At 42.3% G+C, this 72,089-nt stretch overlaps 2 protein-coding genes across 4 annotated transcripts; both read left to right on the plus strand.

The window, feature by feature from the left end:
• Positions 1–26,694: 26,694 nt before the first annotated feature.
• LOC111954556 (solute carrier family 35 member F6) lies at positions 26,695–38,382 on the plus strand. The gene is made up of 6 exons (XM_023974373.2): positions 26,695–26,881; positions 29,695–29,767; positions 29,923–30,094; positions 31,839–32,054; positions 37,087–37,197; positions 37,495–38,382. The coding sequence occupies exons 1-6, from the start codon at positions 26,805–26,807 to the stop codon at positions 37,971–37,973; spliced, it is 1,128 nt and encodes a 375-aa protein (XP_023830141.1). The 5' UTR covers positions 26,695–26,804; the 3' UTR covers positions 37,974–38,382.
• Positions 38,383–62,738: 24,356 nt separating this feature from the next.
• LOC111954521 (H2.0-like homeobox protein) lies at positions 62,739–65,843 on the plus strand. 3 transcript variants are annotated; one of them, XM_023974310.2, is made up of 4 exons: positions 62,739–63,307; positions 63,839–64,000; positions 64,235–64,419; positions 65,137–65,843. In XM_023974310.2, exons 1-4 carry the CDS (start codon positions 62,872–62,874, stop codon positions 65,452–65,454), a joined length of 1,101 nt encoding a protein of 366 aa, XP_023830078.1. In that variant the 5' UTR covers positions 62,739–62,871; the 3' UTR covers positions 65,455–65,843. The 3 variants fall into 3 exon arrangements, with proteins under 3 accessions (XP_023830078.1, XP_023830079.1, XP_023830080.1); XM_023974311.2 differs by lacking the exon at positions 63,839–64,000 and having other exon boundaries at positions 64,217–64,419; XM_023974312.2 differs by lacking the exon at positions 63,839–64,000.
• The last annotated feature ends 6,246 nt before the right edge of the window (positions 65,844–72,089 follow it).

Below are 72,089 nucleotides of genomic sequence, written 5' to 3' on the forward strand. Positions count from 1 at the left end.
GGCCCTTTCTGCTTGACCGTTAGACTGGGATGACAACCCGGAAGAGAGACTGACGGGTCAGACAGCCCCCAACGGACATAAATTTCATACAGTGTCAGTCGAGATCAATTCGCCGTTCCGCTACCGTCAACAGAGTCCAATGTCACAGTCACGTGGAGTCTGTGGAGCGCTCTCGCTAGGACATTTTCCGTTCATCCCAGTCTGAAACCGCAGCCTCATACATCGGGAGCCAAAATTTACCTGTCCAGATGATTTGTTCCGTCTCCTTAGCGGGAAGGTCAGTGCTAAGCTTTGCCAGCGAGGGAGGATGAAATGTGCCCGCCTGTAGGCAGACACCCTCGATAACACCTGTAGAGCAATCACAGGTCTTCCCCAGACGTGTAAAGGGCAGACCCGGTAATAAAGTCTAAGGGCGGATTGTGAGACCATGCGAGAAGGATGGTGAAGCGGTCTGAGACGACCGGGGAGGACGAGTGTACCTGACTTCAGTCTGCCGCAGTCCGAAACAAGCAGCCACGAAACGACGCGTTCCCGCTCTGAGGTAGGCCACCAAAACCCTGGCGAATAGAAGCAAAGCGTACCCCGAACGCCGCGGGTGGCCAAGCTAACTTTGGCAGAGTCGACCCACTGAAAGAACAGCCAGAACAGTAGAGACAGGAACGAAACAGAGGTTACTAGGACAAGCGCGCGGGCGACGCAAGTGTGAGTGAGTGCTTGCTTTACCTGTCTTCTCAATTCCCCAGACAGTCAACCGACCAAACAGCGCCTTTCAGGAGAATCCCCTTCGGGTCGGGTAAGAAGCCACAGAAGAACTAAAGAGACGGGATCAAGGCATCAGGCTTGGTGTTTCTTATTTCCCGGCGCGGATTAGGAAACTTCACGAACTCGAAAAAACGAGCGAAAAAACAACGCCCAAACGAGCTTTGACGTGCATAAGTCGTTTGCAAACGGATGTACTCAAGTTCTTATGGTCAGTCCAAACGACAAAAGGGCACGGGTCGCCCCCTCCACAACCACTGTCGCCTATTTCGCCTAATGGCTAACGGATGGCGAGACAGTTTCGCGGTTACCCACATCATAAGTTGCGCGTCCGATTGGCCGACAGGGGCGATTGGGGGGGGTGAAAAGTAAGCGCAAGGATGGACCTTATCGCAGAATGGAAGCGCTGAGAAGAATGGCCCCACGCCCACCCTCTGAGCATCTAAACCTCGACAATGGCAATTGTTTAGTGCGTCAGGAGTAACAAGGATAGGGCGGATGTTAAAACGCTTTCTTGAGCGAGATCAAAAGCTCCTGGGCGGAACCGGACCAACTTAAAGCAAGTCTTGACAGGAAGTCAGAGCTGTGAGAGGGGCAGCCACTGACCGAATAATTACGAATTGAAACGCCGATAAGAAATTTAGCGAAAACCGAAGAAAGCGCTGCAACTCGGACATACGGACTAGGGACGGGCCAATCGCTGACCAGCCTGGACCTTTAGCGGGATCCATCTGAATGCCTTCAGCGAGGAAATAACAGAACGAGTGAAATGTGACAGAGGAGACATGAAAGGCCGCCACTTCTCCAGCCTTCACGTAGAGGACAATTCTCTCAAAAGGGCGCTGGAGTTACACGTCGAACGTGCTGAACATAATCTCGAGTGGGACGGTGAAAAAATCAGGCATTTATCGTCAAGAGTAAACGAAAACAAAAATGTTTCAGATGTCTCTCAGTACATCATTAACTAATGCCTGAAAGGACAGCGGACATTAGCGAGGACCGAACGGCAGAACCCGGTATTCAAATGCCTAACGGAGTGTTTAAACGCCGTTTTCCACTCGTCCCCCTCTCTGAGCGTACGAGATGCGTAAAGCGCTTACGAAGGTCAACTTAGTAAAGCACCTGGCTCCCTGCAAAATTTCTCCGAAGCTGACGACATAAGGGGAAAGCGGATAACGATTTCTTAACCGTTATGTCCATTCAGCCCTCGATTAAATCCACCAGGAGGCGCAGAGTACCGTCCTTCTTCTTAACAAAGAAAAATCCCGCTCCGGCGGGAGAGGGAAGAAGGCACCCACGGTAGCCGGCGTCGAGAGAAACAGGACAGATAATCCTCGAGAGAGCCGTACGTTCGGGAGCCGACAGAGAGTATAGTACTACCCGAGGGGGGAGTGGTCCCTGGAGGAGAATCATTACAAACAATCAACGACCGGGAGGAGGAAGGGAGCTGCTCTGGACCGATCGAAGACCTGCGCAGATCATGATATTCCTTCCGGCACCTCTGTCAAATCACCGAGGTTTCCTCCTGAGTAGAGGGGACAGAAACACAGGAGTCGATAGCAGACATTAAACACTTCACATGACAAGAAACGTTCCAGAAGATGAGAGATTTACTAGACCAATTAATAGAAGGATGTATGACATTATAAGCCAGGGATGACCCAAAAACATACAGGTGAAAAGTGAACGAAAAAATCAAAAAGGAAGAATGGTCTCACTGTGGTTACCAGATACTGTGAGGGTTAAAGGTAGTGTCTCACATCTGATACTGGGGAGAAGACTACCATCTAAGCGAACATGGGCGTGGGCTTCCCTAACTGTCTGAGAGGAATGTCATGTTTCCGAGCCCATGCTTCGTCCATAAAACAACCCTCAGCCCCAGAGTCTATCAAGGCACTGCAGGAAGCAGCCGAACCGGTCCAGCGTAGATGGACCGACAAGGTAGTACAGGATCTTGATGGAGAGACCTGAGTAGTAGCGCTCACCAGTACCTCCGCTTACTGATGAGCTCTGGCTTTTACTGGACATTGACATGAACAAATGTCCAGCAGAACCGCAATAGAGGCAAAGGCGGTTGGTGATTCTCCGTTCCCTCTCCTTAGTCGAGATGCGAATACCTCCCAGCTGCATGGGCTCAGTCTCTGAGCCGGTGGGAGGAGATGGTTGAGATGCGGAGAGGGGAAACACCGTTAACGCGAGCTCTCTTCCACGAGCTCGTGACGAAGATCTACCCGTCGTTCTTATGCGGATGGCGAGTGCAATCAAAGAAGGTCCACGCTGGAGGAACCTCCCGGGAGAGAATCTCATCCTTTAACCTCAGCGTGGAGTCCCTCCAGAAACGAGCGAGCAACGCCGGCTCGTTCCAGTCACTGGATGCAGCAAGAGTGCGAAACTCTATAGAGTAATCCGTTATGGATCGATCACCTTGACATAGGGAAGCCAGGGCCCTGGAAGCCTCCTTCAAAAACTGAACGATCAAAAACCCGTATCATCTCCTCTTTAAAGTTCAGATAATCGTTAGAACACTCAGCCCTTGCCTCCCAGATAGCTGTGCCCCACTTCCCGAGCCCGACCAGTAAGGAGTGATATGACGTAAGCGATCCGAGCTCTCTCACTAGAGTACGTGTTGGGCTGGAGAGAGAACACAATATCACACTGGGTGGAGAAAAGAGCGACACTCAGTGGGCTGCCCAGAGTAACATGGTGGGTTATTAACCCTAGGTTCCGGAGACTCGGAAGACCAGGAAGTAGCTGGTGCACGAGACGAAGACTCTGAAACTGTCCAGAGAGATCGGAGACCTGAGCGGCCAGGGTCTCAACGGCATGACGAGCAGCAAACAATTCCTGCTCGTGGCTCTGCCGAGCATTGCTCCCTGGAACTCGACCGCAGTGAGAGAATCCATAGTCGCTGGGTCCATCTTGGTCGGATTCTTCTGTTATGCTGGTGAATGAGGGACCCAAAAAGCGACGTAATAGTAACAGAGTCTTTATTCCAGTATTAAACAAATAATGATTCTCCTGGATATTATCAATGGTAAATCCAAAACAGGAAACTGAAATCCTCTCGTCAATAGAGAGGAACGACTGGAGACGCGACCACAGACTGCAGGTCGCTTCAGGAAGGCACTGGCCGTAGCTGACATAGACACCTGCTCACACGCAGCATCTGAAGAAGGCAAAAGAACACGACAGGGCGGACAAGGACACAGGACAGCAAACATCAAACAAGAATCCGACAAGGACAGAAGCGGAAAACAGAGGGAGAAATAGGGACTCTAATCAGAGGGCAAAATAGGGGACAGGTGTGAAAGAGTAAATGAGGTCGTTAGGAGAATGAGAAACAGCTGGGAGCAGGAACGGAACGATAGAGAGAGAGAGCGGGAGAGGGAGAGAGGGAGGAGGAGAGAGAGAGAGAGAAAGAGGGAAAGAACCTAATAAGACCAGCAGAGGGAAGCACAGGGACAAGACATGATCAAAGACAAAACATGACACTTACATTCAATCATTGTCACTCGTCTTTCTTTTTCCCAACGCAGTTAAGCCAAAACCACGCCCCATTATTCAAAGAGGCATTCTACAACACTGAGCAATCTCCAAGTCTCCAAGTCTGGAAGTGAATATCACGTATTGCAAAATTTCAGTCACTGATTAATAACATTTGCCCTTGTATTTCAAGATTGAAAAATAAAAAATATATAACATAATGTTGTGGACAGCGCTAGCCATTATTGTCACGGATCCCTCCGGAACTGTCATTACGCACACCTGGTCCCTATTCGAATTTGATTAGTAATTGTATAAGTGTGCTCTTTGTTCACCATTGTCCAGTCGATTATTGTTCCAATGTCCGTTGGTCCTGTGAGTACATGTGCTATGTTGTTTTAGCTTTTGTGCCACGTATATTGTGCAGATGATTACGGGTCTCCTCCCGTGTGATAATCATTATGCGATTGTGTATTTATCCGAGGTACTCCTCACTCTTTTGTTTGGGTTTCTACCCTATGTTTTGTATATGTGTTGGTTTGGTCTTCGTCCCCGRGCTGTAATTTGCAAAATAAAAATCAATTTCACGCATTCCTGCGCCTGTCTCCCGATCCCTTTATACCAGCGTGACAATTAACGTCCCTTAACGCTCAAAGACAAATTCAATGGCTGTAGCATAGCGTATTCAACTGAATGATTAGCTAATAAATATTTGAGAAATTATGAATAATAAGCATATGCTTTTACCTGATAGACTACTAATGATAATATAACAACTTCAAATATCGAGCTAGTAACTTTAAGTATCCTAGGTAAACATAGCTGACCTTCAATTGAGAGAATTCAGAMAAATTTTTTACAACTCATTGAAACTCTGAAAATAAATACATGGGCAAATGTTACCAAACATGATAATAATAGGCCTGCATTACGGTAGGCAGCTAATTGTCAAATTACACTTTCCATCCTTACCTTGGAAGGCCACTGTCTCTGCACTGATCACCTGTGTGTCAAGGTCGTCTGAAGAAGAGGGAGTGGACCAAAGCGCAGCGTGGTAAGTGTTCATGATTTATTTTCAAAAAAACACTTGAACAAATAACAAAGAGCAAAAACGACAACGAACAGTTCTGTCAGGTGCAGAAACACAAAACAGAAAACAACTACCCACAAAAACCATATGGGAAAAAGCTACCTAAGTATGGTTCTCAATCAGAGACAACGATAGACAGCTGCCTCTGATTGAGAACCACACCCGGCCAAACACAAAGAAATACAAAACATAGAAAAAAGAACATAGAATGCCCACCCAAATCACACCCTGACCAAGCCAAAATAGAGACATAAAAAGCTCTCTACGGCCAGGGCGTGACACTGACACTTTTGGCTTTACTGCATTGGGGAAAAGAAAGACTGTTGTCACATCAAACATTTCGGTCTTTTCACCTGTATTTTGCATCAGTGAGGGAATTAGTTCAAGTTTGATGGGGTACTACAACTGAATAAAGGTAGCTAGCTAGTTAGCACTGTGATCTGGTATGTATCTGTGGCTCTGACACTTAAATCTTTATTGAGCGACATAAATAGTACTCGTAGTCATAGTGCTGATTTTCGTGTTGTATGTGGCATTGATGGCTGCACTGAAGAGTAACTTATCTAGTCTACAACTCTTTCTGGTACCATATCAAGCCAACCCACTTTCAGCACCTCCTTGCCGCCAAGATGTATGGACAGACGGACAACCGGGGATCACCATGACCAAGTTTTTTTTCCTTTGTTAGCCGAGAACAACATGCGACCACATGCAACCAGAACCCCTCAACATTTTGGGAATTTGGAGAACGACGTGTGTTGGCAAAGCACCGAAACATTTGGGGAATTTTGATTCTAGAAGGTTTGCCAAAATTTGACCGACAGGCTCGATTCGGTCTTATGCAGTAAAATGTTAAATTGTGTTTTTTACTTAGGATTAAGTAGAGAGCTAGGAAATTGTATACCATACACTACAGTTGAGGAACAATGGAAAAGTAATTCTGCTTTGAAAGTTAACCCCACATATCATATAGCTAATTTGTATTAATTATTACAGGAAAAGAAACTCACAACAAGATCAAGTTAAAGGCAAGCTAATTACAGAAAATAGCTTGTGGTTGTGAGTGTGACAAAATAAAAGATGAGCATTCTACCGCAGAATATTAGAATTTGGACACTGTCTCATTGGCCTAACTTTATATCCTCATTTGACTTTGGTGCAGGTCATGCTGTTCTTCACATTACCGTCTCTGGTAAACACACACTATATCAAATAAAATCCAAGTTTGTTTGTCACATGCACAAGATACAGAAGGTGTAAACGGTACAGTGAAATGGTTACTTGCATAGTGGAGTCTTTTGTTTAGACAGCTAGCTAACTAAACAATGAACCATAATCCCAACTCATAACGTTATTACCCTGCATGACTAGGTTCAATGTTAGTTAGCTAGCTAATATTAGGCTATAACTAGCAATGCAAATGGCTCTGAGATACTAATACAATTACTACATAGATCATACACGTAATGTTAGCTTGCAATCCAGCCAGCTAACGTTAGCTAGCTAACAGCACGCTTTAACTTGCAATGAAAATGACTTTCTGACAAAATTAGAAATGTATTATATAAGAAAATGTAGCTAGCTAGATTCTCTTACCCATATACATGGATGAACGATTCTCCCTCTCTGTCACGGATGCCATGGTTAGTTTCAAGATGTAATCCAGAGACAGTTGTTTTATACAACAGCTTTCTGTGTGTTCTTTTTTTGATTGCTTTCGCATATTTGCAATAAAACACCTTAGCTATAATACTCTTCTTCCACRGGACATTCCACTGATTTTAAAACTCGGTCCTACAGACAGTGGAGAGCATTAGCAACAATTTTGCAGTTCTTCATGTTATCTTTCAAAAGAGCTGCATTAGAAAGGATTAACTACACATTCTGAGCAGCTCATGTTATAGACAGAAGCATGCTACATGGCACACCATTCTGAACTCATCTCTCTGCATGTCCAGCCCATCCATTATCTCAGCCAATCTTGGCTAGCAGGAAGGTGTGTCTTTTTCCTGTCTTTTTCTGTGGCTAAACCAACTGGGCTCGTAATTTAACAATTTTATTCCTATTTACACTTTTGTTATTAAGGCACATTAAAGTTCACATGTTCCAGAAAGCATCTCTGCTAAAAACGCATTATATTTAAGTTCAAATGCCTCTCCTGTGAAGTAGATACGCATGACATATGCCTAGTTTCCTGAAACAAGTCACATACGCTGGCTTTAGATATGAGAACCCTAACCCATCGGACCACAGGATCTAATCGTTCCAGCAGAATCATTGCCACTTTCCTCTGGGCCTACCTCCAGCAGCTCTGCTTCCCCTCCTTCCAACCCGAGGTCCCAAAGTTGGTAACGTTACCGCTAAGTAGTTAGCTAAGTGACTTTGTGGATAAACCAGTTAGATTGTACGTCGTGTAATTGCTATTTTGACTATACCGGSACAATACACACACAGACACCAAGGTGTAGCCTAAAACGTTGTACTCTTGATTTCATAGGCGAGCAGCATAAGCCAGGACTCGGAGGACAGAATTATGGCCAGACATGCAGCTGCTTTCGTGTAGACAGCAAGAGAAATACACCTCCTGTCGCAGTTATGTTTCTGTGTAGAGTCACAAAATGGATGGATGAAAGATTTCTTTGAATGTGACAGGAGTACAGAAGTACAGGACAGTATTGGCCAAGAGCTGTGCACAAATACAGCGTATCCAGAACGTATTCAGACCCCTTGACATTTCACATTTTGTTACATTACAGCATTATTCTAAAATGTATTCAATTGTTTTTTCCCCTCATCAATCTACACACAATACCCCATAATGACTAAGCAAAAACAGGGTTTTAGAAATGTTGGCAAATTTATCAATAWAWAWWWWWTMGAAATATCACATTTACATAAGTATTCAGGCCCTTTACTAAGTACTTTGTTGAAGCACCTTTGGCAGCGATTAAAGCCTCAAGTCTTCTTGGGTATGATGCTACAAGCTTGGCACACCTGTATTTGGGGAGTTTCTCCCATTCTTCTCTGTAGATCCTCTCAATATCTGTTAGGTTGGATGCGGAGCGTTGCTGCACAGCTATTTTCAGGTCTCTCCAGAGATGTTTGATCGGGTTTAAGTCCGGGCTCTGGCTGGGCCACTCAAGGACATTCAGCGATTTTTGCCAGAGCCACCACTGCATTGTCTTGGCTGTGTGCTTAGGGTCTTTGTCCTGTTGGAAGGTGAACCTTCGCCCCAGTCTGAGGTCCTGAGCACTCTTGAGCAGGTTTTCATCAAGGATCTCTCTGTACTTTGCTCRGTTCATCTTTTCCTTGATCCTGACTAGTCTCCCAGTCCCTGCCGCTGAAAAACAGCCGCACAGTATGATGCTGCCACCACCATGCTTCACTGTAGGGATGGTGCCAGGTTTCCTCCAGATGTGACGCTTGTTATTCAGGCCAAAGAGTTCAATCTTGGTTTCATCAAACCAGAGAATTTTATTTCTCATGGTCTGAGAGTCCTTTAGGTGCCTTTTGGTAAACTCATGTGCCTTTTGRTGAGGAGTGGCTTCCGTCTGGCTACTCTACCATAAAGGCCTGATTGGTGGAGTGCTGCAGAGATGGTTGCCCTTCTGGAAGGTTCTCCCATCTCCACAGGGGAACTCTGGAGCTCTTTCAGAGGGACAATCAGGTTCCCTGACCAAGGCTCTTCTCCCCCGATTGCTCAGTTTGGCCGGGCGGCCAGCTCTAGTGAGAGTGTTGGTGGTTCCAAACTTTAAGAATGATGGAGGGCACCGTGTTCTTGGGGACCTTCAATGCTGCAGAAATGTTTTGGTACCCTTCACCAGATCTGTGCCTCGACACAATCCTGATTCGGAGCTCTACGGACAATTCCTTCGACCTCATGGCTTGGTTTCTACATGCACTGTCAACTGTGGGATCTTATATAGACAGGTGTGTGCCTTTCTAAATCATGTCCAATCAATTTAATTTACCACAGGTGGACTCCAATCAAGTTGTAGAAACATCTCAAGGATGATCAATGGAAACAGGATGCACCTGAGCTCAATTCCAAGTCTCATAGCAAAGGGCCTGAATACTTATGTAAATAAGGTATTTCTGTTTTTAATTTTTAATACATTTGCAAACATTTCCCAAAAACGGTTTTGTCATTAGGGGGTATTGTGTGCAGATTTCTGAGAAAAATGWATCAATTTTAGAATAAGGCTGCAATGAAAAAGTCAAAAGGTCTGAATACTTTCCGAATGCACCGTATATCATCATCACAAGTCATCCTCCCTTTAATGTTTTTGCATGATCTGCATGATCCAGCAGTGTCTGATTAATGTTAAATTCTCCCTATTTTGTTCTTATGTTTTTCAGAGAAGCATTAACAACATTGTGGCAGGGGTGCAGCAGTACCAGGGATTACTCAACAACCTGAGGGATCAGCTCAAAATGGTATTTCAGAATTCAGTCAACAGAGATATTTGATATGTTTGAAGATCCATTTGCCAGACTTTCAACAACACACATGCAGGACCATGCCATAAAATAACAGTTTAGCATAGTGGAATCGGAGATTGGGCAAAATGCATGTAGGCTGAAAGGTACAGTACAGTGGCCTTGCCATCAAAGACATATTCTTTCATTTACATACCTTCCTAGTGAAAAGTTTGGAACAGTTGTCTCACCCGAAAATATTAGCCATGATTGAAGATGGACCTCAGAAATGCACCTATGCATTCTTATATGAAATTGTAGATRGGTACCTTATAAGATCAGACCCGTTGTTTTCCATGAAACCCACTGCTTTACAGATCATTTTCTATACAGATAAAATGTAGTTGTGTAATGCTTTAGGCTCAGTTGATGCAACTGATGTTGATGCAATATTCTAAAGAATTCATGAGGACTTGGTTCTATTGTACAATGGTGTTCAAATTCAAACTGTCAATAAGGAGAGAGAGATATATGGTGCATTGTTTTCTCTGCAGAGACACTTTAGCTCAACATGAGCTGTGTGGATTTAAAGAGTGGGTGAGATTTGCATTCAGCGATGTAGACATTGTGAATGTACTTTTGACAATATGCAGATTGTCACGTTCGTCGTATACATAATGAGCGGACCAAGGCGCAGCGTGAGTAGAGTTCCACATATTTATTAAAGTGAACCTTCAAAAAACAACAAAGAATAAACTAATGTGCAGTTCGTAGCGCACATAGCACTAAACCAAAACAAAACAATATCCCACAAACGCAGGTGGGAAAAGGACCACACTAAGTATGATCCCCAATTAGAGGCAACGATATCAGCTGCCTCCAATTGGGAACCATCCTCACACCAACATAGAAATGTTAGACTAGAAACCCCCTAGTCACGCTCCAACCATTTGCCCACAGAGAACCCCAAGGGATCTCTATGGTCAGGGTGTGACAGTACTCCCCCCCCCCCAAAGGTCGGGACTCCGACTGCAAAACCTGAACCTGGATGGGGGAGGGTTAGGGTGGCGGCTCCGGTGGCGGGACGTAGCCCCCGTTCAGACCGCGGATCTGGCTGGAAGGCTCCAGTCCATGGCACCGGCGCAGGGAAGCGGACTCCTGGCCAGTGGACGCGTTCGCTGGAAGCTCCGGACCGCTGACCGTCGCTGGGAAAGGCACTCCGGACCGTGAACGGTCGCTGGAAGCTACGGACCGTTCCTCGCTAGTCGGCCGTGACGTCTACGGCCGTTGGATCGTCGTGACTCTGACGTGAACCGTCGCTGGAAGCTCCGGACCGCGTCCGTCGCTGGAAGTCGCGTACGCTGACCGTCCGCTGCGAGTAGCTTATCGGACCGTGAACGTCGCTGGAGGTCCGGACTGGTGAACCGTCACTGGAGACTCACGGACTGTAACATGCACTGGAGGCCACGTGCGGGGAGCCCCGGCGCCGCCGCCTCGCTACCGGGCTATGGGCAGCGCGCACTGAGGCCTGGTGCGTCGGAAGCCCAGGCACAGGTGGCACTCGCACTGATGACACGCCTTCTAGGGCGAGTGCGGGGGCAGCCAGCAAAGTGGACGTACCGGGCTGGGGACGGCGCCTGGACGGCCTGCGTTGTGTGGAGCCCGGCTACAGGTTGCACCCGGCCACTGATGATCCGCTCTTCAGGGCGCAGTGCGGGGGAGCCGCCACAGGACGTACGGCCCTAGGGAGGCGCACTGGAGGCCTGGTGCATGGAGCCGGCACAGGTTTCATCGGACTGATGACACGCTCTTCAGGGCGAGTGCGAGGAACCGGCACATGACATACCGGGCTGGGAAGGCACTCTTCAGGGCGAATGCGCTGCAGAATACACCTAACCAACATCTCTCTCTGATCTCCCTCCTCCAACAGCTCCATCGACTCCCCGACAGTCTCTGGCTCTCTCCTCGGCTCAACCGACAGCCCCTTGTGCCCCCCCAAAAAAACAATCTTGGGGTTTCTGTGGCCACGGACCCCGGTGTCGTCGCTGGCCTCCTATACTCCTTGGCGACTCCCGCCAAGGAAGGGTCTCGCATCCACCCATTATTTCCTCCCATGTCCAGCTCTCCTTTACCTCCATGGTACGCTGCTTGGTCCTGTAGTGGTGGGATATTCTGTCACATTCGTCGTAAACATAATGAGCGGACCAAGGCGCAGTGTGAATAGAGTTCCACATATTTATTAAAGTGAACCTTCAAAAAACAACAAAGAATAAACTAACGTGCAGTTCGTAGCGCACATAGCACTAAACCAAAACAAAACAATATCCCACAAATGCAGGTGGGAAAAGGACCACACTAAGTATGATCTCCAATTAGAGGCAACGATAATCAGCTGCCTCCAACTGGGAACCATACTCACACCAACATAGAAATATTAGACTAGAACACCCCCTAGTCACGCTCTGACCATTTGCACCACAGAGAACCCCAAGGGCTCTCTATGGTCAGGGCGTGACACAGATGTAATTTAATGAGGATGTTTTTGTGCAAAGGACATTGGACAGACATTTTCGACAATGCTGTGAAATTGAAAAGGCCAGCACTGACTTCCTAAGAAACTGACTTAACACAACATATGGTATAAACAGAAAGAGCAAGCTAGTTGAATTCCCTGTTTTTAATCTTATACAGTAAACACCACAGGATATAATCATTCTTGAAGGCATTGATCCATTAGAAATMAAGTGTGTGTTGAAACACCTAGTTCTTTCAGGACAATTGGACTTGGCATTGTGTTGTGTGACAAAACAGCACATTTTAGAGTGGCCTTTTATTGTCCCCAGCACAAGGTGTACCTGTGTAATTATCATGCTTTTTAATCAGCTTCTTAATATGCCACCTGTCAGGTGGATGGATTATCTTGGCAAAGGAAAAATGCTCACTAACAGGGATGGTAACATATTTGTCCACAAAATTTGAGAGAAATTAGCTTTTTGTGCTTATGGAATATTTCTGGGATTGTCACGATCGTCTATGGGTGAGAGAGAGGACCAAGGCGCAGCGTGTGAGAAATACATCTTCCTTTTATTTTGATGAAGACGTAACACGAAACGAAACACTCTTACAACAAAACTAACAAAAGACCATGAAGCTATAAACGAAAGTGCACACACAAGCTACTAACGTTCAACATAGACAAATACCCACAATCACCTAAAGCCCATGGCTGCCTTAAATATGGCTCCCAATCAGAGACAACAATAAACAGCTGTCTCTGATTGAGAACCAAACCAGGCAACCATAGACTTTCCTAAACCTCTCTACTGAACCCAAACCCATACACTCAACAAAAACCCCCTATACAATACAACCACCCAAATATGAGACAAAACACAAAACATCTCCCCTGTCACACCCTGACCTAACTAAAAAATACAGAAAACAAAGAATACTAAGGCCAGGGCGTGACAGGGATATTTTATGCGCATGCCTACAGGACATTTTTGAAAAAGCCTAATCAGAATAAAACATTGTGACTGGTTGTGTTTATGCCACATACTGTATAAAAGGTAAATCATTTTACAAATTAAATTATACATATTTAGTCAATATTGAAGTGTTAGGTTCTAGGTGAGCGAGGGAAAAACTGCTTGATTGAAGAGGAGGCAAGAGAGCGGGGTTAAGCTTTTCTGAGTAACTGGGCCTGCCTCGAGTTGCTGTGGCCACATTATTATAGGACAACTTGGGAGCAGTGGTGTAAAGTACTTAAGTAAAACTCCTTTAAAGTATTTTTGGGGGGTGTCTGTACTTTACTTAACTGTTTATAATTTTGACAACTTTTACATTTACTTCACTACATTCCTGAAGAAAATGATGTACTTTTGACTCAATACATTTTCCCTGACACCCAAAAGTACTCATTACATTTTGAATGCTTAGCAGGACAGGAAAATGGTTCAACTCACGCAATAATCAAGAGATTATCCCTGTTCATCCCTACTGGTAATCATGCAGACTAACAAAACACAAATGCTTTGTTTGTAAATGATGTCTGAGTGTTGTATTGTGCCCCTGGCTATCTGTAAATGATGTCTGAGTGTTGTAGTGTGCCCCTGGCTATCTGTAAATGATGTCTGAGTGTTGTAGTGTGCCCCTGGCTATCTGTAAATGATGTCTGAGTGTTGTAGTGTGTGGCTATCGTAATGATGTCTGAGTTGGTTGTAGTGTGCCCCTGGCTATCTGTAAATGATTCTGAGTGTTGGTAGTGTGCCCCTGGCTATCTGTAATGATGTCTGAGTGTTGTAGTGTGCCCCTGGAATCTGTAATATGTCTTGAGTGTTGGTAGGTGCCCTGGCTATCTGTAAATGAGTCTGAGTGTTGGAGTGTGCCCCTGGCTATCTGTAAATGATGTCTGAGTGTTGAGTGTGCCCTGGTATCTGTAATGATGGTTGAGTGTTGAGTGTGCCCTGGCTATCTGTAAATGATGTCTGAGTGTTGAGTTGCTCCTGGCTATCTGTAAATGATGTCTGAGTTGTATAGTGTGCCCTGGCTATCTGTAAATGATGTCTGAGTGTTGTAGTGTGCCCCTGGCTATCTGTAAATGATGTCTGAGTGTTGTAGTGTGCCCCTGGCTATCTGTAAATGATGTCTGAGTGTTGTAAGTGTGCCCCTGGCTATCTGTAAATGATGTCTGAGTGTTGTAGTGTGCCCCTGGCTATCTGTAAATGATGTCTGAGTGTTGTAGTGTGCCCTGGCTATCTGTAAAAGATGTCGAGTGTTGAGTGTGCCCCTGCTTCTGTAATGATGTCTTGATGTTGTGAGTTGTGCCCCTGGCTATCTGTAAATGATGTCTGAGTGTTGTAGTGTGCCCCTGGCTATCTGTAAATGATGTCTGAGTGTTGTAGTGTGCCCCTGGCTATCTGTAAATGATGTCTGAGTGTTGTAGTGTGCCTGGCTATCTGTAAATGATGTCTGAGTGTTGTAGTGTGCCCTGGCTATCTGTAAATGATGTCTGAGTGTTGTAGTGCCCTGGCTATCTGTAAATGATGTCTGAGTGTTGTAGTGTGCCCCTGGCTATCTGTAAATGATGTCTGAGTGTTGTAGTGTGCCCTGGCTATCTGTAAATGATGTCTGAGTGTTGTAGTGTGCCCCTGGCTATCTGTAATGATGTCTGAGTGTTGTAGTGTGCCCTGGCTATCTGTAAATGATGTCTGAGTGTTGTAGTGTGCCCTGGCTATCTGTAAATGGATGCTGAGTGTTGTAGTGTGCCCCTGGCTATCTGTAATGATGTCTGAGTGTTGTAGTTGGCCCTGGCTATCTGTAAATGATGTCTGAGTGTTGTAGTGTGTGCCTGGCTATCTGTAAATGATGTCTGAGTGTTGTGTTGCCCCTGGCTATCTGTAAATGATGTCTGAGTGTTGTAGTGTGCCCCTGGCTATCGTAAATGATGTCGAGTGTTGTAGTGTGCCCTGGCTATCTGTAAATGATGTCTGAGTGTTGTAGTGTGCCCCTGGCTATCTGTAAATGATGTCTGAGTGTTGTAGTGTGCCCTGGCTATCTGTAAATGATGTCTGAGTGTTGTAGTGTGCCCTGGCTATCTGTAAATGATGTCTGAGTGTTGTAGTGTGCCCCTGGCTATCTGTAAATGATGTCTGAGTGTTGTAGTGTGCCCCTGGCTATCTGTAAATGATGTCTGAGTGTTGTAGTGTGCCCTGGCTATCTGTAAATGATGTCTGAGTGTTGTAGGTGTGCCCTGGCTATCTGTAAATGATGTCTGAGTGTTGTGTGTGCCCTGGCTATCTGTAAATGATGTCTGAGTGTTGTAGTGTGCCCCTGGCTATCTGTAATGATGTCTGAGTGTTGTAGTGTGCCCTGGCTATCTGTAAATGATGTCTGATGTTGTAGTGTGCCCTGGCTATCTGTAAATGATTGTCTGAGTGTTGTAGTGTGCCCTGGCTATCTGTAAATGATGTTGAGTTGTTGTAGTGTGCCCCTGGCTATCTGTAAATGATGTCTGAGTGTTGTAGTGTGCCCCTGGCTATCTGTAAATGATGTCTGAGTGTTGTAGTGTGCCCTGGCTATCTGTAAATGATGTCTGAGTGTTGTAGTGTGCCCCTGGCTATCTGTAAATGATGTCTGAGTGTTGTAGTGTGCCCTGGCTATCTGTAAATGATGTCTGAGTGTTGTAGTGTGCCCCTGGCTATCTGTAAATGATGTCTGAGTGTTGTAGTGTGCCCCTGGCTACTGTAATGATGTCTGAGTGTGAGTGTGCCCTGCTATCTGTAAATGATGTCTGAGTGTTGTAGTGTGCCCCTGGCTATCTGTAAATGATGTCTGAGTGTTGTGTGTGCCCCTGGCTATCTGTAAATGATGTCTGAGTGTTGTAGTGTGCCCCTGGCTATCTGTAAATGATGTCTGAGTGTTGTAGTGTGCCCTGGCTATCTGTAAATGATGTCTGATGTGTGTAGTGTGCCCCTGGTATCTGTAAATGATGTCTGAGTGTTGTAGTGTGCCCCTGGCTATCTGTAAATGATGTCTGAGTGTTGTAGTGTGCCCCTGGCTATCTGTAAAGGATGTCTGAGTGTTGTAGTGTGCCCCTGGCTATCTGTAAATGATGTATGAGTGTTGTAGTGTGCCCCTGGCTATCTGTAAAAAATAAAGAAAAAATTGTGTCGTCTGGTTAGCTGAAAATAATATTACCCCCAAATCAGACTCGAACCTCTGTCCAGCAACTGTCGAGCCAACATCTTAACCATTATGCCAAGAGGGCTGCACCTCTTGAAAAGGTTGCTCAGTATTGTGTTAAGGTCTGTGCAATATTAAATACAGCTTTTTATTTTTACTGGCTCTTATGTAAGCCTTTCTAAAGACTTCCGAACTGGCAACGGACATGCTCAAGCTTGAATTAACATAACTCGGTTCTACCCCCCCTGGGTGTACGTTTTGGCTTTTGCCCGAGCACTACACACAGCTGAATCAAATAATGAAAGCTTGATGATGAGTTGGTTATTTGAATCAGCTGTGCAGTGCTAGGGCAAAACACCAAAAGTACACCCAGTGGGGGCAGGACCAAGTTAGGGAAACTCTGGTTTAAACTATCAAGGCATTATGGCTGGGGTTGAGCCATTTCAAGCGATAAACACATTGTTCGTCTCTTCATGTGCGAAATGAGGCCTCTGGTTCTCAATGACCAGAGGGGAAAATCAAAGAAGTAAATAAAAGAAAGAGATGAAAGATCACAATTAGATTGATTAGGGAGTCTGGGAAAGACATCAAATTAGTCTGGAAAGATGTAGCTTAGCAACAGGCTTGATTAAGTTGGAGGCACTATTTCCTAAGTGCCTTGCTGCTTTTGATAGGCTTATAGGTGGCTGTGACCTGAGCCAGTGTTATGTATCACTATTCATCAAAAGCACCCACTGTCAWATGAGCCTCTCAGTGTCACACACACAGACAGATTGATTCCAATGTACATTACTTTTTGGGGGGGATATAAGGTTGTATTTTTTATTCACACTCAGTAGTAGGACGTACGACTAATTCATGATTTAATTGCAAACACTGTTACCACATCTACATACATGCACTCATCAACTCTATGTTGTAAGAGCATAATATGATGAAGAGCTAAAATAACCTAGTTCATTTGACCAAATATAATATTACCCTCACAATACACAGACAGCACATAATCCACCCATACACTGAACTACAACATAGGAGCATCAGACAACCATAGGATCATGTGTGTACCTTAGGTTAATGTAAGGCAGGATCATGATGCCCAGGCTTGGTTGTGCCGTTAAGGCAGTGGCCTCCGGGACATATCCTATTGTATTTCCCCCTGCCTGCATGGGATTGAATCCCGGCCCTACTGTCCTTTCTCCACACTGTATCTCCTGTCTATTTCTCCTTCATTTCATGCCTCTAGTCCAGGGATGGGCAACTGGCCCGCTCTGATTGCATGTGTGGGTGTGGCTTGCCACTGAAGCCCCTCATGATGAGTTCAGATTTTTTGTGGCCAGCACCCTCATCAAAGTTGCCCATCCCTGATCTAGTCTATATCCATAAAACATGGAAATAGACTACTTCTTCAAACTTCGGTTTAGATTATTTAGTAGGCAGGTTGACAGAACAGGTTTGCCATTACGTCAAACTCCTTAACCGGCATCTACAGAGCTCCCCATCTGACCTTTCTGCGTTCTACTTGGTTCGACAACAGAACAGCCTGTACAGTTTTCCCCGACATCCTCTTCTCCAGTTCTCCCTCAGGTCCCACCTGACAAAACTGGATGCAGCTGTCAATCAAGTGTTTTTTCGTGGTCAGACGGTATGAAATCAACATGCTTCTAGCTATTCATCTTTTTTTCATGTGTCTCCTTCACACAGATGTTACAGCAGTTCAAGGGCACGTCTTTAGATGGGTAAACATTTTTGCAGCATATGTTGCATAGGCAGTTKGTTTTTTTGTGAGGTACACAAATGTTTTGCTGCATCAACCTTGCCGCATCAACCGTCTGTCAGTTCAACTGCTTTTAAAAATGTGGGAGCACTGAAAAATGTATGCCGCTCAGTAACACAATCTCATCAAAGTGATCCAACGATGCACCTACAGTATCTTGTCTTACTGCTCGATGTGATCTTTCATTTTTAATGTCATAATGCAACGTTGACTGCAAACACTATCCCAAAATGGTAAACAACCTGAGCACAATAGTCTGTTCCCGTTTGGGAGCCCTAGCTATGCAGTATTTACCATACCCATCTCCAGATGAGAGTGGAAGCCTGGGCAAACCTTGTACAAACACTTTGACAAGATACAGTACATAGGAATACCATTCTCAGAGGATCGAGGCGAGAGCTGATTTGTTGTGTCACGTGGAGAGGCACTTGAACAGACCTTGTGGGGGTGAGAGATGAGAGGACTCCAGTCTGCAGTGACGAAAGACAAGTGGCTTCACAGAGAGTGAGAAGGGTTCCTAACTCGCTCAGTGGCTTGAGAAGTAGTCCCTGGCATTTGCCTGCCCTAAAACCATTCTCATCACAAGTGCTATTTCTGTGGAGAGTGCACAGACACGCAGGCAGGAGGGAATGCAACAGGCAGCCCATTTCAGTTCATTTAATAATCATCAGATGAGAGGGCCTGAGCCCTGGATATGAGGTCATTCTAAACCAATCTGAACTTAAAACCCTAGACTCTTATCTATGTTATCTTACTAACTTATATGTTATGCATRGCTTTCATGCCTCAATATTTTAAGGAATTAATATTAGTCGAGGCAGTGAACCTCATGGGATTGAAATGATGCCTGAGGAAAAAGACTTGTGCGTATTCATGTCACTCAAGCCGGGTCGGTGTGTATTATGTGACGTCTGGGGGCCTTTCTTTAAGTATGATGGTTGTCCTTGACAAAACTGCTCTGCTCACCGACCTGCCTTGATTGACATCAACACTAGCCCTGAGCAACTAAGAGACAGAACAAGCCAGAGCCAGCCAAACAACTTTGGACTTGGCTGCCATCTGCTGTTCATATTTGAAACATTCAATGATTCCTAATGTATTTGAATACAGCAAGTAACCTGGAGGTTGGTGCAAGTTATTCATGTGACCTCAATTGAGCCAAATCATGGGAGATTTACATGTCAATATTGATAATTCCATTTCTGTGGCAAAGTCTCTGAGTTAGCCTATGTACTAGAATAATACTAAGGACAATTAAGCCATTGATTCTAATAACAGAAGCATTAACCCTTCATATCATGAATGCATGTTAACATCAGCTATCTATGGATCAATGAATGTATGAATGTGTAGAGACCTTTGTGTCTGGATGTTAGCATGGATTAAAAATACTCTGTAATTTCTATTCTCTGAGACAATGCACAGCCGGCGAATAACTGAATGCAAAGTTMAATTGTTATTGATTTAATTAAACCTTTATTTCAAKTCAAATCAAATTGTACTTGTCACATGCGCCAAATTCAACAGGTGTAGACCTTACTGTGAAGTGCTTAGTTACAAGCACCTTAACCAACAATGCAGTTCAAGAAATAGAGTTAAGAAAATATTTACTAAATAAACTAAAGTTTWAAAAAATTATAAAAAGGAACACAATAAAATGACATAACAATAACYAGGCTATATACAGGTGATACCGGTACAGAGTCAATGTGCGGGTGTACAGGTTAGTCCAGGTAATTTGTAGGGGGGGGTGGGTGCATTTGATCAAATGGTGGCCTTTTGGAACTAGACTTGGCGCTCCGGTACCACTTGCTGTGCAGAAGCAGAGAGAACAGTCTATGACTTGGGTGACTGGAGTCTTTGAACATTTTTTGTGCCTTCCTCTGACACCACCTAGTATATAGGGGTGGCAGGTAGCCTAATGGTTAGAGCGTTGGACTTGTAACCGAAAGGTTGCAAGATTGAATCCCCGAGCTGACAAGGTAAAAATCTGGCGTTCTGACCCTGAACAAGGCAATTAATCCACTGTTCCTAGGCCGTCATTGAAAATAAGAATTTGTTCTTAACTGACTTGCCTAGTTAAATAAAGGTAAAAAAAATAAATAGGTCCTTGAAGGTTGGCCCAAGTGATGTATTGGGCTGTATGCACTACCCTCTGTAGTGCTTTATGCCATAATGTAGTCCACGAATGACAACGTTGAATTCTTAATTGTTTATTTTAATTAAACCTGGGGGGGGGGGATCCCCACCGGATCCTTCATCTGGCCCATTCTCATTCATCTCCTGAATTCTTCTCACATCCATTCAATTGCCTTAATAAATATTCTAAACCCATTTCAATGTCTGGTCCTTAAACTTGTGAACATGATGTAAGTTCCATCATGAGCTGAACATTTAGGGTGTGTTCCTCTGCCCCAGGCATTGTTGACACATGCCAGATCTTACAAATGCCTGGATAGGTATTTTACATTTCAACTAATCACATATGTTATAGCAATCTGTCCGTAGGTGGCACAGTCGACGACGTGGCACGCCACCATAYGTTGATGCACGCAACGTTTGAGCAGGGGAACGTTTCTTTGGCAAATGACAGGAGTTGCAAGGAGTGGTATGTAATAGCTGAACAGAGACAGCAACCAGGCTAGGTTGAATGTGACCTTTTTCAAACAGTCCATTTATATTTTCCAACGGGGCTATACATTTGGGTTAGGTTTTTTTTATCGCCTGAGTAGCCTCGTTTCACTGCCAAAAATACAATTAAACCATCTAGTGTTCAGCAAAATAACAACACAATGTCAAATACAGGTATCCTAGTCAAATAATTAACATCCAATCACATTAACCGTTACTCTCTCGCTGGAATTCTACTAACGGTCTGTATGTAGTCAAACGTAGCTGCTGCTCATGTTGGTATCTGTACTGATGGTGCAAAAGCCATYACAGGGAGACATAGTGGAGTGGTAACGCGCGTGCAAGCAGTTGCTCCCAAAGCCACTTGGGTACACTGCAGCATCCACRGAGAGGCTCTTGCTGCCAAAGGAATGCCTGACAGCTTGAAAGACGTTTTGGACACTACAATGAAAATGGTTAACTTTGTTAAAGCAAGGCCCCTGAACTCGCGTGTATTTTCTGCACTATGCAATGATATGGGCAGCGACCATCTAACGCTTTTACAACATACAGAAGTGTGCTGGTTATCAGGACAAAGTATTGACACATTTTTTTAAATTGAGAGARGAGCTTAAAGTTTTCTTTACTGACCATAATTTTCACTTGTCTGACCGCTTGCATGATGACAAGTTTCTCACATGACTGGCCTATCTGGGCGATGTTTTTTTCCGCCTGAATGATCTGAATCTAGGATTACAGGAACTCTCCGCAGCTATAAGGACAACACACAGGTCTTTCCATCATTGTATGATTTTTTTGCGTGGAAATTAACTCAAGCTTACGGACAGTGTCATATGTGATATAGCGAAGCACCTGAGTGAGTTGGGTGCGCAATTATGCAGGTATTTTCCCAAAACGGATGACACAAACAACTGGATTCATAATACCTTTCATGCCCTACCTCCAGTCCACTTAACGATATCTGAACAAGAGAGCCTCATCGAAATTGCAACAAGCGGTTCTGTGAAAATTGAATTTAATCAGAAGCCATTGCCAGATTTCTGGATTGGGCTGCGCTCAGAGTATCCTGTTTTGGCAAATTATGCTGTTAAGACACTGATACCCTTTGCAACCACGTACCTACGTGAGAGTGGATTCTCAGTCCTCTAGCATGAAAACTAAATACAGGCACAGACTGTGTGTGGGAAATGATTTAAGACTGAGACTCTCGCCAATATAACCCAAAATTTCAGTTATGTGCATCCTTTCAAGCACACCCTTCCCATTAACCTGTGGTGAGTTATTCCCAATTTTCCATGAACAAATAAGGTTTTATATGTAAGATGGTTAATTAAATAAAGAGCAAAATTATTGATTATTATTAAATTATTATTTGTGCCCTGGACCTATAAGAGCTCTCTGTCACTTCACACGAGCCGGGTTGTGACAAACTCACACTTATTCTTATGTTTAATAAATGTATCTTACAATGATTACAATGATGGCAAAAAAACAACATTTGAGAATGCGCTAACCCTGGTGCTAGAGGCGGTACGCAGCTGGAGGTTGAATGTTTGAAGGGTTACGGGACTATAAAAAGTTTGGGAACCACTGTTTTACACTAATATATGCATTTGTTTATATACTTTTATTGCAATGTTTAATAAAATGTGAGCTTTTCAGGGACCAAAAAAGAAAATCACTAAAAGCCAGGGCCAGGGGCATCATCCACCCCAAAAATCTGAGGGGGCACAAAGTCAATGAGGATGGCTGGGGGGTGATCCGTAAGTTGGAGAATTTATCATTTTTCAAACACCTGAAACAGCTTTTTCCTGGAATCTAAAGCCATAATCATTATGCTTAAAGGGAGACTTCACCGCTAGACACTATTTGGGGTGTTTTTCAAGTCTCCCTACATAATTATGAGTGATGAGAGAGTGTTTCAGACATAATTATTCACTATAGTGAATGTCATACATTGCCACAGATGTTCCTGCATACTGTTGTGTCTCCAGAGCAAATAAACTGTCTTGAATAAAGGATGTCTATTTATTTGCTATATTGAGACTAATCTACTGTTTTATTGAAACATGTTTACTTGCAAACAAATTCAAGTTTAAATGATGCACCAACTCCCTGCATAATTAGTTTAAGTAGTAAGATTGAAGCTAGTTTATTCAAATACATTTCATGAATATCACAATGAATTGATCCAGAAGTTGAAGTCAACACTATTTGTTTCTGACGCAGCTGGAATCATTTAGTCACTTGTCAGTGCACTTGTAAAAAATATTATATAAAACACCATTATATACATATGTACAACAGCTAGCCATATCTAAACCACAATGCAGTTGTGAGCATACTTATCACGACTCAGGATATGACCCAGATGCACACGGGAGGAGGATAGTACAGTTCTCAGATAATTTAGTAGAAACACGGGGCAGGCAAAGGGCAGGTCGAGGGCAGGCAGACYTTCATGATCAGGTCGGAGTCAGGCAGGTACAGGACGGCAGGCAGGCTCGGGGTCAGGGCAGGCAGAATGGTCAGAACTGGGAAAAACCTGGAAACAGAACTAGAGAAACAGGAATGTGAGAAAGAACACTGGTAAGACCTGACAAGACAAGACGAACTGGCAACAGACAAACAGAGAACACAGGTATAAATACACAGGGGATAATGGGAAGATGACCGACACCTGCATGGGGGTGGAGAGAAGCACAAAGACAGGTGAAACAGATCAGGGTGTGACAATACTAGGCATTCTATATTATACTACAATATCAGTCTAACTGAATATGGATGTTGTGTTGGTTGAATGTTCCAGGCAGGTTCTAGAATGTGTTCTTGTGTTGGGTAATGGCAGCTGGTTTAGCAGGCTTTGGTGCTATGGCGATGTTCTTCACCACCCARTGCTTCGACCGCTTGTAGAAGATTTGTATGTACTGTATGTACTGCAAGTCTCCTGGAAATACATGAAGACTGATCATGAGGATGTGTAAAACACGAAGACTGATCATGAGGATGTGTAACTGTAACCGATGTGAAATGGCTAGCTAGTTAGCGGTGGTGCGCGCTAATAGCGTTTCAGTCGGTGACGTCACTCGCTCTGAGACCTGAAGTAGTTGTTCCCCTTGCTCTGCAATGGCCACTGCTTTTTCGGCGCGATGGGTAACGATGCTTCGTGGGTGACAGTTGTTGATGTGTGGAGAGGGTRCCTGGACGAAAGTTATACCGTTACATAACCATACACTAAAACATGTTCATCTGTAAACAAAAAAGGGTACCGTACTGGTATTTGTTTTGTTACACTCAGAGTCAATGTTGGGGCATTGAGATGGGCTGTTAGCAAAGATGTGAAGAGTTTGAGGGGTGCTTGACTTGTAGACAGTTTAGGGTATTGGTGATTTTGTTTTCTCGAGAGGGTATTGTGATTTCATAAATACCTTTGGCTGTCCTGGCTTGTTTCAAAGTCAGATGATGTTGAGCTTGAGCTTATTCCAGACTGAAAGCTTTCATTCACTGAGTCTACAGGCTCTGTACTACTAAAGTTGGCATCAAGGTCATCATCAGCAGCAGGAGTAGGATACACAGTAGTCAGTGATTAGACAACATTTTACTACTTTGTCCCCATTAATACAAACTCAAACAAGGTACTATATCCACCCCCCCCCCTCCCCCCCCCGTCCCACATGTCAACAGATCATTCATACTAACCTTCACACACAATACCCACCCCTAACAGACACCAGCCAGTCACCCAAACCATCCCCTCCTTACTAATACTTTCTTTTCTGCAATTTAGACTTCAAGCCTTGCATTAACTTTCAACTAAGCCTCAACAATACAGAGAAAACTACAGTAGAAGTTGTAGCCTACTTGTAAACACACCAACTATGACAACAAGACATGGAGCATGTTTATGCCGAACTCCAATATATTTATTTGCTCATCATGGAGTCATGGAAAGATTTTGTAGATTTTAGAAGGTGACATACAATAGTTCCTGGTGCTGAGCTTGATGTTGATGCCTCTGCAAATGTTGATGAGATCGGACTCTAAATAGAACACATAACATTAGCTTCTGCGGTAGTACGTTAGCTTGCAAAGTTACAAATCACATTGCCAGATAGCAGCTGGCTTACATTGATATGCTTTGGAATGTCTAGCCAACGTATTATGAAAGCTACCTAGCTAGATTTTAGTTTAGATAAACAAATGTAGTTCGCTAGCTAGGTAATGTTAGCATATATTGATCAGAAATAAAGTGTAGTCATTGTTAATGTTGTAAATGACTATTGTAGATGGAAACGGATGATTTTTTATGGAATATCTACATAGGCGTACAGAGGTCCATTATCAGCAACCATCACTAATGTGTTCCAATGGCATGTTGTGTTAGCTAATCCAAGTTTATCATTTTAAAAGGATAATTGCAATTATGCTAGCACAGCTGAAAATTGTTGTTCTGATTAAAGAAGCAATAAAACGAGCCTTCTTTATGTAACAGTATAATTTTAGTCCACCCCCTCGCCCCAACCCGGGCGCGAACCAGGGACCCTCTGCATACATCAACAACAGTCACCCACGAAGCATCGTTACCCATCGCTCCACAAAGGCCACGGCCCTTGCAGAGCAAGGGGAACCACTACTTCAAGGTCTCAAAGCGAGTGACGTAACTAATTGAAATGCTATTAGCGCGCACCACCGCTAACTAGCTAGCCATTTCACATCCGTTACGCTCACCCCCCTTTCGACCTCCTCCTTTTCAGCAGCAACCAGTGATCCGGGTCAACAGCATCAATGTACCAGTATAACTTTATGGCATCCCCTCGCGCGAACCAGGGACCCTCTGCACACATCAACAACAGTCACCCACGAAGCATCGTTACCCATCGCTCCACAAAGGCTGCGGCCCTTGCAGAGCAAGGGGAACCACTACTTCAAGGTCTCAAAGCGAGTGACGTAACCGATTGAAACGCTATTAGTGCGCACCAACACTAACTAGCTAGCCATTTCACATCCGTTACATTTAGACTAGTTGAGTATCTGGAGCATAAGCATTTGTAGGTTCGATTACAGGCTCAAAATGGCCAGAAACAAAGACTTTTCTTCTGAAACTCGTCAGTCTATTCTTGTTCTGAGAAATGAAGGCTACTCCATGCAAGAAATTGCCAACAAACTGAAGATCTCGTACAACGTGGTGTACTTCTCCCTTCACAGGACAGCGCAAACTTGCCCTAACCAGAATAGAAAGAGTGGGAGGCCCCGGTGCACAACTGAGCAAGAGGACAAGTACATTAGTGTCTTGTTTGAGAAACAGATGCCTTCTTTTGCCCATCTTAATCTTTTCATTGGCCAGTCTGAGTTATGGCTTTTTCTGTGCGACTCATCCTAGTGAAATAGAGCAGTGAAATATGTAAATTGTTTTGCATATCTAAGCATACCTCTTAAACTGTCTGTATCCTACTGACTCGTGTTTATTTAAGAAACTAAATATGCTTCTCTGCATCTCTGCTAAAAATCTGGGTAAAATATTTAAAGGAATGTGAATCTTATTCAGTACATTTAGTTATTGCTTGCTTTTCTTAAGTCTACCAACCATGCCAGGAGGCATGCCAGCTAAGATAGTTAGACAAGCTAGCTATCCTAACTTGATTGATAGACTAAACTGGGTTATCTCTTTCTCTCTCTTTATATATATATATATATCACCCATGAATAGGAACTGTTCCCTGATACATTATAATCGTATGTGTCTAAAGGTCGTTTTTTGGGAACAAAACCTACAGTCCTTCGGACTGAATGACAAAACCACAACAGGAAACGAACTATCCTTTAACTGCTTGTGCGCACTCGGTCAGCTGACACACTCGAAGTCATGTGATTTAATTCCTGTAGGCAGAAATAGTGAACACAAGTCGCTGCGTTTGAAACAAAGTATATAGTAGTTGTATTTTCTATCCCGGCACGTCCAACATGGCTTGGACAAAGTATCAACTCTTTCTTGCGGGTCTTATGCTCACAACCGGCTCTATCAACACGCTATCGGCAAAGTAAGTGAACGCTTCATTCATGTTGTCAATTGATTTCACGGTCTACGATGTAGCCAATGGCATAGGCCAGTGTTGAACATCTGGTTGATCGCAAAGCCATTCCTATTCGTTCAACAAACATTTTATGTAAAAAAAAAAAAAAACGATAAAGCCTTGGGTCCCTAATTGTGTTATTCGTTTCGCGGTAGGTGCGCTTGATTCACCTGTCCTAGCGCCGGGAAGGCAAAGTGTTCCCATTTTGAACCATTGAAGATAAAACTTTACCTACCCGGTAGTCCCAGAGAGCAATTTAGGTGGACCTATAGTTCTACCGCTGGCCAATCCGATAGTTTAGATCACAGAGTCTGCAGTTTCCTTGAGCGATAGACTGTAAAAAGAATACTCAAACGTACAGCAAAGTTGATAATGTGAGATTTGAAATATTTTTCACACCGCGACACGGACGACTAAGTCACTCATTAACGTCTATGTCACCGTATTATACTTTGAGCGTTTGATTGAGTCTGCCTGGAGTGCAAGATMGGTGTGGTTTGAACTTTTGGGACTATATTGTAGGTTCCATTGTTCAAAGCAAGCTCAAACAAGCGCAAGTATTTGAAAGGAGACAGATTGGTCTCTGGTTTCTGACTGTTAGTGTGACATTCTTGTTAATCACAATATGAGTAAGTTCATGTTTAAATTGTCGATCAGAGCAGTCACTTTTTTTCAACAGTTTTACTAGTCATAAATTGCGTTACCAGCACTGCAGCTGTAATGAATGCGTATAGCAGTGTTTTGATAAGCTTGCGTTGTAATTATTTGTGGTTGTGTATTTGTTAAAATCGAGGAATATTTCACTTTCTCTGGTTATAGGAGTAACAACATGAATTGGCGCAGGAGACACAAGTAATGCAGTGCGATTTAAGTTTCACCATCAGCTGGAAGACTGTGTCCCCTTTTCTCAGCCTATGGCGGGAGAGAGAGGAGGCACTGTGAGTCGGGTGAGAGGCAACCTCACCGCTGCTCCCTCCTCTCATACTGACCATCAGATGCAGGCCATCAGTCCAGTAAAAATACAATTATTATGCTCACTCAGCTGTGTCTCAAAAGTAATACAACAAATTATGTATTACCAATGTTCTCATATACCTACAATTTWWWWWWAWATATAATTTCAAATTGGTCTGAGAAGAACATTGGCAGGGAAATTCAAGCTTAGCCAATATGCAGTGATACTGTATTGGGCCTATAGCCTACTGCACAAACCTCATTGTTACATAACTGTTTTTAATTGGATAATGTTGCATAGGCTTACATTTAAGACATGTTAAAAATAAATCCGAGCAGTAGATCTCTTTCTTGCATTTTGACTCAGAAAGTGATCTTGACTCAAAAGTTTGGTGACCACTCTCCTAGACATCAAGATTTGGGCCACAATGTTTATTACACTGTTGAATCCTTGTGAACTGAATTATTATGGCTCAATCTCTTTATATATTTTACAGTAGGCTAAYTTAGGCGAGGCTACTTGACATTTTATTGTACTTTTGGGAAAAAGCTAGATTTCCATGATGCCATTGTTGTAGGCCTAAATGCCTGTTTTAAATTGCTTTGGTCAGTAATGAGCCAATCTGTCTGTAAACAATGACTGGTTGAGAATTAGAAGCTGTATGTTTGCTTACTAGCTTAGCTTAGGTGTAGCCTAAATGCAATATATGACTAAATTTGAAATTGTGAAATTGCTAGACATTAGACAAGTGCCAAACACAGGGAGGGAAACCTTTCACGTGCTCTTGCGTCACTGTTGATTAATACATGTATTTTGATGACATGAAGCGCGAGGACACTGCTGTCTCTGCAAATCACATTTGCTTTGTTGCCACAAAAAAAGCAGACTTCTCTAAACTATGGCTTGGCGTCTCAACTTCTCTTTTGCTGTCATGCAAAATGTGATATAGACTGGGCCTATAGGTCGTAGTTGTGCTACCGTGTGCTCTTTTATGTCATGTGGAAATGGCACTTTATCAACGTGGTCTAGTCTGGCAAGTCCCATCAGTGTGTCTCAAATCACAACTGTACTGGAATACTGTATAAAATACATGGTTGCTCTTGCTCAGTGCAATGAGACAATGTAGCAAATAGAGAGATCACGTTTCATCTGCTTTCTTTGGGTTTCTTTCCAGAGCAGTCACCAGAAACCAAACACTTCACTCTCTGTGCTTCACTGAGGAGAATGTTATCTTGAACTGAGAACAGTTTTCTCTTGTTGATTAAAAATGTAGATGTCAGTAGACCTTTGAGTTGATTTAACCAACTGTATATGTTATTGGACTTGGCAATGTGTGAATGTAAAACTTCCTCAGATCAACAGCTAAATTCAGTCAATCAAACAGTTACTCAACTGGGTACAGTGGTGATATGGAGCGCAGACTGCTACTGTGAGGAAAGGGCCACATCATCACTTTGTGAGGTGCTGTGACCACAGCCCGTAGTCTATATTCAATCAGCAAGGAGAACTCACATGCTGGTCATGCCTCTACTGATCAGGCCTATTGGACTATAAAAGTCAGCGGGTGTTCAGGTAGCTAGGCACAGATGACTAAGTCACTCATTAACCCCTTTGTCACCGTATCATACTTTGAGCATTTGATTGAGTCTGCCTGGAGTGCCAGATGGGTGTGGTTTGAACTTTTGGGACTATATTGTTGGTTCCATTGCGCAAAGCTCAATCAAGRGCAAGTATTTGAAAGGAGACAGATTGGTCTCTGGTTTCTGACTCTGTTCGTGTGACATTCTTGAGCAAACTTAATAAACTTTCTCTTGTTCTCCCTCAGATGGGCTGACATGTTCTCCGCAAAGGGTTGCAAAGACTCCACTGAACACACATTCAACCACCCGTTTGTACAGGTACAGTCTCCCTTCCCCTCATAAAAAAACACTGAATATAACTATATAAGCTAGACCTAACTTAATTACTTGATGTTTATCAACCGTGTTGATGGGAAGGTTCCTAAATGCTGTCATTGCCCCCCCCCCATCGCTCTGTCTCTCCCTCTCTCTAGGCCGTAGGGATGTTCCTGGGGGAGCTCAGTTGTCTGGCCGTCTTCCACATGCTGCTTTGTCACGACAGACGAAGACCAGAGCCCAAGATGAACACGGGCCAGAGCTTCAACCCCCTCCTCTTCCTCCCCCCTGCCCTCTGTGACATGACCGCTACCTCCATCATGTATGTTGGTACGTGATCCCAACATCCTAGATATTTATCTTCATTTTGTGTTGCAGTGTGCTCCAGAGTTTTCTGGGAATGTGTCGCTCGCTGCTTGGGCCACCATTTAATTCCATCGCACTTTACATAATATTTTCATAATTTGACAATTCACACCAAAAAGGGCTTCCAAGTTTGATTCTTACAAAATATTCTTCAAAAACTGCAAGAAAGTCCAAATGATCTATAAAATATTATCGTCAGAGGCACAATTTTAAACTGTATTCCCCTTTAAGTTCTTGTGAAGTGTCTCCCATTTGTTTTAAGGAACTGGATCACAATAACCGAGAAGTCTCGATTTCTGGGTCATCATACTGAAAGTTTGTGCTGACTGTCTGTGGACCTGGGATCAATTAGTATTTGCTTTCTTTTGCCAGAAATTAATTGCCAGTTGAGACAATTGGATAGTTCCAAAAGTGCAACCCCCACCCATCTGCCACTCCAGGCAGGCTATTGTTATATATATATATATATTTCATTTCACCATTATTTATCCAGGTAGGCTAGTTGAGAACAAGTTCTCATTTGSAACTGCGACCTGGCCAAGATAAAGCAAAGCAGTTCGACACATACAACAACACAGAGTTACACATGGAATAAACAAACATTCAGTCAATAATACAGTAGGAAGGTCTATATACAGCATGTGCAAATGAGGTAGCATAAGGGAGGTAAGGCAATAAATAGGCCATGGTGGCGAAGTAATTACAATATAGCAATTAAACACTGGAATGGTAGATGTGCAGAAGATGAATGTGCAAGTAGAGATACTGGGGTGCAAAAGAGCAAGATAAATACAGTATGGGATGAGGTAGTTGGATGGGCTATGTACAGGTGCAGTGATCTGTGAGCTGCTCTGACAGCTGGTGCTTAAAGCTAGTGAGGGAGATATGAGTCTCCTGCCTCAGTGTTTTTTGCAGTTCGTTCCAGTCATTGGCAGCAGATAACTGGAAGGAAAGGCGGCCAAAGGAAGAATTGGCTTTGGGGATGACCAGTGAGATATACCTGCTGGAGCGCGTGCTACGGGTAGGTGCTGCTATGGTGACCAGTGAGCATAGATAAGGCAGGGCTTTACCTAGCAGAGACTTGTAGATGACCTGGAGCCAGTGGGTTTGGCGACGAGTATGACGCGAGGGCCAGCCAACGAGGGCGTACAGGTCGCAGTGGTGGGTAGTATATGGGGCTTTGGTGACAAAACGGATGGCACTGTGATAGACTGCATCCAATTTGTTGAGTAGAGTGTTGGAAGCTATTTTGTAAATGACATCGCCGAAGGTACGGTAGGATGGTCAGTTTTACAAGGGTATATTTGGCAGCATGAGTGAAGGATGCTTTGTTGCGAAATAGGAAGCCGATTCTAGATTTAATTTTGGATTGGAGATGCTTAATGTGAGTCTGGAAGGAGAGTTTACAGTCTAGCCAGACACCTAGGTATTTGTAGTTGTCCACATATTATAAGTCAGAACCATCCAGAGTAGTGTATGTATGTATATATATTTATTTATTTATTTATTTATTTTAACCTTTCTTTTAACTGGGCAAGTCAGTTTAGGACAAATTCTTATTTACAATGACAGCCAACACCGGCCAAACCCAGACGATGCTGTGCCAATCACGTCCGGTTGTGATCCAGCCTGGAACAAGAAATAAACCAAATCCTATTTGAACCAAGGTCTGTCTGTTACCCTCTGTGACTCTATCCTTTCTCCCCAGCCCTGAACATGACGAGTGCCTCCAGCTTCCAGATGCTGCGTGGGGCGGTGATCATCTTCACGGGCCTGCTGTCGGTGGCCTTCCTGGGGCGCCGCCTGGTGGCCAGTCAGTGGACGGGCATCTTTGTCACTATTCTGGGCCTGGTGATGGTGGGCCTGGCTGACTTCATAAGTGGAAACAAGGACGACTCACACAAACTCAGCGAGGTCATCACTGGTAAGAGAGAAAGAATGGTGGGTTGGAAGGGAATACTTCCTGTGTCACAGGTATGCCTGGGTTAGAACACATTGTTAAGAGGATAATGAGTAGCCACTTAGTGGAAAAGTTAGGGTCCTGATCGAAAATAATCTTTCCCTTCTTCCACACTTGAATTATTCACAGATCTAACTCATGATTGTATATGTGAACGCAAGCTTTCCAAAGCTGTAAGTGTAAGCTTAAGTGTTGTTGTCCATTAGTTTGCTACAATTAGGGGAGGGGTGGTACGGTAAGGGGAAAAGAATAAAGGGGGAATGTGTGTGTGTATATATCACACACACACTACCGTTRAAAAGTTTGGGGTTGCTTAGAAATGTCCTTGTTTTTGAAAGAAAGCWCTTTTTTTTGGTCCTTTTAAAATCAAATTGATCAGAGTTAGTGTAGACATTMTTAATGTTGTAAATGACTATTGTAGCTGGAAACTGATGATTTTTAATGGAATATCTACGTAGGCGTACAGAGGTCCATTATCAGCAACAGCCATCACTGATGTGTTCCAATGGCACGTTGTGTTAGCTAATCCAAGTTTATCATTTTAAAAGGCTAATTGATCATTAGAAAACCCTTTGCAATTATGTTAGCACAGCAGAAAACTGTTCTGATTTAAATAAGCAATAAAACTGGCCTTCTTTAGACTAGTTAAGTATCTGGAGCCTCAGCATTTATGTGTTCGATTACAGGCTCAAACTGGCCAGAAACAAAGGACTTTCTTCTGAAACTCAGCAGTCTCTTCTTGTTCTGGGAAATGAAGGCTATTCCATGAGAGAAATTGCCAAGAAACCTGAAGATCTCGTACAACGCTGTGTACTTCTCCCTTCACAGAACAGCACAAACTGACTTTAACCAGAATAGTTAGAGGCGTGGGAGGCCCCGGTGCACAACTGAGCAAGAGGACAAGTACATTAGTGTCTAGTTTGAGAAACAGACACCTCACAAGTCCTCAACTGGCAGCTTCATTAATTAGTATCTGCAAAACACCAGTTTCAACGTCAACAGTGAAGAGGCGACTCCGAGATGCTGGCCTTCCAGGCAGAGTTGCAAAGGAAAAAGCCATATCTCAGACTGGCCAATAAAAATAAAATATTAAGATGGGCAAAAGAACACAGATACTGGACAGAGGAAGATTGGAGAAAAGTGTTATTGACAGACAAATGTAAGTTTGAGGCGTTCGGATCACAAAGAAGAACATTCGTGAGATGCAGAAAAAATGAAAAGATGCTAGAGGAGTGCATCTGTCAAGCATGGTGGAGGCAATGTGATGGTCTGGGGCTGCTTTGGTGGTGGTGAAGTGGGAGATTTGTACAGGGTAAAAGGGATCTTGAAGAAGGAAGGCTATCACTCCATTTTGCAACGCCGTGCCATACCCTGTGGACGGGGCTTCATTGGCACCAATTTCCTCCTCCAACAGGACAATGACCCAAAGCACAGCTCCAAACTATGCAAGAACTATTTAGGGAAGAAGCAGTCGGCTGGTATTCTGTCTATAATGGAGTGGCCAGCACAGTCACCGGATCTCAACCCTATTGACCTGTTGGTACGTAAGAAGTGCCCGTCAAGCCAATCCAACTTGTGGGAGGTGCTTCAGGAAGCATAGGGTGAAATCTCTTCAGAATACCTCAACAAATTGACAACTAGAATGCCAAAGGTCTGCAAGGCTGTAATTGCTGCAAATGGAGGATTCTTTGACGAAAGCGGAGTTTGAAGGACACAATTTATTCCTTCAATTAAAAATCATTATTTATAACCTTGTCAACGTCTTGACTATATTTCCTATTCATTTTGCAACTCATTTCATGTAAACTCAGCAAAAAAATAAATGTCCCTTTTTCAGGACCCTGTCTTGAAAAGATCATTTGTAAAAATCCAAATAACTTCACAGATCTTCTTTGTAAAGGGTTTAAACACTGTTTTCCATGCTTGTTCAATGAACCATAAACAATTAATGAACATGCACCTGTGGAACGGTCGTTAAGACACTATCAGCTTACAGACAGTAGGCAATTAAGGGTCACGGTTATGAAAACTTAGGACACTAAAGAGGCCTTTCTACTGACTCTGAAAAACACAAAAAAGAAAGATGCCCAGAGTCCCTGATCATCTGTGTGAACGTGCCTTAGGCATGCTGCAAGGAGGCATGAGGACTGCAGATGTGGCCAGGGCAATAAATTGCCATGTCCGTACTGTGAGATGCCTAAGACAGCACTACAGGGAGACAGGACGGACAGCTGATCAGGTACAGGACGTCAACAACAACAACTGCCCGAGTTACACCAGGAACGCACAATTCCTCTATCAGTGCTCAGACTGTCCGCAATAGGCTGAGAGAGACTGGACTGTGGGCTTGTAGGCCTGTTGTAAGGCAGGTCCTCACCAGACGCCACCGGCAACAACGTCGACTACGGGTACAAACCCACCGTCGCTGGARCAGACAGGACTGGCAAAAAGTGCTCTTCACTGACGAGTCGCGGTTTTGTCTCACCAGGGGTGATGGTCGGATTTGCGTTTATCGTCGAAGGAATGAGCGTTACACCGAGGCCTGTACTCTGGAGCGGGATCGATTTGGAGGTGGAGGGTCCGTCATGGTCTGGGGTGGTGTGTCACAGCAACATCAGACTGAGCTTGCTGTCATTTCAGGCAATCTCAATGCTGTGCGTTACAGGGACGAAATCCTCCTCCCTCATGTGGTACCCTTCCTGCAGGCTCATCCTGACATGACCCTCCAGCATGACAATGCCACCAGCCATACTGCTTGTTCTGTGTGTGATTTCCTGCAAGACAGGAATGTCAGTGTACTGCCATGGCTAGCGAAGAGCCCGGATCTCAATCCCATTGAGCACGTCTGGGACCTGTTGGATCGGAGGGTGAGGGCTAGAGCCATTCCCCCCCAGAAATGTCCGGGAACTTGCAGGTGCCTTGGTGGAAGAGTGGGGTAACATCTCACAGCAAGAACTGGCAAATCTGGTSCAGTCCATGAGGGGGAGATGCACTGCAGTACTTAGTATCTGGTGTGGCCACCAGCTGCATTGACTGTTACTTTTGATTTTGATCCTCCCTTTGTTCAGAGACACATTATTCAATTTCTGTTAGTCACATGTCTGTAAAACTTGTTCAGTTTATGTCTCAGTTGTTGAATCCTGTTATGTTCATACAAATATTTACATGTTAAGTTTGCTGAAAATAAATGCAGTTGACAGTGAGAGGATGTTTCTTTTTTTGCTGAGTTTGTGTGTATGAATGTGGGATTGGAAATGATGCAGACAATTACATTGATAGCAGCCACAATCTACAGTTGAAGTCAGAAGTTTACATACACTTAGGTTGGAATCATTAAAACTCGTTTTTCAACCACTCCACGAATTTCTTGTTAACAAACTATAGCTTTGGCAAGTCGGTTTGGACATCTACTTTGTGCATGACAAAAGTAATTTTTCCAACAATTGTTTACAGACTTATAATTCACTGTATCACAATTCCAGTGGGTCAGAAGTTTACTTACACTAAGTTGACTGTGCCTTTAAACAGCTTGGCTTTAGAAGCTTCTGATAGGCTAATTGACATAATTTGAGTCAATTGGAGGTGTACCTGTTGATGTATTTCAAGGCCTACCTTCAAACTCAGTGCCTCTGCTTGACATCATGGGAAAATCAAAATTAATCAGCCAAGACCTCAGAAATAAAATGGTAGACCTCCACAAGTCTGGTTCATCCTTGGGAGCAATTTCCATACGCTTGATGGTACCACGTTCATATGTACAAAAAATAGTACGCAAGTATAAACACCATGGGACCACGCAGCCTTCGTACCGCTCAGGAAGGAGATGCGTTCTGTCTCCCAGAGATGAACGTACTTTGGTGTGAAAAGTGCAAATCAATCCCAGAACAGCAGCAAAGGACCTTGTGAAGATGCTGGAGGAAACAGATACTTCTGTATCTTTATCCACAGTAAAATTTGTCCTATATCGACAACCTGAAAGGCTCCTCAGCAAGGAAGAAGCCACTGCTCAAAAACTGCCATWAAAAAAAGCCAAACTACTGTTTACAACTGTACATGGAGACAAAGATCGTACTTTTTGGAGAAATGTCCTCTGGTCTGATGAAACAAAAATAGAACTGTTTGGCCATAATGACCATTGTTATGTTTGGAGGAAAAAAGGCTTGCAAGAACACCATCCCAACCGTGAAGCACGYGGGTGGCAGCATCAGGTTGTGGGGGTGCTTTGCTGCAGGAGGGACTGGTGCACTTCACAAAATAGATGGCTACATGAGGAAGGAAAATGATGTGGATATATTGAAGCAACATCTCAAGACGTCAGTCATGAAGTTAAAGCTTGGTCGCAAATGGGTCTTCCAAATGGACAGTGACCCACCCCAAGCATACTTCCAAAGTTGTGGCAAAATGGCTTAAGGACAATAAAGTCAAGGTATTGGAGTGGACATCACAAAGCCCTGACCTTAATCCTATAGAAAATGTGTGGTCTGAACTGAAAAAGCGTGTGCGAGCAAGGAGACCTACAAACCTGACTCAGTTACACCAGCTCTGTCAGGAGGAAGGGGACAAAGTTCACCCAACTTATTGTGGGAAGCTTGTGAAAGGCTCTCCGAAACGTTTGACCCAAGTTAAACAATTTAAAGGCAATGCTACCAAATACTAATTGAGTGTATGTAGTGTATGAGTTTAAATGTATTTGGCTAAGGTGTATGTGAACTTCCGACTTCAACTGTATCTGTAATATTAAAGCTGATCTACAACCTAAAAAATAAGTGTAGTCTGATCAGTGATTACCCAAAGGAAAGTTGGAAGGAAGGATATATTTGAGTGGTGTTCAATCCAAACAAGGCCCGTGATTGAGTTGGAGTCAATATTTACTTTTTACTATTTACATTTTGCTTCTCCAGAGACTGGTTTTCCCTCAGCAGCAACATCTTGCCAAAACAAATATCCAATGAGGAACTACCATGTAAAGGCCTTACCCATCTCTTCTGACCCCCAGGTGACCTTCTGATCATAATGGCCCAGGTCATTGCGGCTGTCCAGATGGTTCTGGAGGAGAAGTTTGTCTACAAGCACGACGTTCATCCTTTACGGGCAGTGGGCACTGAAGGTAAAGTGAACATATACGTTTCTGGGTGTATGCATTGGGTTAATGTATAACTCTAGCTACAGAATGTAGCAATGGTGTTTGTACAGCTTTGAGAGTGAAGCTTACAGTTAAGATATGCAAGCGTAGCAACCAGATTTTTACATGTGTAAGTAGTACTTAGTAACCTGTTTGACATGTCTCTTTTGTTTCTGTGGAAATAATCATAATGTCTGTGTTGTCACCTTTAGTGCCGTATCAGACAGAATGTTTGTAGCTCGTTAGTAATTCATCCAGCCTTCTTCTCCTCCATCTCTCTAGGGTTCTTTGGCTTCTTCATCCTCTCGCTGCTCCTCATCCCCTTTTTCTACATCCCGGTGGGGAGCTTTAGCAACAACCCCCGACACGTTCTCGAGGACGCGCTGGACGCCTTCTGCCAGATCGGCCACAACCCCATGATCGTCCTGGCGTTGCTCGGCAACACAGTGTCCATCGCCTTCTTCAACTTCGCCGGCATCTCCGTCACCAAGGAAATCAGTGCCACCACYCGCATGGTGCTGGACAGTCTGCGCACCGTGGTCATCTGGGTGGTCAGTCTGGCTCTGGGCTGGGAGCAGTTCCATGGTTTACAGGTTCTGGGTTTCATTGTGTTGTTGGTGGGTGCGGCGCTGTATAATGGGCTTCATCGCCCCCTGCTGGCCAAGATTCCGTGCTGTGCCAACATGGTGGAGGAAGAGGAGGGCAACCCAGCAGAGAGGGCAAGACTGCTGGATGAGGGAAGGGTGCAGGAGGAGACCTAACTGACATGATGAACTTGCAACATGCTGAAAGTGGTGATGGTGGGGGGAGCGGGGGTCTGACATCGATATGACAACCTCGCCATACTCCTGACCACACCGTGAAGACAACACATTTCTCAGATTACTGTACAAGACCCAGTCTTTAAAATTGTGTTCACTCCTGGTAGTAAGTTTCAGGTGACATGTTTATAGGATCTTGGAATAGCCTTCTTTATGGCTTGTTGCAGCATCAGTTAAATATGTGTGTTAATGGTGGCAGGCATTTTATAAATCACTAAACGGTTAAGCATAACACTGTTTTGATAGAGTGCCATACTGTGGTCATTGATAGATACAATCACGACTGAAATTGTTGGCACACTTTATAAAGATGAGCAAAAACAACTAAAATAAATCATACAAATACTGAGCTATATTGTTTTCTATTTTTGGTGGGAAATGGTATTTTATACTAAAACAATTGCTCAGATAAAATTATTTTGTTTAACAAGTCATAAAAAAAAGCGGGAACGTTGATTTAAAAATGTAAAGCTGAACTTGCACGATGCGGGTTGGATAGAGACCTAAGTTAATACAAGTCCATGATTTCATACCAGGGGAAGTCAGAAAGAGGTCAGTACAAATGTCAATGTTCCCTCTTTAGCGGAGACTACAATTGAGCCAATATTATTTATATATTTATTTAACCACGTAGGCCAGTTGAGAACAAGTTCTCATTTACAACTGCGACCTGGACAAGATAAAGCGAAGCAGTGGGACAAAAACAACAACAGAGTTYCACATAAACAAACGTACAGTCAATAACACAATAGAAAAATCTATGTACAGTGTGTGCAAATGTAGGGAGGTAAGGCAATAAATAGACCATAGAGGCGAAATAATTACAATTRAGCATTAACACTGGAGTGATCAATGTGCAGATGATGATGTGCAAGTAGAGATACTGGGGTGCAAAAGAGCATGAGGGTGAGTAATAATATGGGGATGAGGTAGTTGGGTGTGTTATTTACAGATGTGCTATGTACAGYTGCAGTGATCTGTGAGCTGCTCTGACAGCTGGTGCTTAAAGCTAGAGAGGGAGATCCAAGTCTCCAGCTTCAGTGATTTTCCAATTTGTTCCAGTCATTGGCAGCAGAGAACTGGAAGGAAAGGCGGCCAAAGGAAGTGTTGGCTTTGGGGATGACCAGTGAAATATACCTGCTGGAGCGCGTGCTACGGGTGGGTGTTATGGTGACCAGTGAGCTAAGATAAGGCGGGGCTTTACTTAGCGAAGACTTATAGATGACCTGGAGCCAGTGGGTTTGGCGACGAATATGAAGCGAGGGCCAGCCAACGAGGGCGTACAGGTCGCAGTGGTGGGTAGTATATGGGGCTTTGGTGAAAAAATCGGATGGCACTGTAATAGACCGCATCCAATTTGCTGAGTAGAGTGTTGGAGGCTAATTTGTAAATGACATCGCCGAAGTCAAGGATCGGTAGGATAGTCAGTTTTACGAGGGTATGTTTGGCAGCATGAGTGAAGGAGGCTTTGTTGCGAAATAGGAAGCCGATTCTAGATTTAATTTTGGATTGGAGATGCTTAATGTGAGTCTGGAAGGAGAGTTTACAGTCTAGCTAGACACCTAGGTATTTGTAGTTGTCCACATATTCTAAGTCAGAACCGTCCAGAGTAGTGATGCTAGTCGGGCGGGAGGGTGCAGGCAGCAATCGGTTAAAGAGCATGCACTTAGTTTAACTAGCATTGAAATGCAGTTGCAGGCCACAGAAGGAGTGGCCTTCATGTTCCGGCGCCGACAGAGTTGGCCGCTTCGCATTCCTAGGAAACTATGCAGTATTTTGTTTTTTACGTGTTATTTCTTACATTGGTACCCCAGGTAATCTTAGGTTTTATTACATACAGTCGGGAGGAACTATTGGATATAAGAGCAATGTCAACTCACCATCATTACGACCAGGAATACGACTTCCCCAGAGCGGATCCTCTGTTTTGCCCACCACCCAGGACAATGGCTCAGATCCCAGCCGGCGAACCAAAACAACGACGCCGTATGTTCAGTCTCTTGACAACAAGGTAGATGAAATCCGAGCAAGGGTAGCATTCCAGAGAGACATAAGAGATTGTAACGTTCTGTGCTTCACGGAAACATGGCTCACTCGAGACACGCTATCGGAGTCGGTACAGCCAGCTGGTTTCTTCACGCATCGCGCCGACAGAAACCAGCATCTTTCTGGTAAGAAGAGGGGCGGGGAGGTATGCCTTATGATTAACGAGACGTGGTGTGATTATAACAACATACAGGAACTCAAGTCCTTCTGTTCACCTGACTTAGAATTCCTCACAATCAAATGTCGACCGCATTATCTACCAAGAGAATTCTCTTCGATTATAATCACAGCCGCATAAATCCCCCCCCAAGCAGACACATCGATAGCCCTGAACGAACTTCATTTGACTCTATGTAAACTGGAAACCACATATCCTGAGGCTGCATTCATTGTAGCTGGGGATTTTAACAAMGCTAATCTGAAAACAAGACTCCCTAAATTCTATCAGCATATCGATTGCGCAACCAGGGCTGGCAAAACCCTGGATCATTGTTATTCTAACTTCCGTGACGCATATAAGGCCCTCCCCTGCCCTCCTTTCGGAAAAGCTGACCACGACTCCATTTTTGTGCTCCCTGCCTATAGACAAAGACTAAAACAGGAAGCTCCCGTGTTCAGGTCTGTTCAACGCTGGTCCGACGAATCTGATTCCACGCTTCAAGATTGCTTCGATCACGTGGATTGGGATATGTTCCGCATTGCGTCAAACAACAACATTGACGAATACGCTGATTCGGTGAGCGAGTTTATTAGCAAGTGCATCGGCGATGCCGTACCCACAGCAACTATTAAAACATTCCCAAACCGTGGATTGATGGCAGCATTTGCGCGAAACTGAAAGCGCGAACCACTACTTTTAATCAGAGCAAGGTGACCGGAAACATGACCGAATACAAACAGTGTAGCTATTCCCTCCAAGGCAATCAAACAAGCTAAGCGTCAGTATAGAGACAAAGTAGAGTTGCAATTCAAGGGCTCAGACACAAGAGGTATGTGGCAGGGTCTACAGTCAATCACGGATTACAAAAAGAAAACCAGCCCCGTCGTGGACCAGGATGTCTTGCTCCCAGACAGACTAAATAACTTCTTTGCTCGCTTTGAGGACAATACAGRGCCACTGACACGGCCAGCTACCAAAACCTYCGGACTCTCCTTCACTGCAGCCGACGTGAGTAAAACATTTAAACGTGTTAACCCTCGCAAGGCTGCAGGCCCAGACGGCATCCCCAGCCTCGTCCTCAGAGCATGCGCAGACCAGCTGGCTGGTGTGTTTACAGACATTCAATCAATCCTTATCCCAGTCTGCTGTTTCCACATGCTTTAAGAGGGCCACCATTGTTCCTGTTCCCAAGAAAGCTAAGGTAACTGAGCTAAACGACTACCGCACCGTCATCATGAAGTGCTTTGAGAGACTAGTCAAGGACCATATCACCTCCACCCTACCTGACACCCTAGACCCACTCCAATTTGCTTACCGCCCCAATAGGTCCACAGACGACGCAATCGCAACCACACTGCACACTGCCTTAACCCATCTGGACAAGAGGAATACCTATGTGAGAATGCTGTTCATCGACTACAGCTCAGCATTTAACACCATAGTACCCTCCAAACTCGTCATCAAGCTCGAGACGCTGGGTCTTGACCCCCGCCTGTGCAACTGGGTACTGGACTTCCTGACGGGCCGCCCCCAGGTGGTGAGGTAGGTAACATCTCTACCCCGCTGATACTCAACACTGGGGCGCCCAAAGGGTGCGTTCTGAGCCCTCCCTGTACTCCTTGTTCACCCACGACTGCGTGGCCATGCACGCCTCCAACTCAATCATCAGGTTTGCAGACGACACTACAGTGGTAGGCTTGATTACCAACAACGACGAGACGGCCTACAGGGAGGAGGTGAGGGCCCTCGTGGTGTCAGGAGAAATAACCTTACACTCAATGTCAACAAAACAAAGGAGATAGCGTGGACTTCAGGAAACAGCAGAGGGAGCACCCCCCTATCCACATCGACGGGGCAGTAGTGGAGAGGGTAGTAAGTTTTAAGTTCCTCGGCGTACACATCACGGACAAACTGGATTGGTCCACCCACACAGACAGCATGGTGAAGAAGGCGCAGCAGCGCCTCTTCAACCTCAGAGGCTGAAGAAATTTGGCTTGTCACCAAAAGCACTCACAAAATTTTACAGATGCACAATCGAGAGCATCCTGTCGGGCTGTATCACCGCCTGGTACAGCAACTGCTCCGCCACAACCGTAAGGCTCTCCAGAGGGTAGTGAGGTCTGCACAACGCATCACCGGGAGCAAAACTACCTGCCCTCCAGGACACCTACACCACCCGATGTCACAGGAAGGCCATAAAGATCATCAAGGACAACAACCACCCGAGCCACTGCCTGTTCACCCCGCTATCATCCAGAAGGCGAGGTCAGTACAGGTGCATCAAAGCTGGGACCGTGAGACTGAAAAACAGCTTCTATCTGAAGGCCATCAGACTGTTAAACAGCCACTACTAACATTGAGTGGCTGCTGCCAACATACTGACTCAACTTCAGCCACTTTAATAATGGAAAAATTAATGTAAAAAATGTGTCACTAGCCACTAAACAATGACACTTTTATATGTTTACATACCCTACATTACTCATCTCATATGTATATACTGTACTCGATACCATCTACTGCATCTTGCCTATGCCGTTCTGTACCATGACTCATTCATATATTTTTATGTACATATTCTTCATCCCTTTACACTTGTGTATAAGGTAGTTGTTGTGAAATTGTTAGGTTAGATTACTCGTTGGTTATTACTGCATTGTCGGGAACTAGAAGCACAAGCATTTCGCTACACTTGCATTAACATCTGCAAACCATGTGTATGTGACAAATAAAGTTTTATTTGAGTATTATATGGCGTTGAAGCTCATTTGGGGGTCTGTTAGCAGTGTCCAAAGAAGGGCCAGATGTATACAGAAGGGTGTTCTCTGCGTAGCGGTGTATCAGAGAATCACCAGCAGCAAGAGTGACATCATTGATATATACYGAGAAAATAGTCTGCCTGAGAATTGAACCCTGTGCCACCCCTGTAGAGACTGCCAGTGGTCCAGACAACAGGCCCTCCGATTTGACACACTGAACTCTGAGAAGTAGTGGGTGAACCAGGCGAGGCAGTCATTTGAAAAGCAAAGGCTCTTGAGTCTGCCGATAAGAATGCGGTGATTGACAGAGTCGAAAGCCTTGGCCAAGTCGATGAAGACGGCTGCACAGTTCTGCCTTTTATTGATGGCGGTTATGATATCGTTTAGGACCTTGAGTGTGGCTGAGGTACACCCATGACCAGCTCGGAAACCAGATTGCATAGTGGAGAAGATATGGTGGGATTCGAAATGGTCGGTGATCTGTTTAACTTGGCTTTTGAAGATTTTAGAAAGGCATGGCAGGATGGATATAGGTATGTAACAGTTTGGGTCTAGAGTGTCTCCCCCTTCTGAAGAGGGGGTTGACCGCTGCAGCTTTCCAATCTTTGGGGATCTCAGACGATACGAAAGAGAGGTTGAATAGGCTACTAATAGAGGTTGAAACAATTTTGGCGGATCATTTTAGAAAGGGTCCAGATTGTCTAGCAAAGCTGATTTGTAGGGATCCAGATTTTGCAGCTCTTTTCAGAACACCAGCTGTCTGGATTTGGGTGAAGGAGAAGAGGGGGGTGGGCTTGGGCAAGTTGCTGCAAGGGGTGCTGAGATGTTGGCCAGGGTAAGGGTAGCCAGGTGGAAAGCATGGCCAGTCGTAGAAAAATGCTAATTGAAATTCTCGATTAGTGTAGATTTATCAGTGGTGACAGTGTTTCCTAGCCTCAGTGCAGTGGGCAGCTGGGAGGAGGTGATCTTATTCTCCATGGACTTTAGTGTTCCAAAACTTTTTGGAATTAGTGCTACAGAAAGTACATTTCTGTTTGAAAAAGCTAGCCTTAGCTTTCCTAACTGACTGAGTATATTGGTTCCTGACTTCCCTGAAAAGTTGCAGCGTTTACCGCAATCGGAAATTACCTTTACATTTCTATAGCGGAATCTGTAACGCTTCAGTTTTACAGCGTGAATAGGGCCTTTAGACGAGATATTGCAACATGGAACTTGCGAGCTATTAGTTTCATGCTTTTTTAAATGGTTTTCCATTATTGCTCTGTACAATTACCAATGACCGCAGTTAGCTGAAATGTTCCCCAACGGATACTTGTTGAAGAATGACTGACATTGTTTGAGTGCCAATATCAATGCACTACCTCAAGTGTGATTTGGGATCTATGATTCAATAATTCCTGCATGATTGCATTGGTTTTGGCTATATTCATATATCAAAATCAAATCAAATGTATTTATATAGCCCTTCGTACATCAGCTGATATCTCAGTGCTGTACAGAAACCCAGCCTAAAACCCCAAACAGCAAGCAATGCAGGTGTAGAAGCACATATATTCATTGACTGGCTCATTAGCACATGTAAATGTTGTAAAAAGCACATGCTTCTTGGTATATATTTTTCTATCATTGAGTAGCCTTTGTGAATATTGCTGGCGCTATCACTAAGGCTTTGCCATAGATTAAATAGGTTAGTTGAGCAGCCTACCACTCTCTCCGTAGGTGAACGGTTTTCAGGACATAGAATATTAATGTTTAGGCTTTTTTTGAGACCTATGCTGCACCTTTTGATTAGGACATAGATTTGTTTGTGATTTGCAGTGTCATGTGAAATGTTGACTGGATGCAATGAACTTGGCTCAAAAAAAGGGAAATGGAGAGGGTTTTTGGTGAAATGCTTTTTAAAATAATGAAATAAGATGTTTTTGTGTGGAGAATGTGCTAGATTATAGAGTTGAAATGGGTATTATTTCTACATTATGACCAAAAATCATCAGTATAGTAGCAATTCTGCACTAAAGGTTATTCATGATACAATTGTGGCAAAAATCGCATCATAACTTGGCATTCCGCTTTAATGTCCCTTTGAACTTCCACTTGTAATATACCGAGGTAAAGTTGGTTTTATATTCAACAGACATTCGCCAAAAGCCATTTAAAAATGTAAAAATCAATAATTAATTCACTGTTTGTCACAATCATAAAACTAGATATGATTTATTCTATAAATGTCTAGCATACTTTTACAACCTTTGTTTTGAGTAAAAATTCCAGTTTTGATTTGATAGAGGGCATGTAGTCCGTCTAGAGGGCGTGTGGTCAAAGTTCTAACGAGTCTGTTATACCCTATTAGAAGGGGCCTGGCAGAAAATTCTGTATCTTCAGTCATATTAGAATACAGGAAAAAACTACGTGATGAAGGGGTCAGGCCTGACTAACAAAGAAGACCGGTGGATGGATAAAGAAGACCAAGAGGATCAACATGGACATTCCACAGTGGAGATAAGGAAAACTAAGAGTGAACCATAACGTGTGTGTGTGTGTGTATATATTAGCATGGATACTGAAAGATACCAGAGGGTGGATTTTTTTTTTAAAGCACTAAAATAAGAAGTAGAGGGTACATGTTTGGTTTTTGGGCTAAACGTATACATTATGATTTGCCTCTGAACTGTATGTGAACCCCTCTGCAATCTACTGGCACTAATCATTAAAAACCAGGACTTCAACCAGGCTGTCCCTATYCTATTTGCTCTCTTTCTCTCTTAAACTGCTAGCACAAAGCCTATGTGAAAATTTGTTTTTTCACAAAAGATCATGGGAAAAAAAATCTATTGGCCCAAATCAGCTCTATATAATTCAGCAGGGAGGTGTGCAACTACCACACATTATACAAATTATACCAGTGTAGAAACTACGTCACCTACATTGGTATTACCAAATCCCTTTCAATTCACATTCCTTGCAGAAATAACTATTTGCAAACCTTTTAAAACGCCCAGAAAGACAGTGGTCTTAGAAGGGTATTTATACTTTAAAATACATATTTTATGTGAGTGGATGAAAGAATTCTGCCAGTGTTTTAATGTCCTAGTTTCATATTTTTTTCTTAACCTCCAACTCTATATATCCAAGTGATCCTATGAGGACCAGATTTACCATTATACCCATTGATCAAACGTATAACAGACAGATGCTGCTCAAAAGGAGTTAACTTAACTTCCCATGGAAAATGTACGGAAAACTTCCGGCCCTTTGCAACACTAGTTATTGCTCTAATGTTCTATTATCATGACTCTATGTTATTATTCTACTATGAGAGATACTAGATACATACTATGACAGCAATTCACTGTAATAGGTACACACGTATCTGGCACAAGTGATGATTAAACTGATTTGGATTTCAAAGACTGACATTATTGTAATGTTTGATATTACAACATTGATGTGTGATATCTTTTTTATCAACACATATGTTTTTTTGCAAATGTATGCCTTTATTACTATCTGATTTATATTGCCTGAATAGTCAACGATGATTAACACCTTGTGTGCCTCTGTCAGGGTTGTGGTCAAATGCATGTCATTTAAAGTCAATTTAGCAATTGAACAAAAATCCWATTAAATTTGAGAATGTTCCTAATTGCAAAAGCATGTAACAGAATTTGGGTATTCCAGAACTGTTATTTACATGTAAATAAACATAACCCTYTTTTATGTTTTTAATACAGCAGATAGAATGCTCTGTGTGCCAAAGATGGTACCATTCAGCTTGTCTGGGGATGACAAAGAAGGACTTCCACAAAGCCAAAATAGAAAATGATTGGCAGGGGCCTCTTTGCTGATAAATTAGAGACATATAAATAAATGACTGTTGTGCCTTGTAACTACTTTAAAATGTGGAACTGTTGCACAAAAAAATGCGAACATTGATGTGGCATAACATTTAACATTGTAAACATTGTATAACTTAATATAGAGCAAATTGCACTTGAAATTAAAATTTCTTTAAAGTTATTGCAAATAAATCCATATTTTAACTTTTTTCTGAGACAATCACTGAATTAGACTTCTTTATCTTTAAATGCAATATATGAGATTATGTATTTCTATCAAATCAAAATGGGAATTTCTAGTCAAAACAAAGGTTGTAAAAGTATACTAGACATTTATTGAATAAATCATAACTAGTTTGATGATGTCATAATCAGTGAAACGTTATTGATTTATATAGCTTTATCATAACTAGTTTGATGATGTCATAATCAGTGAAACGTTATTGATTTATACCGCTTTAAATGCCATTTTATAGATATGTATTACCATCAAGTCAAAACTGGAATTTTTCCTCAAAACAAAGGTTGTAAAAGTATGCTAGACATTTATAGAATAAATCATACCTAGTTTGATGTTTCTGTGACAAACGGTGAATTAGTTATTGATTTATACCGCTTTAAATGGCATTTTATAGATTTTCTGCATTTCTGTCATGTCAAAACTGGAATTTCTATTCAAAACAAAGGTTGTAAAAGTATGATAGCATTTCTAGAATAAGTCATACCTAGGTTTATGTTTATGTGACAAACAGTGAATTACAGTTGAAGTCAGAAGTTTACATACACTTAGGTTGGAGTCATTAAAACTCATTAGCTCTTACAACCAGGGAAGAGTAGGGGAAATCAAGGAGAGCAGCATTTAAAGTGTCCAAGTCCAATTGTCCTGAAAGAACTAGGTGTTTCAACACACACTTCATTTCTAATGGATCAATGCCTTCAAGAATGATTATATCCTGTGGTGTTTACTGTATAAGATTAAAAACAGGGAATTCAACTAGCTTGCTCTTTCTGTTCAATACCAATGTTTGGTGTTAAGTCTGTTTCTCAAGAAGTCAGTGCTGGCCTTTTCAATTTTACAGCATTGTCGAATATGTCTGTCCAATGTCCTTTGCACAAAAACATCCTCATTAAATTACATCTGCATATTGTCAAAAGTACATCACAATGTCTACATTCACTGAATGCAAATCCCACCCACTCTTTAAATCCACACAGCTCATGTTGAGCTAAAGTGTCTCTGCTGAGAGAAACCAATGCACCATATACAGTTGAAGTCAGAAGTTTACATACACTTAGGTTGGAGTCATTAAAACTAGTTTTTCAACCAATCCACAACTTTCTGTTAACAAACTATAGTTTTGGCAAGTCGGTTAGGACATCTACTTTGTGCATGACAAGTAAGATTTCCAACAATTTTACAGACTTATAATTCACTGTATCACAATTCCAGTGGGTCAGAAGTTTACATACACTAAGTTGACTGTGCCTTTAAACAGCTTGGAAAATTCCAGAAAATGATGTCATGGCTTTAGAAGCTTCTGATAGGCTAATTGACATAATTTGAGTCAATTGGAGGTGTACCTGTTGATGTATTTCAAGGCCTTACCTTCAAACTCAGTGCCTCTTTGCTTGACATCATGGGAAAATCAAAAGAAATCAGCCAGACCTCAGAAATAAAATGGTAGACCTCCACAAGTCTGGTTCATCCTTGGGAGCAATTCCAAACGCCTGAAGGTACCACATTCATCTGTACAAAAAATAGTACGCAAGTATAAACAACATGGGACCACGCAGCCATCATACCGCTCAGGAAGGAGATGCGTTCTGTCTCCTAGAGATGAACGTACTTTGGTGCGAAAAGTGCAAATCAATCCCAGAACAACAGCAAAGGACCTTGTGAAGATGCTGGAGGAAACAGGTACAAAGTATCTATATCCACAGTAAAACAAGTCCTATATCGACATAACCTGAAAGGCCGCTCAGCAAGGAAGAAACCACTGCTCAAAAACCGCCATAAAAAAGACATACTCCGGTTTGCAACGGCAAATCGTACTTTTTGGAGAAATGTCCTATGGTCTGATGAAACAAAAATATAACTTTTTGGCCATAATGACCATCGTTATGCTAGGAGGAAAAGGGGGAGGCTTGCAAGCCGAAGTACACCATCCCAACCGTGAACCACGGTGGTGGCAGCATCATGTTGTGGGGGTGCTTTGCTGCAGGTGGGACTGGTGCACTTCACAAAATCGATGGCTACATGAGGAAGGAAAATTATGTGGATATATTGAAGCAACATCTCAAGACATCAGTCAGGAAGTTAAAGCTTGGTCACAAATGGGTCTTCCAAATGGACAATGACCCCAAGCATACTTCCAAAGTTGTGGCAAAATGGCTTAAGGACAACGAAGTCAAGGTATTGGAGTGGCCATCACAAAGCCCTGACCTCAATCCTATAGAAAATTTGTTGGCAGAACTGAAAAAGTGTGTGTGAGCAAGGAGGCCTACAAATCTGACTCAGTTACACCAGCTCTGTCAGGAGGAATGGGCCAAAATTCACCCAACTTATTGTGGGAAGCTTGTGGAAGGCTACCCGAAACGTTTGACCCAAGTTAAACATTTTAAAGCCTATGCTACCAAATACTAATTGAGTGTATGTAAACTTCTGACCCACTGGGAATGTGATGAAAGAAATAAAAGCTAAAGTAAATAATTCTCTCTACTATTATTCTGACATTTCACATTCTTAAAATAAAGTGGTGATCCTAATTGACAGGGAATTTTTACTAGGATTAAATGTCAGGAATTGTGCAAAACTCAGTTTAAATATTTTTGGCTAAGGTGTATGTAAACTTCTGACTTCAACTGTAGTTATTGATTTATACTGCTGTAAATGGCATTTTATAGATTTTATGTATTTCTATCAAGTCAAACTGGAATTTGTCCTCAAAACAAAGGTTGTAAAAGTATGATAGACATTTATAGAATAAATCATACCTAGTTTGATGTTTGTATGACAAACGGTGAATTAGTTATTGATTTATACCGCTTGAAATTGCATTTTATAGATTTAATGTATTTCTATCAAGTCAAAACTGGAATTTCTAGTCAAAACAAAGGTTGTAAACGTATGCTAGACATTTATAGATAGATAATGTCTATTTGATGATTCTGTGATAAACTGTGAATTAGTTATTGATTTTTAAATTTTTAAATGGCTTTTGCCAAATGTCTGTTGAATGTCCGAATGTGTGAATATAAAACCAACTTACCTCGGTTTGAAATATGGACTCTGCAGTAAGGGGAAACAGCAGCACTGTCCATCCCATGGCCATTGTTATTGTTTTGTTGACTTGGCAGGTGTGGGGAGTGTCATGCATCAGGGTAAAAAAAAATGTTTTTGCTGTGCAATGATGTCCAGGGGGAAAAAAGTTTGCAGTAACTTTGTTMTTGTAATATCGCAAACGGATGTGGCCGTTTCACCATTAATGATTCCAGCTTTAATGTGTAAAATTAATATCATATCCAGTGCAGGTGTCACCTGTGTCCTATCAGACCACCACAGGACCACCAGCTGGATTTAATGTCAGCCTGGACCTGTCTGCTTCCATGGAACTTCCTCCCTAATGGTTAAGGCCCTTATTGAGGTCAGAGGTTAAACCCGAGCATAACCTCAATGCCAACTCCAACAATCTCCAATAGACTAACTGCAGCTGGCTCATCTGGAAAGTCCAGTCAGTGATTGATCATGTGTTTTCTCAGATTTTGTGGTGCCATTAAATTGGGTTTCCCCTACAGGAAACTGAAAGTGAATATTTCCATCAAATGTCATGGCTTGGTTGTAACATATGTGGTAATGTAGTAAAATGGCTATGGCTTCAACTCAACCCAATATAATTTTGTTCTGAAAACCTGGGTATGCCTGGTCATTCAAGCTCAAAGTTTTCATCCTAAGAGTAGAAGACTTAATGTAATTTTGATGGCCGATTCTGAAAAGTGAAATGGGCTAATTGGATAAACTACGCATGCCTAACAAAAGAAACCGCGTGTGCTCCCATTTTAAAACTTGCCATTTAGCCTAAAATGGAACAATGAAACTGAATCGAAAGTGTCTCTTTAGGGGCAGTTCAGTTCCACAGCAGACTGTCAATTCACAAGTGGACAGCTGAATCTTTAACATTCTTACCACAGCTGAACTTGTGCTATGAGGAAAGACAAATAGATTGTTTATTGGGATAAGTTAACGGGATGAATCCCACCTGTCGTAAATTATTCGCACTTGACAAGCATGTTGTGCATTAGCCTAGGCCTACGTGTTGAAGTGAAGATGTGCCTGGTCCAAAATATGCTCACTGCTCCTGGATTGAACGAGTCTCATGGGCTCTATATCGGAACCCTGTTCGACCGGAACCCTGTTCGACTGGCTCACACTCAATGCACTATACATAGCCCAAAGTGTTATCCGGATTGAGATGTCGTTGGGACGTGCAGTGATGATTTAGAGAAAAATAGCATGTTTTTCTACACATAACTGAACCCAGGTCAACAGATTTCATTGCATTGCCCTCAGCATTCGAGTCTGACTGACATTTTGTTAATGTTTTCCGTTATTTTTGTGCAATATTCTACAGTCACTGCCATAACGCTCATAGATAGGCCTATGTCTCTATGGCTGCGTTTACACAGGTGCCTAATTATCTGATCCCCCCACACACTAATTGCGTCTTCGACCAATCAGATTAGCTATTTTGCCAATAATTGGTTAAAAACTCAGGTTTGGGCTGCCTGTGGAAAAGCAGTCGTGATCATTTTCATTTGTTAGGTGCCAGATTGTTTCTAAGAACCACCACTAGATGGCAGCATTTTGTTAAAGTTGACCTGTGTATTGAGTTTATTATGCTATAATAAGGACCCCAAGTAAAGACCTGCATGAGGATCAGAATGTCTGATCACATAGTTGAGCGCATTAAAAAAAACAATGTGCATCACAGACGGATTTATGACCAAAAAATGTATCCGATTTCAAGAGTGGTGTTAGACTATATTAAAAGGATGCAGTAAATACTGTAGCCTAATCTGTGAATAAGTAGTGTGTTTGATTAAAATGGAGAGGCTCTGTGATAATAGTTTAGGTGATCCCATTATCTTAGTAATGTAGTCTAAATAATTTATAAGTAGGGTATCATCACGACCAGGTAGGCTAGGCCTGCACCTTATAAACATTTTAATAAAGGCAATGTTTTAAGTGTTGTTTTTTTTACACTGAACAAAAATATAAACGCAACATGTAGTGAGCATTACCCCTTTGCCACGATAATCCATCCACCTGACAGGTGTGGCATATCAAGAAGCTGATTAAACAACATGACAATAAAAGGCCACTTTAAAATGTGCAGAGTTGTCACACAACACAATACCACAGATGTCTCAGGTTTTGAGGGAGTGTGCAATTGGCATGCTGACTGCATGAATGTCCACCAGAGCTGTTACCAGAGAATTGATTGTTAATTTCTCTACCATAAACTGGCTCCAATGTCGTTTTAGAGAATTTGGCAGTACTTCTAACCGGCCTCACAACCGCAGCCCAGGACCTACACATCCGGCTTCTTCACCTGCGGGATCGTCTGAGGAGTATGTCTGTCTGTAATAAAGCCCTTTAGTGGGGAAAAACTCATTCTGATTTGCTGGGCCTGGCTCCCCAGTGGGTGGTCCTGGCTGACAAGTGGGTGGGCCTATGCCCTCCAAGGCCCACCCATGGCTGCACCCCCAACCCAGTGATGTGAAATCCATAGATTAGGGCCTAATTAATTAATTTCAATATACTGATTTCCTTATATGAACTGTAACTCAGTAAAATGTTTGACATTGTTGTATGTTGCGTTTATACTTTTTTTAATGTGTGTGTGGGCCTGAAATCTGTTGTTTGGATAATTGAACATTATTGTCTTCACATTACATATTATAATTTTATTGCGTGTAGTTTACTTGCCCAAAAGCCTTAATTTAATAACCCTTCTTTGGAAACGATAGCCTCTAGAGATAATTATTATTTGACAAGCAATAAACACATTTAATGTAATATAATCACTTTAATTAATTTTTTAAAATAGCATGAATAAATTCAATTAGACTACTGATATGCACAAGGCACTAGAGTGTTCATAGCACCAAAGTAGCTTGACGTGCCTCCAAAGTAACTAATTTGCATAACAAAAAAATTGGCTACTGTAGTATCTGTATATGGACAGCAGATAGCCTAGCGGTTAAGAGGCCGCGTTGGGACAGTAACCGAAAGGTCGCTGGTTCGAATCCCCTGAGCCGACTAGGTGAAAACGTGTCGATGTGACCTTAGGTTGGCACGAGAAAATATGTTCTGAAAGGCAATTTATATTAAAACGGTACATGAAATATAAGGCGCTTGGGATAGTGTGGAAAAGTATTACTGTTGTGTTTTTAACTGGATCTATGGATGTTCTCCTCCGGACCTCTTCTCCCTGGGATGTGATCCTGATAAGTGAAAGTGCATTGTTGCCTTCTGTGGCTGTCCAGACGTCCATAATGAAAACTGCACAAAAAAGGAAACGCAGATTTATTGATTAGTGAAAACACTACTGCCACCCAAAGACGTCAAGGAAAGAATATAGGATATACAGGAATATAGGAAAGAATTGGACGTAGGCTTCTTGTCTTACTCACAAAATTAATAATTTATTCATGTTTTTGCTATAGGCTAGGCTACTTTAGTCTATATTCGACGCTATACAATTTGATTTATGCCTATGTCAAATTAATACCCAGATTCGTGATTGAATTAGGCCTATGTGGATTTAGAAGCGATGACGACTCGGAAATTAAACAAAATAACCATTATGAGTGTTCAATTTATGTTATTATTTTATTTTGTCATTGCTTAGATGATGTTTCTGTTTTAATGACAATTCCGATTTAGGCTATTCGTAATTTTGACAGCTGTACTTTCAGAGGTCGTAAAACACGGTCTGTTTAGACAGCTCTGGGGCGTTGACAAAACTGGAATCCATCAAGTTGATACCTGAGGTGTAAAATGTCGCTTTGTGTGAACATGCCCGATCATAACCTTGATTTAATTGTTTTGGTAGCGACCACAAATCAAGTAGAGAGGTATAACAACATCATTTTCTGAAGTCAAAATAACTAGGCCTAGGTAATGTTCCAGGCCTATTATAGATATCGAACGTTATCCAGCTCTAGTAATCTGTGAGATGTATAGGCACACACGCGCTCACACACGGGATCACGCACGCACGCTGCAGGAGCTTGCTTCGATTCAGCCTCAAGAGCATTAGTGAGGTCGGGCTCTGATGTTGGGCGATTAGGCGTCAGCGTTCCAATTCATCCCAAAGGTGTTCGATAGGGCGATAGGGTTGAGGTCAGGGCTTTGTGCAGGCCAGTTCTTCCACACCGATCTCAACAAACGATTTCTATATGGACCTCGCTTTGTGCAGGGGGACATTGTCATGCTGAAACAGGAAAGGGCCTTCCCTAAACTATTGCCACAATGTTGGAAGCACAGAATCGTCTAGAATGACATTGTATTCTGTAGCATTAAGATTTCCCTTCACTAGAACTAAGGGGCCTAGCCAGAACCATGAAAAACAGCCCCATATATCCCTCGTGCACCAAATGTTACAGTTGGCACTATGTGCTCGGGCAGGTAGTGTTCTCCTGGCATCCGCCAAACCCAGATTCATCCATCGCACTGCCAGATGGTGAAGCYTGATTCATCACTCCAGAGAACGTGTTTCCACTGAGAGTCCAATGGCTGCGAACTTTACATCACTCCAGTCGATGCTTGGCATTGTGCATGGTCATCTTAGGCTTGTGTACGGCTGCTCGGAAATGGAAACTCTTTTCATGAAGCTCCCAACGAGCAATTATTGTGCTGACGTTGCTTCCAGAGGCAGTTTGGATCTCGGTTGTGAGTGTTGCAACCCGAGGACAGACAATTTTTACGTGCTATGCACTTCAGCACTCAGCGGTCCCGTTCTGTGAGCTTGTGTGGCCTACCACTTCACAGCTGAGCTGTTGTTGCTCCTAGACGTTTCCACTTCACAATAACAGCACTTACAGTTGACCGGTGCCATTCTACTGCCAATGTTTGTCTATGGAGATTGCATGGCTATGRGCTAGATTGTATACACCTGTGAGCAATGGGTGTGGCTGAAATAGTCGAATACACTAATTTGAAGGCGTGTCCACATACTGTCAGCACCTGCTACTCTGCAMCCTCCGGTTCCATTGTTGTTTAGAATTCCCACCCGATCATTTGCACATTTGTTTCCATAGTGGCGTGTTATTACAATTAATTGACGCAGCAAGCGCTGCTCCTGGGACAGTGTGACACGGGTATAGATCTCCTCCGCACTGGGAGGCTCTGCTTTTCCTCAATAGTGAAGGGTTGTGGTAAACACATGCAAAATTGATCACTGGCAGTCACAGACCATGCTTAAATAGAGTCTATAAATTGAGAAGTTTCCTTTTTTTGCGCGGGGTTGCGGAGTGCGACCCGAGCCAACGGTCACATGGGCGTCATTATGTGCGAGGTGCCTTTTCTCTTTTTGGCCTCCTGGGATGCATGCCAGGACACTGGAGAGAAGAAGCAGTAATGGTTTGTTATGATGACCTTTTGCGTTTCCATTAGTCTCCTCTCCTATTTAGCACTGCGACCCCAGAGTGCTCAGCAAACATGGTTTAACCCTGTGTACATTGACCCAGCGAGTAATCGGAAGACCTTAAAGGCACCAGTCACAAGAGGCACGGAGGGGAGCGACTTTAATCTGCGCCAGGGCCGTTTTAAAGTAAACACATAAGTTGTTAATGTACAGACAGTGGGACACCATCATATTTAAAAGCTTCCATTAAAGAAGCTCTTCGATTGTTTAAACGACAGGGCAGACTGAGGAGAGTGTGGTTAGTCTACCACTCCTAATGACCACCTAATGACCACCTAATGTCTTTATCTACGTCCTCTTGTGTGGGGGAAAGCCAGGAGAACTGTGCTATTCTATGACCACACGGGGGGGGGGGGGTCATTTCGCCCACACTGTAGCCTTTCAGGAACAACTTCACAATAATGTGATTGTAATGATGTCTTTTGGTTAATCATTTTAAGTTTTAGTTTAATATGGCCTTAAACCACAGGAACAGTGGAGACATTCAGCTTTGGTTGTGAACTCTCCTGATGGTGATTGCTGGCCTAAAGGGTAGGATAAAATCCTTGAGGTTTCCACATTTTCCCATGATCAGCGCTGGAGGATTTTGATATTTCAATGTTTATGTTTCCTGCGTGATGAGTCCCGTCTTCACTGATGGGCAGCTGGGGCTCCCAGGCCACTGTATCCAAGGAACTAGCTTCGATCCACTTGACCAGGCCCTTAGCAACAGATCAACATGGATAGGCCTCCAAGTATCTAGAATAAAATAAATAATATATAAAACACAGTCTCCAAAAGGGTCCTAATGCATTTACATGATGTTACCATCACAAATACATGAACACATTAAGAGCTCTCCCCTATCAGATTAAAAACCTGGATAGTTGGGTCTATGTCCTAATAGTTTACAGAGGCCTGTTGTGGGGATTTATTTGATGTGCTAGCCTGTCCCACCCCTACCACAGAGTTTATGGGATTACTCATATGGACCACAGTCATAACATAGACAATTGATGTTTGTTGCACCATTGGCTGGACAAACACCCTGAAACAATCCTCAAAAACATCTCGAGACCTTTTCACACATGTGTAGAGCCGGGTTCCCTCATAACATGGTGGCTATTGAACAGAACTGATTAAAATATTATTGAATATAATAAAAGACACATTTGGGGTCACATAAATGGGACAAACCTGTTTTCAATTCACTTTGGATAACTCCCTTAACTTTTTTTGTTGCTGTGGAAACGATGGCACCATGCCATACAGAAGGCCATGTACAATGGCCCAGGTCCCATTAAATCTGTGAAAGTTCCTTCCTGAGACAAACATTTCCAGAAATAGTAATCTTGGCCTAGGTCTAAGTTTTACCAAAGGGGAGTAATAATTCTCTGTTTAATAATGGAAATGATTTAATTTGCGTCCCTCCCAACTTCTTGATCCGAGACAGTTGTTGGCTGAGCAGCTCATTCAGTTTTCCTGAGGTCTGATAAGGCTTCCTGTAAAATACACACAGAGCAGTCAACTGACAACAATAGGCTTGTGAATGCTGGCTCTCAATGGTCAGCTGTACTGTAGCTGTCAAACTTTGTTTTTAATCAAAAAGTGTTGACTTGTAGTTTTACATTTTATTTTCAACATGTTTGTTTGTTTATACAGTAGCCTAAAGAATTTCTGACAGCCTCAACCAACCTTTCCAACATACAGTCCAATGCAAAGCACAATTCCTTTTATAAATTGACAATATGCTATTAGAATGTTATTGGTCTTATGACACCCATATTTTGTTATGGTTTTGTAATACAATCCTGCAGTGATGTAATTGAAAACTAAAGGCAATAACAATTATAATAGAACTGAAACAATCACTGAATAGGCCTACAGTATGTCACATGGGTTATACATTCATTTGAACTGGACAAACATAACATTCAATCACATATGAAATGATTGACCAATGAAATGGCACTATTGTATGACATTCCAGAGTGTAAAATAAAGACTCCAGTGCTTTGACATGTTTCAGCTTGTCTTCATGTTTTAACAGGGGCGGACTGGGCCAAAWATTCTGTCCTAGCATTTTAGCCACACCAGCCCACATCACAGCGAGTCTATTGATCACATGCACAGAATACAATATGTAAATGTTGAGGTTAAATACATATTCACAGGCTCTCCTTAAGAGTGCAACACACACACACACATATATATATAGATATATACACAAACAAGTAATAAAAAAATATTTTAGTAGGAATGGTAATACAAATATATACACAATATAGGAATATCCAGAAAATACTATGAATATACTATGAACAGTGGCGGTTTAGCATGATTTACCCAATAAATTACTYGGAGTTTATATATAGAGAGTGTGCAAACTGATATGTGACATGTATTAACGCCAAAATAACATGCATTTTTTTTGTTGCTAAAAATGTGGGGCTCAAAACAGGGTTGTCACTGACTATGAATACTACAGCATATGCTGGGATGTGTATAAAGGTGAATAATGGCAGCAGTATTGTGTGTGTGTGTGTGTGTGTGTGTGTGTGTGTGTGTGTGTGTGTGTGTGTGTGTGTGTGGGTGTGTGTGTGTGTGTGTGTTGTGTGTGTGTGTGTGTGTGTGTGTGTGTGTGTGTGTGTGTGTGTGTGTGTGTGTGTGTGGTGTGTGTGTGTGTGTGTGTGTGTGTGGTGTGTGTTGTGTGTGTGTGTGTGTGTGTGTGTGTGTGTTTCTCTCTCTGTGTTGTCTTCCTATGTTCACTACAGTTGACTCAGCTGAGCTGCCTGTGCTGCGTCTAGCATCACTGTGACCGGGAGATGATGAGACCACACTGCCTGTACTGGGCCCAGCAACATCCTAGTTGTGAATGAATAAACAAACATTTTCAGACAAAGAAAAAAATCACTATATCAATGCATAATAGATGACAATTGGCTCATAATACTTTATAACAGCCTAACTCCTTATATTGCAAATGAGTGCCTGACATCACCTATGTGTTCCACCCTACCCACTTAGCTGTGTTTAATACTAGGCTACATATACAGACAAAACATTAAGGAACTGGCAGTACATCTGTGTCAGAGTCTGTCCTCTGCTCTCTCTGTTTTCCTCCATTGAATTCAATTTAAACCTTTCTGTGTTTGTCATAGAACGACGGGACTAGTTTCTCTGGATGCGTACAGATTTCCAGTTTTGGGCTTCGTTTGACAGTGTCGCGTATGCGTATCCTTTCACAAATCAGTGACGGTCTCTCGGATGAAAAAAATTGATTTTATGCGGGAATGTAATCTGACACGAGAGTCCCTAGTCACCACAGTCAAATATTATCTATTGTATTGGCAAGTCGAGCTCTAACAATGGAAATACAATACTCAAATATGGAAGGCAGGCGAGGTCAGGTGCAACCATTCTCTGCTACAGTTCAAAAACCCTAGTTGCCTTGCTGCCTGAAGAGACACAGATTTACAAGCGAAGCAAATAGCCTAAACATTGATAAAACAATTAAAATACAGAGAGATCCCGACTTCACCTTTAACAGATTAATTAGGATTATTTAGTATTTATGCATTCATTCAATGTTTTATTGTAATACATGATGACTTGTGTTTAATAAAAGCACTGTATAAATATCTAGTAGATGGCTATTGCTTTACCTGTGTTATAAAAGCCAATCTAACGCCTAGTTAGGCTAGTGTCTAAATGTTCCCCCGAATCCCCCCTTCCTTAATCAGCCTACTATGTCATACAATATAAAGCCAGAATATTAGTCCGGARTTGCAGCAGTAGGCTACATGATCGGTGTCAGTGTGCCTGAGTGTCTTTCTCTGTTTTCTTCCAACTTCAACTGCACCGTGCAGTGGCAGCAGCAGCTGGTCTGTCATTTCTCACAGACACAGCACTCGGACCAGCAGAACTTTTTGCATATAAATCGGTTAATTTCGGACATTTAGCAGCGTCGGCATCAATAGCCTTTTTTATCTCTCTAACTTTTTTAGCACTATCMTTCCGTTTTTTTTTAATGATCCATGAGTTTCAGTTCTGATTGAGTGAGAGTCAGAGCAGATCTCACTTATTTTTGATGATGCGCGTTTGTCTGTGAATGTGAACTTGCGACACCTCAGCACAGCCAATCACAAAACCGGGCCGGCCCATCTTGGTATGGGGGGCCGGACGTTGCCCACTGGTCAGRCAAATGCTCAATACAGATTATTATGAAAACCAAGAAATTGTGCAAAATTCATTAAAAAAACAGGCCCATTTAAAATATACTGAACAAATATATAAATGCAACATGCAACAATTTCAAAGATGTAACTGAGTTACAGTTCATTTCAGGAAATCAGTCAATTGAAATAAATAAATTAGGCCATAATCTATGGATTTCACGACTYGGAATACAGATATGCATCTATTGGTCACAGATACCTTAAAATAAATGGGCCTCACAATGGACTCAGGATCACGTCACGATATTTCTGTGCATTCAATTTGCCATCATAAAATGCAATTGTGTTCGTTGTCCGTAGTTTATGCCTGCCCATACCTGCCACCATGGGGAACTCTGTTCACAACATTGACATCAGCAAACTGCTAGCCCACATCACGCCAATACACGTGGACTGCGGTTGTGAGGCCGGTTGGACATACTGCCAAATTCTCTGAAAGGATGTTGGAGGCGGCTTACGGTAGAAAAATTAACATTCAATTCTCTGGCAACAGCTCTGGTGGACATTCCTGCCATACTCATACCAATTGCATGCTCCCTCAAAACTTGAGACTACACATTTTAGTGGCCTTTTATTGTGTAATAACCATGCTGTTTAATTGGCTTCTTGATATGCCACGCCTGTCAGATGGGTGGATTATCTTGGTAAAGGAGAAATGCTCACTAACAGGGATGTAAACAAAGTTGTGCACAACATTTGAGAGAAAGAAGCTTTTTGTGCGTATGGAACATTTCTTGGATCTGTTATTTCAGCTCATGAAACATGGGACCTACAATTTACATGTTGTGTTTGTATTTTTGTTCAGTGTATATATATATATATATATATATATATATATATATTTCCACCAGCCCACCCAAATAAAAGATGGTCCTTCGGGCATTTGCCAGAATTGACAGATGGCCAATCCGCCAATGTATGCTTCCCTCTGAAGGCTCATCAGAACCTGAAATAATTGAGGCTTGTTATCCCGCTGTGCCTCTGCTACATCCTTTTCCCTGGATTGTTTTGACTGCATGATCGGGGGCAAACGTTAGCCTACATTTAACTTCTAATTTGAACCCGGAAAAGTGTCATCCGAAAAACACCGTGACAGGAGGCAGTCAGGCCAGGGTCATAGTTTCTTCCGGGAATGAATCAAGTCTAATGAATGCAGTTGGAGGATGAGACGCGCACGTAATGACAATGGATTGAAAACAGTACATGCATGGGCCTGATTGTGTGATGTGGGATTTGGGAGCTAACAATCGAATGTGTAGGACACACACACACACACACACACACACACACACACACACACACACACACACACACCACAACACACACACACACACACACACACACACACAACACACACACACACACACACACAACACACCACACACACACACACAACACACAACACACACACACTACTAAATTGTAGGCCATGAGTAAAATGTGTTTATATTTTAATAAAAAGTAAAGTTTGTTATTATTCATCATTATCAATATGAATACGATTGTTCATTATTAAAAGTAAAGTATTATTATTATTGTTGTTGTTGTTTATTTTGTATTATTATTAGACTTCACCTTTAACAGATAATTAGGATTATTTAGTATTTATACATTCATTCAATGTTTTATTGTAATACARGATGACTCCTGTTTAATAAAAAGCACTGTATAAATATCTGGTATATGGCTGTTGCCTTACCTATGTGTTATAAAAGCCAATCTYACGACTAGTTAGGCTATATTGCAAGTAGCCTAGWGTCTAAATGTTCCCCCGAATTGAAAATGACAACACTTACATTCCCATCCCTACAATAATAATAACATCTAATTTACCCTTTGATATTTTGTCATTGTCATAATAATCAGTCCCCCATTATGTTCGTTACTCGGTGAGAAACATGCGAGTCTCGAATACGGATGAAGTATGGCCTCTGAAGTTATTGTCTTTTCGTTTTAGAGGGGAATAGATTTCCTCTGTTTATTATGAGCATAGGGGCGGATTTGCGTCACCATGCAACTTGCAGGTCGAGATAAAGTTGCACAAATATTGAAAAAGGAAGTTGCAACAGTCATTATAAAGTTTCCCTCCTCTACTCCGGATGAAATAAAGATTTCGCTTGTATCCTAAAATACTAAAACAGGTTCTATTTCAGGACAAATCTAACAGGCTCATTTAGCACGAATCACAGCCCATCAAAAACAGGATGACCTGAATTCTAATAGAAACTCTCTAGTTTCCTGCACTCTAGCCTATATCATGTAGATCACGTTACTTCTCTTAAATTGGCTTGTAACCCAGATGTATTTAAGATGTTCGATTGATGATATTGCCTGAAATTTAGTACGCTTATGAAGCAAAAAAWAGAAGCTATTTTTCAAATAAATAAGGTCTTATTTATTGACCGTGTTAACTTTTTGGAGCCTACATCGTTTGAAAGTCAGTTGTTTTTCCATTTCAACGATACAAACTCAACCGAACCACCCTAATGTTTAGCAGAAAATAATATGAACATATGATTCCATTTGCAGGCCTAAAGCCTAGAGATCAGATTTTTATCAACGTTTTTTTTTTACTTATTCAGAAACAAAGCCGAATGTCTAAAAGCTAAGTGCAAGAATAAACATTACTGTTACATTACTATTACATTACATGACATTAGTATAACATATATTTTCACATTTTCATATTGCACTTGCATTTATTGTTGTTGTTGCTGCTGCCATCCATGAAGACGATGAAGATGGTGACGAAGATGATGATGGTGTCGGTGGCTGCAGTTGAAAATGTTTATGAAGATATTCAAGAGGTCAACGAGCATGTCGCTGTCATTAGCAACACTTAACTATGCGTATCTCCATCACAAGGGCGTGTTTCGGTGTTCGAGACCAAACTTCTATTGGCTAAAAAGCAACCAATCAGTGTCAGAGGAGAAACTTCACTGTGGAAGTACTTAGACCAAAGACTAAAATTTCAGAGTTGTTTGATAAAGATTTCTGGCACTTACATAAAGACGGCAGCTTTCTCTGACTACACTTAACTAAAAGTTGTATGCCGAATTTATTGTTGTATTGTCGTTTCTGATAAACCGAGGGGCAACATTACGAGTTAAGGATGTATACGGCCGGACTCAACCCGTTTTACGCATCGAATTTTAGTCTTTGGTCTGCTTATTGCGCGGGTGGTTTCGCTATGGATACAATGAAGAAGCCCTCCTTTTGCATTGCTGACATTTTGCAGGTCGGTGATGCTGAGAACATCCCGGGATCCTCGGCCCTCATGACTCATATGGGACACCGTTCTCAGGTTCACGCCTCTGGATCGCCATTGCGTCCTTCACCGGTGGGGCCAGAGCAGTCGATCTACGGTGGGAGAGTGAACCCCGGGTCTCCTTATCACAGACACGGAATACACTTAACTTCGGTATCTAGAACGAGTCTCAGCTCCCAACAAGCTCCCCCACCTTCAAGCAAGGACCTCAAGTTCGGAATCGATCGGATATTGTCAACAGACTTCGACCCCAAAACAAAAGACATATCGTCTTTAAGAGGTATGCTTTGAAGTTCACTTTTCACTGAATTTTCTAAAATAACTAATGTATAGCCTACATCAAGGTTATCTCACTGCCAAAGAAAGCATTTAAGAATGCCATAATGTTGTAAAGGCACATTTTTATAAGATGGCTAAATTGACTTCAAGATACGTTTACAAAGTACTGTTGCATTGTTGGACTGTTGGAGCTAGGAACACAAGCATTTCGCTACAACCGCAATAACATCTGCTAAATATGTGTATGTGACCAATACAATTGATTTGATTTGATTTGATTTGAAGTACTGACCTTGAAGGCACCAACACCACTGAGGCAACACGTACTCTTTATCCTTTACGCACTCATAGAAAAACCTCTATATGAATATCCAAGGTTCCACAGTTGCCAAACTATAAAACTAGGAACTTTCTAGCTTCAGACAACATTCAGACTCGCACACAAAAGTTAATTTTTAGCTGAAAAGTTTCAGCGTTGAATACTCGTGTATACGTTGCGGTAATTTCTTACTTATCTCTCGCCCTGTGACAGATCTCACGTCCATTGTTAGCTCGAACCGTCAGTCAGGGATCCAGCCAGCGAGCCAGTACTTCGCATCCATAGACCCGGGGATGAGTGACGCGTCCTCCATGATGAGCTCACTAAACAGCGCCAGGCAATCAGGGCAGCATCAGTTTCAGGACACCTTTCCAGGTAGTGTAGSCGTCCGCATATTTCAAATGGCCTTTTTACGCACACAGCGCATTTAAGGATTCGAACAATATTTTTACATAGCCTTTCAAAWTCAGACTTTGCTTTTAAACCTTAGGTATATGTTCTGTTGTTCTTGTATTTTTTGCAGAGTATAACTGACCAAAGATCGTTACACTTTGAATTTTGAACGAATAAATAACATTGCTCAACCTTTATGTCCCTTTATTTATACAGGTCCATATGCTGTCCTTACTAAAGACACGATGCCACAGACGTACAAAAGGAAGAGGTCCTGGTCGCGGGCGGTCTTCTCCAATCTGCAAAGAAAAGGGCTTGAGAAACGTTTCGAAATACAGAAATACGTCACCAAACCCGACAGAAAACAACTGGCTGCAATGCTTGGCCTAACAGACGCACAGGTAAGATACGTGCACGTTACTGTAACCTATAAGCCTCAATTGGGCTATTGTATGGACAAGCAGGCCTTTTCAATTAACCATGTTTAAGCATAGACCATGCAAATCTGGAGTTATTTTTTTAGAATCCTTGATTCTTGAGATGGAAAGACATAATAGTGTAAAACAATCAAACTTGGCCTTGTGCTGTTACGACAGGAAGCCTCCACTCAGAGGAGGACACGCCCGGTAATATAGCCCAGTAGGCAACTACACAATTGCGCAATGGAGAACTTCTAAGGAAATGAAAGTCGATTACAACGAATTATTGCAAACGGATGAAAGTTATAGTTTTACCTAACCCCATTAGGGTTAAGCAATACAAATGTAATATATATATGATGTTTTAATAGTATTTGTGTTGTTCTTGTAGGCTAGGACCACCTTTACGCCATGTATGCCCATCTTTACGCAAAATCGTTTATTTTATTTTATTCTACATTAACTTAATTGTAGCCTACCTAGGCTACTGTAAAGTTGTTTAATTAGAAATGTAGACTATGATTTCCTTATCAAGAAGGTATTGTTGTGTTGCGTAGAGGCTGGCCTTAATGCTCTCCACTATGTCGCTCTATGGGTCATATTTCTATGAAGCATATTTCATTGTCAACCTTTTGGCGAGTAATAGGCCTCGGGCTCAGGCCGACGACGTCTAAACGAGCTCGTGCACTTTCTCGGCAGGTCAAAGTGTGGTTCCAAAACAGGCGCATGAAGTGGAGGCATTCGAAAGAAGCCCAGGCACAGAAAGACAAGGAGAAGGAGACGCCGGACAAGTCACTGACAGAGGCCGAGTCCAAGGAGCCGGAAGAGTCCGAGTGTGAGAGCGAAGCAAGCGAGTCCGATTTCGAGGATGGACAGGAGGACAAGAGTGACATGGACATTTCTGAGCACAACAAGACTAGTGTGATCATGACCGGGGCCATCCCTGTGAGTACCGAGGAGGCGAACTCAGTCAGTGCCCTTACAGAAGCTGTGCCATCATCGCAAATGTTAATATGAGTGCACAGTCAAACGTTATTTTTTTTAATGTAAAATGTATAATTTAATATAAATATTATTTTGAAAAAATGGATATACAGAGCGCAGTTGTCGTAAAGTGGAGGGCCAGTAGGATACTCTACAGCGTGTATGGGATATTATGACTCCCTCCATCTTTCAGCTCGGTCAGTTAGTATTAGGCGATGTGCATGACTTTTTACTCAACTGAAGGAAATATTCTGTTGTGAATTTTAATCTGAACCACTTATTCCGTGTCCTGAAATCCAAAAACATGACACAATGTTACATGTAATTTACTGTGGAAGCGTTGATAAATATTGTTGTATTATATGTTGGTCAATAATTATTTGCACTGAAAATATTGTAAATAAAAAGTTTCTTAATTTTGATTTTCGATTAAAAAAAATAATTGAATGTATATAGAATATTATTACTTTGGGGGCATTATTACCTTCTCTTTAGGGGACAAATGAATATGGAAAACAACACTGAAGGAGAGACAACTTCACACCTGACAAGGTCTTGACTAGCCTATAATATTCGCTCTCAAAACAGTGCTCTGAAGTGGATATTAACGTTTATTTGAGTAGCCTTAAATGAATTCGTCTTGGACTTCACTGCCACGTAGGCCTTATTTCACTGTGTGAAGGTATCATTGCTATGAGGGCTGGAATGTGCTTATGTTTCCTGTTTAAATTATCCATATACCTAATATATCATTATATATTACAATTACGTCATTCATTAAGTCATATTTCGATTTCTGGGTATAAGCCAAGCAGCATGGGTACACTCAAGCCGAAATGGACAGTTATTGACCCAGTCGAAACATGGTGGAGCATTTAACCTCTCGTCAATTTGCTCTAAGTAGATCACACTTATCAGGGCTTTTCAAATGACTTAGTCATACTCTCTCACAATTCCAACACCATTTCATCGTTTGTATTTACGAATGCAAGTTAGGCAAGTCGTTAAGAAAAATAAATTCCACATGCGTTTTCAACGAGCAGTTTGCCCAAGTGAATGTACGCTATCTTGTCCTGTTGCATTGATTAACTCCATGTAAATAATTGACATAGATGAATTAAAGTGTCTAAAATAAGGTGATGGCAAAAAATAATTGCCCACAAATAGGCCTCCTCATAATTCTGAGTCAGTGAGTGACAAATGATGTTGAGTCAGCCGAAGTAAGGAATGATTAGATACGCCTTATTTAGCAGTCCACTATGCTACTTGCACACACAATAATGGCGTAATAGCAACTTTTCAATTGCATTTAAACACATGCCACAAGCCTATGTTATTGATAGCAGGTTATGTCAAACTTCTTGTAGTAAAAATAGGCCTAATCACTATTTATTAGTTTATAGCCCTAGAGCCAACATTGTAGTGCAGCATTATGGACCTACGGTGGTAGGGCTTATTACTTCACTTGGTCCAGACCCACTGGAAGTGTGAACATATTCTGTGCAATAGTTGTATAATACTATCGAAGCACATTTTTTCTTTCTCTTTAGTGATACCTGCACATTTGTGGGTTTGGCCTAATTTAGCATTTCAAGCCTTAAAATACCTTTTGGGTTTTCCTGATGAGAAATGTGAATACAAATGTTCTAAAGCGGAGTCAAGAGTTGGATATGGAGATTAAAGTGAAAACATGCCTATACGCGCAACACCAACAGCATGCATCACAGAGACAGGATAACGATGCCATCCTGTCAAGCCTCGCTAGGGCTACTTCACAAAGACCGTTTGTTGCCTATCGGAATCATAAGCTCTTGATAAATGAACATTTGGACATCTCTTGGCTTCCAAGACCTRTATCTGGGCATGTTAATGTAATTCCGCTAAGGCTAAGCCCTTTCCTCCAAAGAATGTTATTCAGAATAAATCTGGCGCTCCAAAGAGAGCGCAGAGAAGAGGGGGAATTTATAGTTTGTATACATTCGCTGGCTCCAGATATCATCGACGAAACGGATGAGTAGCCCTAGATCTAAGAATCAACCCCTACTCCATGTATGGACCTCTAATGCTTCTCTCTTAAACTGGCCGACAAGCAATAAAGTTGGTTGCTAAATGCCCTGTTTTAAAAACATATATATTTAATTGATTACAGCAACAAGGCAATACACTTCACATTTATAAACGTCTTATATAATTCTCTCCACATTCCTATAAGGCAATGGTATGTTCTATATCAGCARGGCCTAGGCCTACATGGGACTTTGCAAATGAATGTAATGTAGCCTCTTTGTGTGTAGGCCTGTAAAGTTGACCAAAATATTCAACATTTGTAAAGAAGTCTCTGAATGAAAGTATATCATTTATACAAACACAAATCTCTTATTAGCTGAATGCACGAAGATAAAGGAAATAGACAAATGTGATTGTCAAAAGTCAAATGATGATATATTATCATTAGGAAAAATATACAAGGGAAATATATTCTAAATTGTAATAGCATAAAAAATGCATATTGTAATACATTTCAAAGTGAATATTGATTGAAGGGAACAGCGTGCCTCAACTTTATGAACTGGAGTACATTCCAGATAACTTAATCTTGAAATACATGCACACATTCTGCACACTGAATGAAATACAGCCAATTGCACGTTTTAACGTTGAATAACAACCTGATGTCCTAGCACAATTATGCAGCCCCCCTCTCCCAATGTTACATGTCTGTTATGTCCATCAGTGTCTGTGAGAATTATTAGATGTTAAAAGACACTCATAAATCTATAACGTCCCTGTTCTCTCTTCAATGAAACATGTCAAATCCTKCCTGTCATCAGACTGGGGGTGTTGTAGTTGAATGGCGGTGTAGTCCACATGTTGCTTAAACTTGAACATGTATGAACATATTGTATTGATAGGGTGCATTGACTTGATCGTGTCATGTGACTATTATTGATAAGGTGCATTAATAAAGCTCAATAAATGACATTACTGACAAACATGGCCAATTCTAGTATTCATCTATATAAAATACCATTACTTTTATGAGGCCTATTGTAGTAGTTTTGCCACTATTCCAGCCATATCAACAAATGCTAAAAGTAAACCCATCTCAGATAGGCCTATAGGGATTACTCCAAAATCCAAATARGGAAGCAGCTTCATGATATCAACTTTCGTTTGGGAGGGGCATTGCCTAGTACATTAATATCATTACATCAAGGAGGTTGAGACCATTGTGACCATTGAAAGGACCTTTCTCTGAGGCTTGTGTCAGGGAAACAACTTCCTAGACACTGACCCTGGGAGTCAGCCCGGCTCAGACCACCAGAAGCTCTCTCCACCGTYGGGTCCACTTTCCTCTTCTCCGGAAAGACGACTGGCCCCTGGAGAACGGACGTTTTCCGTTTAAGCCCGGCACCATCTTGAATTTCACTTTTCATTTTCCCCTCTCCTCGCCTGCTACCTGCTGCCCTCTTCTTTCCTTTCAGAGGACATTTTACACCAAAAACCATTCGACTAAATAAATAAAATGCCCTTGCACATAAAACAAAGAGCTTATAGCTATAAAGTAGTTTAGGTGCAGTATTATAATCCCAGGTCTTAATTCAAAACTGTAGAAAGTTGGTTGTTCTTCTGTTATTACGCTGACCATGTTTCCATGGAATATAGCCTCAAAGCTCTAGACAGTTTATCAGCCAAGTATCAACTGTTAAGCACACACATAAAACGTCAGGGTGGGTTGATTCTCGAATGATCCTTGAAAAGTTGTAAATTACATGAGTATTTACAAACATAAAATAACAATAACAATCCCAAACGCTTAACATAATACTGCAAGGCCTTGATTTGTGAACTGTCCTAAGAACTTTTATGACCAGGATAGGAGAAAATCCATCTGGCTCATATGTAATGTCAGTCTCCCTCCCTCCCTTAAAACCTGTCCTATATGTCCTGGCAATTCAGAGCTGGGCTAGCCCATAAAACAAATCAGCCTCACAGATTTCCTCATATTCAACCTTTTGAAAAAGTAACTGTTTAAAACAAATTGCCGTTGGAAAAACCATGGAGGTTCTGCTTCCAAACACATTGGTTGAGCGATTATTATGAGTGTGAAGTCTCAAGGTCCTTGAGGCATTATCTGTGAGGTTGGTTGATAGGCTGATGGAGAAGTCTGCTGTAATGCCACAAATCTCAGTGTTAGCAGCCAGTGTCACACTTGAAAGACAAAAAGCAACATKATGATTCCTCCAGTGCCTGGAAAACTGGAGACCTGGAGACCTGAAGGCAAAAGTGACCAAAGCCAAAAGCACTCAGGTTGAGTTGTGTTTTGACTTGTGTTTTGTGTTGTTATTTTGAGTTGTGTTTTGACATACAGCATTTGTTTCTAAACCGGTTTACCACATCATGTACTTGCTGGGTTTCAAAGTCTATACAAGTGCAGAATCCTAAAGGACAGACCCTTTGTTKATTTTTAATTATGTTATTTCATCAATCATTCAGATATCATTATTTGTTTTTGAGGCGTAACCCTTGGGAGTTGTTTTTCAAATCATGTTCAATTTGTTCCATCTGCATCTGTACCGAATACAGTGGCTCAAAACAGCAAAAACTGATCCCAAAAGGAAAATAAACACTTTTTTTTTTTCAAGTAAGTCAGACAGTTACTTTGAGCTAGGAAGTGTTCAGGACAGTTACATTTTAGGTGCATTACATTTGTTCATCTCAATGGGGCATTTTATTCAGTTTCTCTAACGGGAAGTGTCTACTCTCTGGAGGTATGGGGTTCTGCACCAGAGGTATGTTTGATCCATCAAAGCCTTGATTTGTGTGTGTGTGTGTGTMTMTGTSMSMGTSTCTSTGTGTGTGTGTGTGTGTGTGTGTGGTGTGTTGTTTCTAGTCATAATTTTAAACCAATTCAATGGAATAACATCTATCACAACCTTTATTTATGAGACTTTATTGAAAATCCAGTTGGGAGGTTTCTGTGTTCCTGTATGGAATCTTCAGCCTTGAACGGTTTGAATAGAATCAAAAGACACTCATACCTGCATTGGTACCAACTTCTTTTTAAATGTATCAACTTAAATGTTCCTGTATATACTGCATTAAGGAACAACTAACTTTACAAGACTCACACTACTCCTTTCAACAACAGCAACAATTGTAAATTCCAAGGGTACATCATGAGGTTGGAGTWAAACCTTTCAGAAACAAAGGCCCAACTGACTGGAATCATTTACCTATAGAAATCACCGCATTAAAATCACACAGTCAATTTAAGAAAGCCCTTCCAAAATGTTAAGAACAAACTAATTGAAACATCACCATGTGAAGATATTTGTAYAKATGTATGTATGTTTATATAATAGGTACTTAGTTTTATTAGCCGTATTAATATTTGTAGTAGCAGCTACATTATTAGATGTAGGCCTATTAGTAGTTGTACAACAACTTTTTTATGCTGTAAAACTCATTTACGTTTTGGGACACTTGAAAACAAGATGGTGCATCTCAAGAGATTTCGTCCTCAAATTAATCTAAATAACTACTGCCTCTGGAGCAGACCTTCTGAGTGTTTGCTTTGCTTGAGCCTGCCTAGACAGTCAAATAGGCGGGTTTTGTGCTTTTGGGACTATTCCATTGGTTTAATTGCACTAGGAAAGCTCAATCAATCTGTGAACTATCCCATTAACAAACCGGTTCCAGGAGAGGGCTTAATTTGAATATTAATGTAACATTTTGCCAAAACAGGGATATGTGGAAAATGTATTTACATTTTTTATGAATTATATTTTCAAAAGTAGGTATCAATATATCCTCTCACTTTTGCCTGGACAACCAATGTCACAACATTTGTCTCTCTCCCTTTTATCAATGGTAAATTATACTGTATGTCAGTTTTCTGAGATCTGATCACTTGGAATTTCAGATTATTCTTGCTAGACCTGCCCAAGTTTCAGTCTGAACCAAACATGTTCACCGAAGCTGGAAGCTGAGCTCCTTATACAGAAGCCTGTCGCCACATTATTAAGTGTTTTTTTAACATGGTCGCAGTTTCCAAGCAACTTGGCCTTGCTTTCGAAACCGAGCCATTGCCAACTGTTGAGGAGCGGAGGGGAAAAAGGCATCTCAAGTTAAATTTAAAGATGTGTTGCTCTTGGAAGGTTGTCTGTGCTGCCATAAACCAAGGGAGACATTTTCATACTCCACATTTTTCATGGTTTCTCTCAGAGTTTTCTCCCTTCCTTTCTCACTCCACCTTGGCTCCAGAGTTACCTACTGCTGCACTGACAGGGAGACCACAGCCAGCAGGGCACCATGGGGCAGTGAACACCCCGTTGCGACTCCCCCTTTCCACCCCACCACACCCTCCTCTCTCTCTGGCTGAGCAAAAGCTCTCCCACTGGACTAGGCTTAGTTGTCCTTGGACGGCCGACAGAAAGGAGAATGCTTGCGACCTGGATACGACTACTTAAGAGCTCTTTCACCACCTCTCGCTACCCTCAGCCCTCAGCACACGCATACACAGACACAGCTGATTGCCAAKGGTCATTAGTTTTAATCTAAAGGCTTTCTGATCCCCCCCACACTCTTTTTTTCTAAATGTAACCTTATAAAGGAAACGTTTTAAAACAGATACGAGACCCAGTTGTCCTGAGCTAACCTTGTGG

This window comes from Salvelinus sp. IW2-2015, linkage group LG28, assembly GCF_002910315.2.
Source record: "Salvelinus sp. IW2-2015 linkage group LG28, ASM291031v2, whole genome shotgun sequence".
NCBI classification, from domain to species: domain Eukaryota; kingdom Metazoa; phylum Chordata; class Actinopteri; order Salmoniformes; family Salmonidae; genus Salvelinus; species Salvelinus sp. IW2-2015.

Coding starts and splice junctions, on each gene's coding strand:
- LOC111954521 (XM_023974310.2), top strand. CDS start 62,872: ATGTATACGGCCGGACTCAACCCGTTTTACGCATCGAATTTTAGTCTT. Junction 63,308..63,838: donor AGACATATCGTCTTTAAGAG/GTATGCTTTGAA, acceptor GCCCTGTGACAG/ATCTCACGTCCATTGTTAGC. Junction 64,420..65,136: donor TTGGCCTAACAGACGCACAG/GTAAGATACGTG, acceptor CTTTCTCGGCAG/GTCAAAGTGTGGTTCCAAAA.